Here is a 72,089-nt window from a genome sequence, read left to right on the forward strand (position 1 = left end):
CTGACACTGTCTCCCAGTCCCTCACTTGGGACTAACATGTTGCCTCTTGGTTTATTTACATTTTGAGTCCGCTTTACTGGAATAAGTTGCTGTTTCTTTCTTCTGAATCATCCAAGACTTGGCAACATTTTATTTTTAATAAAGATTTCACATACTCAGGCTGGTATTTATAGCTTAAGATTATGTTTATTGTCACCTTTGGTTGTTTGTAACATTTGTGTATGCATGCTGGAAGCTCATGATGATAAATAGCAAAGCACAAATAATTTTTTGTGATTCTTTTTAAGATACGTTTCCAACTGAAAACAGGACAACCGTGGCTTTTGGATCTCATGATTATATTTCTCCATTATATTCCTCCATTAATTTCATTTTTCCTTGCACAGCCTTTCACTTTTCTACTATTTTTACAGTTTATGAGGCATGCCCAAGAGGGGGAGGAGCTTCCTTTTTCCTGCTGTGGATTTTTACAAGATTGTCAACTCAAGATAGAGTGATAACTAACCTAATACAATCTTCTTTTTAGCCTCTTTCAGCCCAACAATTATTCTCCTTCCAGTCCAAGGTGCTGGCATCTGACAATTAAAATGTGTCCATGGAGACTCTTTAAAGGGCATCTCAGTTCTCTTCTATTTGTGATATTGTTTATAAAGGCTGAAGGAACACTACTTTTGTGGTCACTTTCTGATACTGAAGGCTTTACTTCCATGCAAAAAATAGGTCATTACTGTTTCACTACTAGAAGTTCCAGAAATTATTTCTCCTGGAGACATGGTGGTGGCAAAGAAAACTTGGTATGTTACTATCCATTCTATCAAATTTTAGGGATATTCTTTCAGAAGAAAGCCATCCATACCAACTTAGGAGATTTAGAGATGCCAACTGGTTCTCTATGATTTTGGCACTGAGATGGACAATCGTTGGAACAGATGGGAAGGTACGCTATGATAATTCTCTCTGTAATAAGCAGCATCATTATTTAAAATATATATCTCAATTATATCTCAAATGCTGGTTTAGGGAGCAGTCAACGGTGGTCCATTATTGTCTGCTTAATGTTAAGTCTTTTCCTAGATGAAATCTGGTCATGTGATGCACACATTAATACCAGCAATGTGACTGTACAAAGCAAGATTAGCAAAGTTATCTGTATATGAAGCAATGTAAGTTAACAAAGTAGAGAAGATATTCATAAGGACTTGAAGCTTCCCAGACTGGCTCTTTGCTTCACAAGGCGCTTGCAGTTTTTTCATGGGTTAGTCAAGCATCACAGTAGTCACTAGATGACTGCTTACCATTTGGGCAAGTGAGAGTCACACTTAATCATGCACAGGGAACACAAACATTTATAAAGCACATGGGAACAGCCAGAGGATGGGATATCAAAGACACTTTTTAAGGAAGAAGTGAAAGGAAAGAAGTAAATCTGAAAGAGAAGTTCTGAAGTGTTGGGGAGGAACAGGAAGTAGAGAGTCCCCAAACAATTTATCTTCAGGTTTAAAAATATTATTTCCTATGTGCTAAGCAACTAGATCATGGGCGTCCAACCGTATTGCTTGCTAGGCCGCATTGAGTGAAGAGGAATTGTCTTAGGCCATGTATAAAATACATAATACAGTTAATGTATTTAAGTAATATTTTTTTTAAATGTATTTTTTATTAAAATATAAAAAAAAAACAGAGATCAACAAAAATATAAAACCAGCGGGATATTTGACTCTGTGAAACTAACGCATCACTGTTTGGCTCAGTGGAAGTTGTTGCATTTCATAGGGAGTTCTCAAGGTGTTTGTCAGAGATTTTGGATGCAATTTTACTCCTGTGATTCATTCTTGACAACAATTGTTCACAAATGTATGTACTGCCAGAAAGCAATGATATGAATAAGGCGTGATTGTGAAGAGAAGGATGTTTTTATCTGTTAAGATAGGGCTTATAAACACCTGGTAAACAGAGATGCCCAAATTTTTCTTTGAGTGGAATGCCTGACTGCAAATCTGTGCACTCCATTTGAAAATTCACAGGTAATGTATTTATGTTGACTGAAAATGGAGACACAAGTATGCAAAAAAAGGATGATTTTAGAAATGTTGAAACCTATTCTCAATTTCTTTTATCAAAACAGAAAGAGTGTCTGCATATTTTTCACTATTTACAGGACCGTGTTTAGTCAACACATCAAAATACAAAACATTATTTGCCATCACTTGAGCTTGCCATAATTTAAGTTTCATTTCAAACACTGTTATGGTTTGAAACCTAGCACAGACAAATTGATTTCCACCTTGAAGATACATGTTTAACTCATTTAAAGTAGTGATCAAATCCACCAAAAATGCTAACTCTGTGAACCATTTGTAATCTTCACATTCTGGCACAAATTTTCCTTTTGCTTCCACAAAATACTTGATTTCATTTCACAAATTGTAAAATCTCTTTAGCATTTTACCTTGGCTTAGCCACCTTTCCTCAGAAAAGTAAAAGATGTCCCCATAATTAGCACCCAGACTTTTAAGGGACTTTATGGATTTCACAGCTCTGATAATGATTTGCATCACATTATCAATTTTTAAGGCTTTTGCACATAAATTTTCATGATGTATGATGCTGTAATATTTCATTAAACATGAGTTGCTGGTAGCCATTGCATTGTCTTCTATTAATTTTATAAGTCCTTATTTTTTACTAGTCATCAGTAGGGTGCCATCAGGAACTATACCAAATGTGTTGACAAAGGCTATAGAAAATCAATTTTTTTTTTTACTGCTTCATACATATTAAGAGATTTAGTTGTGTCTTTGCACCGAAGAAGCCATTTCTTCAGTGACATATTTGTTATCAATACCTCCAAAGAAAATGACAAGTTGAGCTGTATGTGTAGCATCAGTACTTTCATCTATTGAAATTAACAGCTTTACTCTCCTAATTTCCTTTGATAGATTTTCCTAATTCTTCTATTCACCTGTGAATAATTTTAGAAAAATCAATTTTTTTAAATCAGGACACATTATACCTACCATGCTTTCCATACATTGCTTAATAAACTCACCTTCAGTAGAAAGCTTTGAGTTTGGTTTGGTTTGGTTTTTTTTTTTTTTTCAATCAACAAACTATAACAGCATAACTAGATTTTATGATAGAGTCTGTTTGAGTTTCAACATTTAAAAAAAAATTTGGGGGATAACAGACTTTTTTCAGCTCCACTATTTTGTCTTTACAAAGCACTCCTCAATATGCATCAAATTTGGCCACTTGTTCCTGTATATAATGTCTTTTCAAATTGTAATCTTTGAAAACTGACATGATTTCCTTGCAAACTAAGCAGAATGCCATATTATTTGTCTTGACAAAAAAGTGTTTATCTGTCCATTTTTTGTTAACACTCTTCCTTCATCCATGACTTTTCTTTTTTGGGGTTCTGTTTTCTTTTGAGCCATCATTAGGCAGGTTGAAATATTATCAACCATCACTATGTTTTACTCAACAAGCAGCACAAGCACATGCCGTGTGTAATACATGCTGGGTTTGATGTGACTGAGTGTGTATGATGGGCGTGAGAGGAACACCCAACACTGTGCTGTGCCCTCCCCTGCCCCAGGGCCAGGCTGGGCCATTAGGAGGGGAAGAGCTGCTGCCATGATGGCGTGTTGCAGGGGGCAGCTGCAGTGTGAGCTATGCTGAGCGGTGGGTTGGATATGCCTGGACTAGATGCTGGGGTTTGCGCTCCGAAAATCTGCGTGGATCAGATGTACCATGCAGCTTCATCTAAACAATTGGAGCTGAGTGAAGTAGAAGTCTTTTCATTCATCATTCACTGTTTACATATATATATAAATATATATATATAAACTCTGTCTCTTTAGCTTCCATCACTGAATGGTTTATTTTACATTTAATTTGGCCTGAGTTCAGGTTGATTTCAGAGTACTGGCAAATGCCAAGATCAGTTGCTAGTTCTGGGAAGGGAACCTGAAACCTGACTGCAGTATTATTATTATTATTATTTTGCACTACCCAGTAAATCTATTGTTCTTGGTTTCCAAAAGGAGCCTCAACACCCACCCATCTGTACAGGCCAGACATCTGTGTGGAAGAAGTATCTTCTGGCTAACAACACTAAGTACAGAATAGCCTGGCCCTCGAAGAAATTAGTGGTATGCAATGTTTAATTTACAACAATTTTACAAAATTGAGTATGTGATACTCCCTTTTCTTATCCTTGGAAAACATAAGACAATATTCATAATGTCAGCTAAAGAGGGTGAGCTGAGGAAGGGACTTTTGATAAAGGTAAGAAGGGAAGGATATGTAGTCTGAGGTGGAAGTGTGTATTGAAGACACTGCTCTGATACATTCTGCCATCAAGAAATCTGTTCCAGACCTGGAAGCAGTTTAGAGGAAGAGAAAGTTAAGTCAAGCGTTAGAGATTAAGGAATGGATGTAAAAAACTCATTCATATTCCAAAACATAACTTTTGGAGTAACCACAGTAGACAGAATCTGTAGAATAATGACTGTTGTTTGGCATATGAATGCTTAGTAAGTTCTATTTATTCTAACTAACTTTTCTTTACCTTAACGGTGAATCAAGGAACTAAAAGCCACTTGGATGTGGATGTGGCATGCTCTTTTGCTCCTGTGTTTATAGTACTATCTAATACAGGTGCTATTTCCAGGATACCAAGTTACTGCAAAGTGGAAATGAGAATCTTTTTCATCTGCATATGCTTGTACCTCTTACAAAGTATCTTTTGTTATGTTCCCCTTTGTCTATATGATTAATGCTTTCTACTAGTGAACTTTCAAGATGACAGTAGAATTTTCCACTAGGCCCTTAAAATAGAATATTTCTTCCATTATATCAAAGAAGAGCAGATCTAAGGCAGGGTGCTGTTGGAGCTCTTGATATTTCTGTTTAGTTGCAAAATTTTTGTTTTCTTCTCAGGTGTATTGTTTTCCTGCAACCTGAAAATTAAGTAAAATGCTATGTAAATGTTATCTTATCCCTGTTCTATTCATAAAATGGGAAATCATACTGAAAGAAGAATAAATTTTAAAGCCAACTTAATTTGCACAGTGGTGATGATGATGTAGCCTTATGTAGTTAGTTTGTTCCTTTCCCTGTTCTATCCTCATAGGGCAAACTGTCCTTATCCAACAAGCTCAAACTCGCAAAGTTTTTAAATCAAAATGGTGAATCGGGTGCCTGAATCATGTAAACATACACCCGAAAGAGTGCTCATGAAACTTAACTGATCTCACCACCTGTCTATTTTGTTCTTAAAATCTTAAAAATATAGAGAAGTAGATTTTTCATTTGATTTATACAAAGGAGCATGTCTTCTGAATACTCATGGGAACACAAAAACAACAATGGGCATTTTGCCTTAAAAGAAAGCCAAAACATTTCAATCAACAAAACTCTCACCAAATGTGCCCATGACAACAGTGTGATGATTTCATTTTCAAGTTTAGTTATCATAGCCCAAATGATGCAGACAGAAGTCTGTGGTAGCTGCCATATTGTGCATTGTAACAACAACAACAACAAAAAAAAACCACATGAAAAAGTAAAGAACAGCGGTTTCCAAGGGCAGAACCTCACAAGGAGGACTTTGGAATGAGGATGACCTTTCTGGCAGGATTCATTGAAAAGGGGAGAAAGTCTCATTTGTTTGAAGTTGGTTAATCAACTGATATCCATTTTGTATCCATCTAGGACGGAGGTTTTTTTACAACTTTTGTGTTATTTAGTGCTTGTATTTATATATGTTATTATATATAAGTTATTTATATATAAGTTCCGCAATTATATTCTCTTGGTTAGGAAACGTTTGTTTCCTGTTCATAAAGAAAATAAAGGTAACTTCTGGGATGGCAAATTGCATCAGCAGGCAAAAAAGACTTACTTTTCTCCATGCATTCTGGCGAAGTACTCTACATGAGTGAAAGTCTAGCACAATACTGTTCTCAAAGGAGGAGGTAATGGGTTACTTTTTAAAAGTCACTACAAAATTTGGATATGACATACAATCAAAGCACTGCATGCATTTCTTCCGCATTGTTTATCTAGTTAATTAAGCCATTATTCAACGTGATTAAATTATTCAACCTAGAACAGTTCGAATATTCAGTCTCTTTAATTTTTTTCCAGTAAACCTAATGTGAGAAATTGGTGGTAGTAAGATAGTGTAATTGACAGTCATTTTTGTTATCAGGAAAAAAAAAATAACCGAAACATATGATAAAATTAGTCATAGTTACCCTAGTGAAATTAAAATAGAAGGTGTAGAGCTGCCTGTGTATGCAGTAAAAGTCTAGTTATTAAGATAATAGGAGTTATTATTGACATTATTAAATGACAAAGTGAGCAATGATGCACTTTTTAACGTGAGTATAACTACACTAACAAGTCTTAAACATTTCCTTTTTTTTATTGCGGAAGATTAGATTTTTAAAAAGACCTCTGGTCCACTGACTTCTGATGGGATATAAAGTTTCATTTCATAGTGATTCAATATAAAGAATCACAGAATCTCAGGGGTTGGAAGCGACCTCTAGAGATCATCTAGTCCAACCTCTTGCTAAAACAGGTTCTCTACAGTAGGTTGAGAAGGAAAACGTCCAGATGGGTCTTGAGTATCTCCATAGAAGGAAACTCCACAACCTCTCTGGGCAGCCTGTTCCAGTGCTCTTTTACCATCAAAGAAGCTTTTCCTCATATTTGTATGGAATTTCCCAAGTTCCAATTTCTGTTTGTTGCCCCTTTTTCTACTGTTGCTTGCCATAAAAAAGAGTCTGCCCCCATTGACTTGACTTCCACACTGAGATCTCAGGAGATCTCCTCTCAGCCTTCTCTTCTCCAGACTGAAGAGTCCCAGGTCTCTCAGCTTTTCCTAAAGAGGGAGATTTGAGCCTTTTTTTAAAACAAAACAAAACAAAACAAAACAAAGCCAAAATAAAAAAACTGAATTGATGAGCATGGACTTTAAGTTTGCCTGATGCTTGTAGTATTGAGATTCACAGAATCACGGAATTGTAGAGGTTGGAAGGGACCTCTAGAGATCATTGAGTCCAACACCGCTGCCAAAGCAGGCTCCCTAGGCCAGGTTGCACAGGTAGGCATCCAGAGAAGAGGACTTCACAGCCTCTCTAGGAGAGGTTCCAGTGCTCTGTCACAGTCACCATGAAGAAGTTTGTTCGCACATTTGTGCAGAACTTGCTATGCTTCAGTTTGTGGCCATTTCCCCTTGTACTATTGCCATGCACCACTGCAAAGAGTCTGGCCTCGTCCCTTTGCCTCCCACACCTTAGATATTAACAAACATTAATCAGACTCCTTCTGAGTCTTCTTTTCTCAAGGCTGAACAGACCCAGGTCATTCAGCCTTTCCTCATAAGAGAGGTGCTCCAGGCCCTTTATCATCTTTGATTTTTTTTTTATTTTTTTATTTTTTAACTATTCTTGGAAGGCAAGGCTCAATACAGTAACTTTAAATTAGTATCTCATCAGTATTTTCCTCCACACTGTCAACAGGTTAGCTTTTATTCCCAAAATCTATATTTGCTTCCATTCTACTTTCTTCAAGTTAGGCTCCACAGGTAAAAGCTATTAAGATTTCTTCTTCCAGTAATTTTTATGTTTATATTGGATCATTTGTTTAAACAGGAGTAGATTCAAGCGTCTAAAATCACCACCACGCTAATCTCTTTGCTTGTTTTCTTAAAGTGCAGTATTTTGGAAAATACTACATAGGATTCAGAAATATTGCTGTGTATTCTTCAGGATTCTGTGGACTAGAGCGTGTTTAGCCATCTTGGAATCAGAATAAGTCTAGACGTTTCAGGACCTACAGATGGGTAGGTGAGGGATTGGCATAGCCTAGAGTACAGGGGTAGGGGAACAGTAGTGTTATTTTAGGAAAGACTGAGTGTTCAAGGGTTTTAGGAGGCCATGGACAGAAAACACACAGTTCAGTGAGACTTTTGAGATCTGCAAGCTGTCTTCTCCCTTCTCTTCTCCTAGCTTGTTTTTTGTCCTTTCTCTCCACCTCTATTTGAAGTTTTAAACTTTTGTTCTACGTCTAGTATCACCTGCAAACAGTTCCTTCTCCATTGGTCCTACTCCCACATATCCTCTGCTTGCTCTCCCCTCCTCCCTTTTTTCAGAGGTCACACCAGAAGTTAATTTTCCTCATTACCTGCTGGGGCTGCCCTGCCTGGGCCTGCAGCTGTGTCAGATAAAATGGCAGCAGCTGCTGGGTAAGACAGTAACATAAAGGAAGAGCAGTAGAGTTGTTACCTTTGATGTGTCCTAGTATTAGGCCTGTGTTGTATGTGTTTAAGATTGTAATAATGCTTTCTCTTGAAGTGTGTCTGGCAGATGTGATCTTACTATGAGATGGGATCAAGCTGGAGAACAACTTTGTTCTGCAGGTATGTTAATCCACAAAAATATAATGAGGAAAATGTGCATTTGTCAAGAGTGAGTTGTGCTAATGAGAATGTCTGTGGCTTGCTAACAGCTGAAGTAGTATAAATTTCAGGCATAAAGCTGTTCTTTGGGATAGGTAGACTTTTTTTATATACAGAATAGGTACATTTGAACACTTTACTGTTTTAAAAAGGAGAATTCATGCATTAGCCTGTAAGGATCCAAAAATGTTCTAAAATCTTTATGAGCTAGATATTACTCAGATTTCACAAGAAAATCACTGAGACTTCTATTAGAAATATTGCAAAGATAATGGGGATGGGAAGGAACAAGTTAGAAAAAGAAAATCCATATAGGTAAGGTGCAGCTTGCTTCCATTTGTATAATGGAAGAAGGGTGGCAGAAAGTGATATAGGCAGAGCAGCAAAAGAGAAGCTTTATACCTCAGAGGGAAGTCAGAGTGCTCACAGAAAGTGAATAAAACCTGTTTTCTCTCTCTCTTTTTTTTTTTTTTTGATTAGTTTTTAAGTACTTTCTGTGCTTTAGGGTTGGATGCTGGGAATCTTTCTAGCAATGACATGGGAAAGTAGAATTGTGCTGTTTTATGGTTGTGGATCATGTCCAGTTTGATGTACAGCGATTCTGAGCAACTTGGGTTGATTTTAGTTCCTTACTGGAGTTCTGCAAGGGTAGGGTTTTCAAGAATAGGTGTTTCTGATGTATCCTCTTTTTATTTTGTTCTAGAAGACATCCGTTCCTAGGATCCTCATGCTGTAGTGCAGAATTCTGTGTTGTAGGGGAAATCTCTACTAGCCACTATGTATTGCTTTTGTCTTCTTCGTAGTGTTCCTGGAGGGCAGCCTTTGTAAGGATTTCTGCGTGTGCCTGCCCCCTTTTATCATGTTTACTGGCTTCCTTGGGGTTTCCTCATCTGCTGTGAGCTATCTGCATCTTTTGGCCCTTACTGTGCTACTGCCGTCATCCTTGGGCAGCTGAGTAACCCTTTATGGGCTACCAAACAGCCAAAGAACCTCCTGAAGTAGACTCCTGGTGCTATTTTAGGCTGTTGAATAGAGGGAAGCAGGTAATGCTTTTTTTTTTTAATAAGTATGTCCGGGTGAATTTATGAATAACATTGAATGGAATTGGAGCTTCAGAGAGAATAATCTCTTTTAAAAAGTCATTGTGTGATATTGGTAGTTGTCTAGCACCTCTAAATGATTCTGTTTTGAGACTCTCATCTGCAGAGATGTTCAGGAGAGCTCTTCTGTGAGAAGGGTCGGTGCTGAGGGACTGCTTTTTTACCTGTGTATGTGAAATTCCCAAATTCCTGCCTGCTTCTATGAAACTGCAATGGCAATTCTGGTAAACTCTGACAATGCAGTTTGTTTACTCAGTAATTTGGAATTAAAACTTAGATTGTGGTGACAAGGCAATATCTTTTGATATATACTGTTGCTAACACTATCTCTGGGTGGAAAACAGCATATGCTACTTTATTGACTCTTTTTATAAGTCTAAGACCTGATTTCTCTACCATGCAAATGAGCACTAGTGTAATCCTATACATCTATGTTTACACATACAGAATCTATCAGTGTAAAACCAAAGGCCGTTAACAGGATTTCTTCACTGTTGACACAAGTTTCCATGTTCCCATGGTCTGTCTTAAATGTTACCTTTTGTGAACATTGCTTGGGTGCAGAGAGGAAAGGCAGGCCTTCTAAACACAGCTATGCTTTTTCCAGTTCCCTGCTCTGATTAAGGTAGTAAAAGCACCTGAGTAGCTACAATATTTGGCAATTGGTTTGTATTTTCTTTCTATTCACATGATTGTAAGTAAAGAGGGGGAAAAATAGAAGGTTAGAAATGTCAGAATTTGGAAAATAATGTGATGAAATACTTAAAAGCTACTTCGAGAAACATAAGACTATGGAACCTCTAGATTGTCTCCTTTATTCTCTGCTTTTCAAAATCTACAAGCAATGTGGGTTAAAATAAACAAGGATGAAAATATTAGCATGTCCTGTGCCTGGAAAGTAGTAATCAATGTACTTAATGGCAAAGTGCTGCTAAGCAAGCAACAACTATTGTTTAATACAAAATACAATTTATTTAGAGATGTGGGTTGTGCTTCACTGTAGTTCTATGTTAACATGATGTATGGGAACTGCTGAGTCATAGCCTGAACCACTGAATGAGCACCTGGAGGAAAGACCCAGTCAGCCCTGGGAGCACAGGTGAAGGCAATTCACTGTGTAACCAGAAGGAGTGGAGCCAAGCTCCACTCCTCTTAGGCCTCATTTAAGGGCTGACTGCTGCTGAGGAAGGATCTTTTTCTGGAGATCCCTCCTTGGTAGAAGCTTTTCCCTGTGAACCCGGAATCTTCTGATATGGGTGAGCAATCTTCTTCCCTTCCCTTGTAGCACCTTGCTATTGTGCTTGCCCTTCCACTGCTTTTGTGATGCTTTTTCCATCATGTTAATCCTTCTGATTGCTACACATGAAAAGCACTTGTTTGAAATACATTCATGCTGTTATTTTAACAAATGTTGCTATTTGATGCAAAGTCAAAGTGCATTTGAATATAAGGGAGCTTTCAGCATATCTGTGTCATCCTGGTGCAACCACAGACAGAACTACTAAGGCTGTGAGGTCTATGCCACCCTTCACCATCCTTAATTGCAAAATTCCTTTATTAAATCCCGTCACCAAAGCACTACTGGATGTGAAATGAAACCCATGAAGTATTTATTGAGAATTCTCCAAGCAGAATTCTTGCCTGTCTTCTTACAGGCTTTCTCTTAAAAAAAAAAAAAATAAAAAAATAAAAAAATGGAAAGATCAGCCAGCCTGATGGAGACTACTGGCTACATTGAATGGGTGGAAAGAGAAAGACAGTAAAGTTGCATCTGGAAATTATTAGTTTACAATGTATCTGTGTTTGCATAAAAGTGTTGTAGAACCAAGCTCTTAAAATTCTCCCTGAACCAAATCCTTGAACTGAGAAAATTATTTTTACGTTGAGATTCATGTGTGTTTGTTTCAGATGTCGCTTTTGTATTACATAGATGCTGAGTAAAACCTAGCTTTGTATTTAGAGTTGAATGAAGTATCATCAGTGGCGTGTGAAATGAGTCAAAATTCTGTTTCTGGCACTTGTGATTGTAAGGCTCCAAAGTAGTTAGTATCACCTGATACTAATTTATACAACGAGGTCACAGAGTGGTGGGGTAAAGAGTGATGGTGCTTTTACTGTGGGAGATGTTAGATGTGCACATGTACATTGCTACTGACTGTAACTGCACTGGGAGTAATGTTTGCCAAACTGGGAAGGACTGCCATACACTCAAAACTCCTGCTGATATTTTAAGTAGGAGTTCAGTGATGTCCGTTTACCCCCTGCCTCCTTTTTTCCCTGAGATCTGGCAACTAGATGAGTGATTTCCTTGCCCCTAGCCCACCAATATTGTTACAAAAGCCAGGGATGCTCTCTAGGAGAGAGAAAACTTTTGTGCATGAGACGAATGAGAAGAATAAATTCTTATTATTCATATGTTTTTAATTGTTTTTGACTATTACTTTTGTACATGTGGAAAACTACTTGCTTCCCAGAGGAAACTTCAAACTCTCCCCCAGAAAAATGAAAATGCTCCATAAACTGCTTGTTGTCAGCTAAAATGTTTGTCTATTCAGCTATGATGTGCTAATAAGTTGTAATTTTGTTTCTTATTCCCTTATTCTCCAGTGTGGACACTTCCAACAGGAATAAAATTCCACTCTTCATAGAGGTCATAAACTTGTTAGGCATAGAAATGTTGGGGCACTCTGGGGACTGAGGCAGTGGATACCCCCTAAGGCACTTAATTAAAACTCCCAGCAGGCAACATCTGCATTAAAACAATTTCATTTTTGATGCAGACTGGAAATTTCAACTGATTGATTTTTTTCTTCCCTTTGTAAAACACTATTCTCTAATGTATATGTAATCAGGCCCCATGAATTCCATTAAAAAATGTGCAATTTTCCTTATAAATAATGTCACTGTAGTGTTCTCACCATGCCTAGCATAAAATGTCAGAATTGTAATGGTGATTATTTGTGATTGCATGTATGCTTTAGCATCTTAAGGGCAAGTTGCATATGCCTTTATATGTCCTTGAAATGAGTAGCATGTAGTAGAATTGGCAATTGCCAAGTAAAAGAAATATTGTGTGATGGTGATTCAGTTGCTAGTTTAAAGGTATTATGGGGACAAAAAATAAGAGCTCCACAGGCAGAGTAATTACTAAATAGGATTTGCATTACACTCCAAACTGCTGTGTTAAGGTACAATTAATAAGTTATGGCTGTTCCTCCTGTTCTCTCTTGTTATCCCTCTACTCTTAGCAGTTCTTATTATTGACCTGGGAGTGACCACAATTACCTTTCTTTTTCCTGTACTTTCCCATACTCATGTTCAAGCTTGATGGGGATTCTTAATATTGAAATTGGGAGAAACTGGAGAAATTAATGTTCTAAAGCCTGGAGTGGATGATTGCAGTTGCTGAAAATGAAAGAAAATACCAATTTAAGCAGCAGTAATTATTCTGAAGTGTCTCCATTTTGGATCTTAGGTGGCATAGACTGATATTAGAGGTCCCAGAATCCAGTTTTCATACTTGTTGCTATAAAGATGCTCCATGATGAAGGGAGATAAAGGTCACTTAAAGAGCAGGACGCAAAAGCCTCAAAGGGAAAATGCTGTGGTTGGCACTGAGCTCCTTCGGGTAAGAGAAGGAATATGGGAAGTCTATCTGCTTCTTACTACTGAATGGACATACTTATCTAGAAATGAGTATGGATGAAAGCATTTTTAATCTGTAAAAATCAAAACATAAACAGTGGCAGAAGGAGAATGCCGGAAAGTATGGAAGATCCTTTGCAGATCCTACAAGTGGTTTTGTAAGGGACAGAGAAGCTGAGTTAAATTGAATGATCATGATGTTACACATGTAAAACCTGAGAAAAACATGAACATTCCCTGGGGATCTGCATGCCTAGTGCTAGAATAATTAGTGTGTTTGAAAAATGTGCTAGCTTACACACTTATTTCTTTGGTCTTTATTTTTGCTGACAAACTCACAACTTTGAGTTCAGTAAGTGACCATAATGCAGACACTAACAATGAATGATAAAGCATCAACAGGGCTGATCCTGTATTGTCTTCCTCATATGAATAGCTTTTAAAGGACTATCCAGATTCTTGGACTTGTGCAGTCAAACTTTGTTGTAGTGAAGATGTTCCTCTGCCAACATGTATGTGTATATGTATGTGGAAGTGAAGTTAGGCATAAGAACAGGAAGATGCTATTTCACTATATATATGCTGAAACAACTGTTTTTGGTTACTGTGGGGAAAATGTCATAGTCCCCATGTAACTGGGTTGCACTTATGTACAACTAAAGGTTTAGTGTCAAAATATCATTTCCTGTTTTGGAACGGAACCATATGAACTTCTGGATGAATTCAGAAGGATATCACTTTAATCTTAAATCATGTCTTCAGTATAACAAAACTCTTAACATATCTAGAAGTATTTAACTGTAGTAAACTTCTTTCTACCCCAAGGAAATCAAAATAACACTTTTTTATGTAACAGTTTCCTTTATAGCTTTAAGATTGTTAACTTCCATAGTTAACAGTTTAAAATAGTTTAAAAGTGGATAAATGTCTTCATGTCCGAAACTGAAGGTACTGGGGTGAGTGCTGTTTGTCTGTGTTATAGTTTGCCACCTGTTTAATTATCTGCCTTTATTCACTTGTGTTTTGCAGTATCCATTTAATTGAGTTAATTAGTTTTAATATTAAATTTTAATTGAATGTTTACTGATTACAAGAGGTAATAATGTAACCCTTTTAATGCAAGGCAAATGAGTAAGTATCTGGGCTGAAGAAACAGTTGTATCAACAAATCATAGAGTCCTTAGAGTTGAAAGGGACCTTTAAAAGTCATCTAGTCCAGCTCCCCTGCAATGAATAGGGACATCCACAGCAAGATCAGGTTGCTCAGGGCCTGATCCAGCCTTGCTTTGAAAGTCTCCAGGGATGTGACATCCACCATGTCTCTGGGCGACATCTTCCAGTGCTTCACCACCCTCATTATTAAAGACTTTTTTCCTTATATCTAACCTAAATCTACTCTCTTTAAGCTCGATTCCTTAGAAAACAAATAGTATACATCACCTAAATTGAAGAATCTTCCATTTCTCCTTACTGCCAAGTAATTTCATAAAGAGAAAACCATTTAAGGATGTCATCTACATGGACACCACATGTGGCTGAGGAACAACACCATCGTGAGTTGTGGAAAGGCAGGAGAGGATATTGTGCTTCATAAACATGTGAAGGGAGACATAGGTACTTTCTTATACTGTTTCCCAGGCATCTGCTCGTGGTCAGAGTTGGTGACAAGGTACTGGATTAGATGGACCTCTGATTTAACTGAGAATGACAACTTACATGCAGTTAGGAATGACAAAGTTTAAGTTTGGATCTGGACCTTTGGTAACAGTTCTACCTTCCTTAGGCAGAATATCACATACTTAATTTCTTGCAAATGAAGATGAGCGTAGGCTAAACATCAAGCAAAGGTAACTGACCTGGATATATCTACACAGAGTGCACAGGCAAATCCCTCAAGGCTTCTGAGGAATGGAGCAAGGAAGACACTACTCTCTCTTCTACATGCTTGTCCTTTTGTAAGGAGTCTGAATTTTATTAACTGGTGGGTGCTCATGAAGAACAAATACAAAACTAATGAAACCTTGGAACTTCTGCAGATTTTTTCCTTTTTTTCTTTACTTCAGCAGGCCTGATTGAAGAATTAAAACAAACATCTCATGGGTAATCATACCACATTGTGACTTTACTGTTGCAGATTCCATTGTAAATTCTCTTGAATCGCTATTTCAGTGTGTATCTTTTTCCATGTGAAAGGGAAATCTGGACTTTTTCCTCTTCTGTGTAGAAGTGCTCTTCAGTGCTTCCCAATTTTACTTGCTGATTGCTTGCTTATACAACCGAAGAATATAGGAACCAGGGAGGAAAAAAGTCTTTTTTTCCTAGTGTTGTGTTTTGTTTTTGTTGTATTTTCTTTTAATTCCTCTGTCTTTATAACATTATTTGATGGTAGGTGCATTTTTGTCCTGGAGTCACATAACCTAGTAAGAACTCTTTGAGTCTTCCTGGCTCTTTCCTGAAGGAAAAAGAAGCACTTTTTCCTTCTCGTTGTGTTATAATGAGAAACCCTATCAATCAAATCAAATACATTTCACTCTGTGTAGAAGTGGTTGGTCTTTCTCTATTTGCCACCCTTCTGGGGGAATTTTACCTTTTTTTCCCCAAGACTTCCTTTAGTTGGGGAGTACTGGCTAAGGTGCAGGGACTGTGGAACAGGACAAGCAGTGTGCTGCTGGGAAGGGATAGCAGGCAGGTAAGAAGACAGCTGTAACACTGGAAAAACAAGATCCTTCCTGTTACGAGCTGTTTTCACTTGTGTTTTTCAGGAGAGCAAAAGCAGTGGAATCTTTTTTGCCTACTAACAACATGTTCCACTGAAAGTGAAATAAGTGCTGCACTTTTCTTTTGACATGGTGCTTAATTGATTTCTGGATGGGAATTTATTAAAAAATTTGTTTTAAGAAGTCCATATGCTTTGAACAGAATGTTCATCTACTTCTCTGGACTCCATACCCATCTAATCCCTGAAGCACGGTATTTGAACAGTGTACAATGTGCATACAACTTTAATTAACACACAAACTCCAGCCTGCTTCTGCCCAGAGACCACAACTTTTTCTAAAATCTTACCTCACAGTTCATATACAATTCTGGTAAATTCTCTGCATATTTTAGTGAATTTTAAGGCAATGAATTGCTGTTGATCACATTATTCATCTATTGACTTCTTCTATTCTGTCAGAAGATGTGGAGGAGAAGCTCCAGAAAGAAGCTGGTTTTAGTCTGTTTTAAAGCATCGCTGCTCCTGCAGCATTGCTGCATGCTCTTACCAAAATGCCAGTGCTGCGGTAATTTGAAGAGCTAGGAAAAAGAGGGATTGGCTTTCATCTTGGGATAAGAAAGTTACTGCAGAACTGCATTTTCTTTTTCTATCTCTCTTTATGCTGACATCGCTACTCCTATATGTAGTCATTTAACTTAACCTTATTTCCCTGGAAGAACTTGTGTATTTTTTTCCCCTGTATTGCTCTACCTTTTCTACTTCTAGCTATTTCTGAGGATACACTTTTTCCCTTAGGATACAGCAGATATGCTGCTGCTGCGGTCATTGTTTTTATTGTACATTGTTTTTCACCACTCTGTTCTCTCCATCTCATGTCAAACAAAAGTTGTATCCTTTCTCTTAAGGCCTAAAAATCCTTCTTCCCAGCACTGTGTGCTTGGCTCTTATCATTAGTAAGTACCTGGCACTGGCCATGGTAGGTTCCTTCAGCCTCTTTTTTTCTCTTGGGCAAGTCCTTCCATGCTCTCTTCTGCTACTGCAGGTGATCCTCCACCACTGAAATGGCCCCGCTGCTCTCTTTCAATGCCTGCTTGTAATTCTCCTTAAAATTTATCTTGTAACTACAAGGATCTTGACAAGTGCAAGGCTGCGATGCTGAGCACTATTTTCTCCCTGCTTCTGGAGTTTTACTTGTGTACCCCTTGCTTGCATTCAGGCCCTAAAGCTTGCAGTGTGATGCTCAGCCTCCTTAGCTACTGTGCCACAGGATTATGTGCTGCAGCTGTTGAGGATTGCCTGCCCATCCATCCATCAGCTTGTTTTTATGCATCTTGCCATTTCAGTGATGTTATACAATTGATTAAATGTGTGCATTAAAATTTGTGCCAAAATGGAGTAGTGATCCATTTGTTTTTCCCCACAACACAAATAGTATTGACATTCAGCTGTGTGGCTTGTACTCTTCCTACAGAGAAGGCTTCTGTGGCCCCTGTGTGCTGGGTGCCCAGTATCCATCCTCCTGTCCAAACAGGCAGCGCTGCAGTGGGGTCCCTCCCTGGCTTTGCAAGTTTGTTTGTTCTTTGCCTGTTCACTTAAATTTACACTTGATTTCCTTGATATGGGATGTATTTATAAAGTATACAGAATAGTAACAGAGCTATAAACTGGAATCAGTAGGGAGAAGCGTTAACTGTCATTAGAACTTTGTTTTGGCTGATATTTGATATTCATATCAAATACCTAAATACAAAAATTCCGCGTAGTGTCTTGTATTTATTTGACTGCTCCTTGCACCTAGATTGTCAGTGCAAAGAGGGAAAAAAAGTCTTACACCAGACATAAGAGGGGCTTAAAAAATTGGTACGTGCCATTTTAAAATAAATTATAATTAGAAAAGCACTAATATAAATGAATTATCTGTTGTGTTCTACAAAAAAAAATTTTTCAAAGGACTTTTGTACTTTTAACATCTAAATGTTAGTCAAGCTATTTAATTATTAATCATTGAAGGTTAGAAATATATATTAATTATACATCCCCTAGACCGCAGGAGAAAAGCTATTTAACAGGCTAAAAAATGATCTAGTATGTGTAAAAGTTAACATTTAGTAATATCACGAAGAACATTTATTTTAAATGTTTCCATGTTCCAGTCCTGTCTAATTAACATCTAAGTGCCAGTGCACTAGTTATGCTCTTTTGCTTTGTAATCAGTGCAGCTGAGTTTTTTTGCTTGGCCACCCTGGGTTGGAGCTTCAACAAATGACACAAGGAAGCGAACAGGCTTCTGGGTGTGGGCTCTGGGATCCTGAGGTACTCCAGAAGCAAGGTTCAGATATGACTATGAGGAATCTTTTCTGCTACAGACAAACATGAACAATTGTTTATCACTACAAAAATATTCAGAAGAGGGTCTGGGAGGTACAAGTGTGTTTACAAAGTTTAAAGCCCTCAGTCCTGTTTTCATGTGTAACTAGAGAAGCAATGAAGATGGTTTGGGCTTTGCTAGCTCTTAAGGATGTACACGAGCAAATTTTCTAATGCCTTTTTTAATTTGAGTTCTATTCAAGAGCTAAGCTGAAAGGGAGGCCTTCAAGCTGAGCGATGCTACCTATGCAGAAATACTGGTTCTAAGCGAGCTAACGTATAGTCAAAACACAAACTGAGCTTGTGATGTAAAGTAACAGTTTCATCTTTGAAGCTTGTCTTTATGAAAGTTGACACTTTGGGCGAAAGGCTATTTCAAGTACAAAATGATGTTTAAATAAAAGTACTGCTGGGGGATAATTGTTACTCTGCACTCTTTGTCAATGTCCAGGTGCTGGGTCATTCTTTTGCTGATTAGACAGTGATGTCAAACTGATATCATCAAGTTGTGTATCCCAAATAAGTGCCAAGGTACCAGAAATCCCTATCTTATTCCTTTTTGATACTTCTGCAAAACTTTTATTTACCCTTCTCTATTTGTTTGATATTTCTTTTCTGCTCCCCTGTAAACAGTTTGGAAGTGTTAGTACAGTCCTAGATGTTTCACCAATTCATTTGTTCAACTTCAGATGAATTCTTGTATTTAAGTAATACGCTCTAGGTGAACTGGATTCTCCTCTGAGATGTCACCCATTTGAAAATTATTTACGGGGGGGTGGGGGGGGGGGATAAAGCTTGTGTGACAGCTGCACAATGGCAACCTCATAAGTGAAATTGCAAATATGTCTGCTAGAATAGAGACAACTTGCCAAATTTTCTAATAAATAAGTGAATAGCTAATTTCACTTCAAGGAACTGAAGTGAGAGTTGTGTAAATGTTATGGAGTGTAAGCATCCCCTGTGGGGGAGCTAAGCTAAACAGGGAGAGCCTGAAGAGAAGGCTTTACTTGTTTTAGTCCAGCATTAAAGTCTTTGTATAATCTCCACCCTACAAAGAAAAGTCTAATTCAGAAGGTTATTGCACAATACACCTCAAGAAAGATCACCAGTATGAGGCTAACTCATTTGAACCATGTGTGTTCAGTTGTTCCTAACAGTATTTTGTGTGAGAACACAGAAGGGATGTAAACACCCTTGACTTGGAGTAAATGTTATGTGTATGATCAAGTGATGCTCTGAAACATGAAGCGAGCAGTTCATACCTGAGATAACTCACCTCTTTCTCAGCTTTCTTCCTAGATCCCTAAAGCTGTATACATTGTGTTTGGGTCTGTAGCACTATCTGTCTTGCTGTCTAGACTCCCCAGGCCAGTGAGGACTGGTTGGAGTCTGTGTCAGCTGTCAAACTGGAGCAGTGGAGGCACTGCTGCATGCCCTGCCTTGCTGCCATGGAGTTGGTGACTTGGAAAAAGGGTCAGTGAGAAGCTACTACACCAAGACTTGGCAGAGTATTTGTTCCCCTTCTCCTTGGCTAACACAAACCGTTAAGCACTGGCTAAAGGTTTGGGATATCAGCTTCAATGAACCACCCTCTTACCATGCTAGGTGCTGTGCCACTGAACTGTAAGGTGTGGTCTCTGCTAGAAGGTGGAGATGCAGCAGGGCTTATTATAATGTGTTAGGTAGTTTCGGCAGCTGTGTATCATAATGAGTTTTCAGTGTTAAGTAACATTGCGAAGACCCTTGCCTTGGTATCAGCAAGATCCAAGGCAAGGGTCTAAGACCTGGCAAAGTAGGTTCTTCTAATCTTGGATCTCAGTGTGAGATACTATGTTTATTTTTAACCTGTTTTTCAGTCTTGGAGTTAAAAGTTTGATTATTATTATCACTTTTCCCTTAATGAAATCCATTTAGCTTTTAGTGTTCAGCTTCTGCTAAAGGTGTCCTCTGGGTATTAAAACATTTAGAATGTTTGTTTTCAAGAAAGAAACCATCCCAAATGCAATGATAATAGGATCCTTGGGAAAGCTGTTTTGTGAGATGCACTATGGGCTGGAAAACGTCCTTTGCCAAGCCACAAGGCAAGTATAGGAACTAGTATTGTTGGATCAGGATCCCACTGGCACAAAAAGAGAAGGACCCAGGTACCTTTGCATTCTTAGAGACACCAGGCAGCCCTGGGCAGCTTCCAAGGCATCTCACAAAGTATCCTTGGCTTCATGATCAGCACTGAGAGCAACTCATCTTATGAAATGCCGTCAGTATGGCTGAGTCTAGTCTGTGGAAGAGATCACAAATTGCCTCATAATAACAATTACTTATGTATGAATATTCTTGTGGTCAAAAGAAGAAAACCATCAAAATATTGAGAGAGTATCATTTTAGGATATGGGCTTTGTGGTTTGTAGGCTTTTTGTTTGTTTCTTTGTTCTTTCATTTTTGGTAATGTGTCAGTGTCTTTACAGAGTCTTTAGAATTACAAAGGGTGTGGAATTGGGGCTAAATGGGACAGAGAGCTGGGAAGATGCTGAAAGGGGGATTCTTGACAAATGAAGAAAGCTGTTGCTAAGAAGCAGTCTGAACAGGATGTGCTTTGTAGATCCAACTGCAACTTGGAGTTGCCAGCCTCTGAGCCAGTTCTGGACACGTTCAGGATTCGTGAGTACATATTAGGTATGGCTGTGCCCTTGAGGCAACAGATAACAATGCAGAGTTTGATTTCCCTTTTTTTCCATCCTCCTTCTGCTGCTCTGAAATGTCTGTGACAAAAAATGCTGCCCTTCTTTATGTGCTGGTGGGGAAAGAAAGTAAGAAGGAAGACATCTCTTCTGCTTGAAGACTCTGCTCTTTCAGTTCATCTCTAAATCCAATATTATTCTAATGCTTTTTAATGCTCTGCAAGAAAAGCAAAGTTGAGCCACTGATAAGGCTTTATCTACAGGTAAACCATTTCCTTTCACTGAAAGAAAAGTAGACTTCAGACATTAGGGGCCTATAAGAAATTGCTTTTTTCCGCTTTCCAGATTTGATGGGTTTTTAGTTTGAAAGTGGTGGTGATGGGGGAATTGAAGAAGAGGGAGCAAAAAAGACAGTATCTACCTAACTGCAAATACAAAATGGATTTAGATTTAATAAAGGTAGTGAGCAAAGGAATGGGACTTGAGCAAGTGGAAAGCCTTGATGGCTTTGACAAGCCTTTTCTTTATTCTCTTGAGCTAAGTGTGTCACTTGACAGGCTGGCGTCAGGGTACAGTCAGATTCTGACAGGCTAATTTGAGCTTGTGGTTCCAATGAAGCATGCATACGGTACTCATTATATTTAGTGACAATCAGTGTCATTTTCTCCTTAAATGCAGACAGCTCAATACATTCATTTAGCTGCCTATCCGTAAATGAAGCAAGCAACCCAATGATGAAGGTGAAGAAATAGTGAGTTAGGTCAGGGGGTTTATTTGTACTCTTGATAATGTTTGGGGTCCAGAAAGAAAGTAGGAGGTTGACAATTAAGCTGATCTGAGAAAGAATGGGAAAGGCAGAGGCAGGAGGGTAATTGCTGTGCTCTGATATTTGACGTGGCAAAGTGAGAGGACTTGTCCTTTCTGCAATAATTGGTTAAGGATTGAAAGGACTGGTGATGAAATTTTCCCTGCTTACCAGAATCTGCCTCCTGGACTCTGAGAAAGCACAAAGCCTCTAATCATTGCCTAATCTTAATAAAGCTGCATCTTGTGGTGGATTAAACTATGCAAAGTATGTATGTGGAAATGCTTATTTAAAGGACAACCAGATACATATATGTCATGGTGCAACTCTGGTAGGGCATACGACTGTCAGAGAAGATGCTGACTGGGATTTACTGAAATGTTAGCTGCAGGGGGAATATGTCACTGTAAGGTGTCATTCCTACTGCTGTTTCTTCTGATTGAATGCAGATTTATGGCATTCTCCTCTGTCTGCAAGCTTTTCAGGAGTGCAGTAATTGATGAGATGGCCGTCTCTTGTATCTGTTTGATGTCCCCAGTAGGAGACAGATAGGATACAAGGACCAGGTGGTGAACGCTCCTTCTGGGTTGGAGGGCAGGTAGCAGACAGATTATTTTTTTTTTTAAATTCTACCGGCAGCACAGTGGATATAAAAGGCCCTTTATTTTAAACATCTCTGTGGTGCGGGACTACTTGATTCTGGGGGTTTATTGCTACAACAGTTCAAGGCCTGATCATGACTATCAATGAAGATTATTGTGTTATTTCTTCCTAGTTTCCTCCTCAGGGTCAAGAAGAATAAGAGATAGTTTCCGGCTTTTGGGTAAATATCACTCAGGGAAAAAAGAAAACAAACACAGAGTATCTCCTTTTATCTTAGAACTTAAATGATTTTTAGGGTGATAATTGCAGCCATATCTGGGACTAAAGCTATACCTCTCAATACAAGGGTAGGAGGGGTAGGAACACTATCCCACTGTCCAAATGTGAATCACCACAGGGCAATTGTTATTCCTATTCACACCAAGTGCGTAGTCTGAAAACAGAAGATCTGTCCAGATGCGAAGTGTGAAGTCCCAAAAAAGGAGTGACTTGTGGCCATTGCTGGTAGGAAGGAGGCTCAAGCTGTCTATTGAGAGAGATGCTGGGGACAGTGGCCAGCTGTGCTGCATGCTATTGGAAAGTAGCACCCTGAGTCATGAGATGCTCTGAGCTATTGAGGAATTTGAACTATGTGCAGGCTGTCACCTTGGAGCAAATAATCATTAGTATTCTAATCCTGGTATTAGAGAGCTCAGTGATAATTAAGAGAAAAGGGTTTTTTTTAGTGCTAGTAATTTACATGTGCTTAATGTTACTCAAATTTATTTGGCATAAAAAATTATCAGATTAATGTCTCACAATGACATAGAGAAGAAGAAATATGACTTTTCAGCACAGACTCATCTTGTTTGCTTCAGTAACATAGGGTTAGGACCTGATCTACTTTGTTACATCATCTTTGGCTAAAGTTGTAATCTTAGCACTGTTGTATTGTAAATCCAGAAGAATGGGGACTCTGTGACACTTCTCTCTCCTCTCTAACTTTTAAATTCTCTTTTGAAAAGATGGACTGCAAAATACCTGTACTATATACTGTCTGAATCTTTATTGCAGCAAAGAAAAACACGCTTGTAATGCTGTAATATAATTTCTTTCATTTTTTTCCGTCTGATCATGAAAGAAGTCTGTGTGTAAAGCAGAGGCAACTTACATAGTCACTGTTCTCCTTGACTGTTGCTACATTTGTCGTGATTAATGCTACTCTGGTATACTCCTAGAAATGAGAAATGAAGATGTATAAGACCTATCTGTTTTGGGGTCCTATCAGTCCTCCTGTTAATGTGAGAGATGCATTATACATTGAGGATGGCTCTACTATTTCCAAAGTCTGGCTTTGAACTGTTTTTCTTACTAGTAGTGGATTTTCTGCAATTATTTTTCCACGAGCTGTTCCTCTAAAGAGTGACAATTTTATAGAAGCTGAAGAATATTTAATTTGTAACTGCAGTTACAAATAGTGCCTATTGGAATCTATCAGAATATAATTCTCCACACCTGAGGAATGTGATAATTTTCTGTAGGCTTTAGTCAGTATTAGATCATAAGAATTCTTCTCCTAGATGTTTCCTCACCTTGCATCAACACAGTCTTGCATTTCTCTGTAAGGTTATGTTGATTATGTGCTAATATAATTATGCTGTCATTCAAAATGGAGATCAGCATTTTAATGCTAATGCACTGATTTTAAATTTGGAAAGAAACCTGTGCTTAGCTCTATCAAAGCAAATTTGTGTAACATATGTCACACTTTGGAATTGATCCAACTAGGTGTTGAATTGTAAACACCTTGTTTCCCCTCCAGTTTTCAGAGGCTGAGATGTAATTTATTCCAATCAGGATGTACTTTGACAAGCCAGCTGAATGGGATGCAGCTGCTGTTAAAATATTTCCAACTCTCCGTTTTTCAGGTTTTCCCAGATGTCATCTTCAGAGCTCTCCATGCTGGTGCTGCTGGCAGCTCTGACAAGGGTTAGGAGGAAGTGGGAGTGGGATGGAGCTGCAAGGGGAAGAAGCCCATTATGCTCATTATCTAGTTAGATGGACAAAAGATTTTGATTGGAAAAGCCATCTCCACTGAATAACTAATTCACTCAGATGCTGAATCTCATACTTATTGTGAGTTTGATGAACACTTTGAAAATTGTATATGTGGAAAGACATTTCATAATAATGACTAAGGCACAGTGAAGTAATAAGCCTTTTAAAACTGGAGATGTTACCTGAGATTAAATTTGGTTTTGTTTCAGAATACAAAAACTTTGAAGACTGAAGTATTTCCCTCTATTTCACAATCCTAGCAGTTAATAAGCATTGCAGTAGACTTCAGGTATAAATAGATTTGCTTGTCTCCAAAATCAGTCCTCCCAGTCCAGCTAGATTTTTGCTGGATAACTTTTATAGGAAGTTTTTGTACAGATTGTCATTGTCCTTTTTGCTCTGGCATCATAAAATTATCTTCACTTTGATAATATTAATTTGGTTTGGATAACTGTATTGGAAAACATGTATGGGTTCAGTTGATTAACGTTTGTTCTGTTCTGGAAAGGCTCAGTCTTTTGTAGAAGCAAGTTCTAAAACAGCTTCTATCTTGAACTGTCATAGCTTGTTAAAAAATGAAATCAGAATTATTCCACGAGATTTGTTGAAAGTATTAATGTGAAATGTTCTATGAAGCTGTGTGCATCTTCTGAAGCTGTATCATTTGCCTTTCAAAGACTGTATAAGCTAAGTAAAACTTATCTGTATTTTGTTTAGCCACAAGTGTCACACAGACTACACCATCCTTGGCCAAATGCATATGCTTAGGGTCTCTTGTTCCATGGATTATCTGACTGTGTAGTTGACTTCAGTGTAGCTCAGACTTTCTTGCTCTATTGAAGTGATAGCAGTCATCTTTTCTTAACTATTTATTTTCCCTTAAAATGGCCTGTTTTCTTTGTCTCTAATCTTTTTCTGTTGTCAATATTTCTATTCCAATGGTGATGTAAATTGGGAGGGAAGGAGATGGAGTTTTACCTTTGTCAAAGTAGAGAAGTGAAGTTAGAACTGGCTCTTGAGTTTTATTTACTCTTGCAGCCTTTGTTGCCCTGACAAAGGTTGGAAGAAACTTCAGTCCCTAACTTATACTTCGTTTATAAAGCATTTTTACCTTGGAACTAATTAGTCCACGATTCTTCCTGTGTTCTTTAATTGGAGGGAAAAGTGAAGATCGTAATCAAGGAATGAATTATTTTCCTCTTGGAGATCAAATTGCAAGGAGGAAAATGCACAGTCTGTAAGTAAAGATGATCTTTAAGAGACCTTAAAGTCATTCTTAGGCTTCAGGGATGTTCCTGAGCAGAACTAGGGGTTAGATTAGATTAAACTTGCAACCAGTTCTGTATGAATGCTCAATTTGCAGAAGGTCTTCTGAACTCCAACACGTATTGTATGGTGCTTTGCACTTGGTCTAGAAAAATCTTCCATGGGTGACTTTTAGGCATTCATGGTTCCTTCTCAGGTGATAAAATAGAAAACTGCTGGTTTTGTGTTAAGAAAAATAGTTTGACTGTGAAGTCTGAGTAGACACAGCACAAAAAACTCCAATGGAAAATTCTTCAGGCTGAGATGGAAAATCTTCCTTATACCCAAAGGAACCTGCTACTAAAATTTAAAAGTATGTAACCATACTTTTTTTGTGTAGGAGCCATCTGGATTGCTAAACTGCCAATTAATGTGGCTTGTAGCAGTGGCTGCTGTGATTCATACTCTAGTTTGAAGAGCTGATATATGCTAGCTGTTGATTTCACACAAATGGAAAATAGGTGGAAAATACTGAGTTACTAGCAAGCCTCTATAACCTTCAGGTTGTAGGTGTCCTATTCAGAGAAAGCAGAACATTTGTAATCCACTAGCAATTCCTTGGGCCAGCTATACTACTTCAGAAATGTCTCATGAACTAGATCCTTTCTTGACAAATACATATCTGTGACTGTTTTATCCCTCAAAAAAGTCATTTTATGAGGGCTGCTCCAAAAGTAAAACCACCGATTTCATTATGTTGGCCCATGACATCAGAGGCAGATGTTGATGGTACGGCAATAAAAGTTGAACCTTCCCACAAATATTCCATTACATTCTGTTGCTGTGTGACAGATTGCAGCAGAGGGGTGTCTGACGTGGAAGTGTGCATGAAGCAAAGGTGTGTCACTGAATTCCTCCATGTGGGAAAAAAACTGCACCCATTGACATTCATCAATCCTTGCTGAGCGTTTATGGAGACCCAACAGTGGATCTGAGTGCTGTGTGGCATTTCGGGTGTTGGTGTATTTCATCAGTGGTGTGAAAGACAAGCCACATCCTGGACAACCATGTACAACTGTCACATCACAAAACGAAGAGCATCTCAATCAGCTCGTCTGTACGAATCGTCAGACTATCATCAGAGAACTGTGTCTGTGGGTGAATATCAACTTCAGTGCATGGAGGAACGATGATGGCAATGTTAGAATATTGCAGAGTGCCAGGTGAGTCCCACAAATGCTCACATAGGAACAGAAAGAACACTGCATGCATGTTTGGCAGGTTTTACTGAACCAGTACGAGGCTGCAAGTGACAGTTTCCTAGGTTGTGTCACTACTGGTGATGAGACATGATGTCACCACTACAAGCTGGAGTCAAAATGGCAGTCCATGGAGTGGGGAGATGTGAATTCCTCATTGAAGAAAAAAGTTCAAGATGCAGCCCTCAGTGAGTAAAGTGAGGTGTGCTGTCTGTTTTACCACAATGTATCTTGATTTCTCCTCACATTGTGCCCAATGACATTTTCAGACTGACAGAATCTGAAGTCTTCATCTTGTTTATTTCAAGACAATTCTACTTTTGAATCTGTGGATCAAAAAAATAAATATTTCTGGTGGACTTGTTATCTTTTCCTCTTGCAATTACAGTAATGTAAGCTATTATTACAAAAAAATCAGGATGCTTTGGAGTTAATATAGAAATAGACAAAGTGAGCATTCCTTTATAGGAATTGACTATGAATTATTTGAAGCAAGGAAGAAAATCCTTCGCAATCTCTAGTTCAATCTGCAAGTTAAATGATATATTAAGAATTGTCATGTGCTTCAGCACATTCATGTAATTCTCTGACAATTATACAGCGTTTCAGAAAAAGGCCAGTAAATATGAACAATTCAACCAGGACTTGATGACATTTCTGCTGTAAATTATGTGAGTAATATTCAGAGGAGTTGTCTCTGAGTTAATAGTACACCCCAGTGCTCTCTTCAAGGGCACATGGCAAGTGGTGAACTTTTTAGTGGCCTCTTCTTGACTCCCTCGTACAGGGAGATGCCACTGTGGAGTGTTCCTTTACTTTCCTTTTTCCCCTTGCTATACTAAGTTCCCCTAGAGATTCTGGGCCTAAAGAGTAGTTTTTAATGTGTCTATATTCCCGTTAACATAAATTTCACTTCTGAGTTAGGTATAATATCTTCTGCTACCATTCAAAGGTGCTTCATGCTCTGAAATATCTTTTGGTGTGAAAAGGGAATACTTAAAGCAAAACACACTTCCATTTCTTATGTGACAACTTCACATATTGCACAGCTAGAATCTGTTTTTAAAAAGGAGAAGAAAAATGAGGAAAAAATGGGGAAAAAAATGTGCTGAGAAGTGACTGCTCTTGAAAGCTTTTAAGTTGCAAAGCAGAATGAGGTCAGATTTCCTTTAATAGTTTTACAATCGGAACCTTGATTTTAAAATATTTTCTGAATGACCTGCATCATTTTTCTCTTCACCTTTGTATAATGGCTAAGCTATTTCACTAGATTTGTGCTTCACTTTTGTTACCGTATTATAACCAGAAGTTGAGTTAAAGATTATTTTTATGTGAAAACTTTATTTTTGCTCAACTGTTCCTCTCTGCTAGGAATTTAAGAATTTTTCCAGTGTCTCCTTAGTTTAAACTATCTTCACTTTTTTGGAAAACAGTCTGGATTTAATATGCTGATTTTTTTATGTATTTTTTATTATTTTTTAAAGCCTGTATGACTGGCAAATAAACAATTCAATGAAAACCCATTGACCTGTTTCTCTTATTGCATTCCACACTGCAGTGTCTAGCATGCCTAATTCATTGAAGGAGGCTTATGGCCATGATATAATCACTGTTGAAATGAGTGGAAACAATATAGAGATCTACAGCTGTTAATCAGTGAAGCTCAGCTTTCCTTGCTTATAGCAGAAATACCAACTGTGGATAGATGAAAAAAAAGTGTACTGTTTTGTATGCAGATGTTGCATTTTTATCCATGTGCAAACAAAATGAAAAACAAGGTGTCTCTTTCCTTCCATGGTCTCTTGTCTCTGGCAGGATACAATAGACACAACCGTTCTTCTAGAGCTGAATATAAGAAAAACTTGATATAACTGAAGTGCTTCTGTTGTCTCACTTGGAACTACCATGCTTAAAATTTACCAGTATTCTGCCTACTTTTTCTCACACACATCTGTTTTGTATTTCTTCTGATACTTTTCCCCCTTTTTTATTATTGACAGTCTTTTCAATCCTCAAGCAATGCAGTGACGAATTTACATGAGAAATATTCTGCTTACAGAGAAAAATTGGAAAGATGACATTACTCATTACTTCTTTCCCATGTTACCTTGGATTGTCAATGTTTTCTTCTTAGTCTTTTTCTTTTCTCTTTGTGATCCCACCTGCAAAGTGACAATAACTTTTTGATTATCCTTTGGATGTCAGAGTTACCACAAGCAGAGCTTCTACTGAAGCCTTGTCATCATACCAGTGGGGAAAAACTTTTGAGTTGAAACGTAAGTTTGCGCTTTCTTCAGAAAAAATTTAAACAATAAAAAGTACAGAAGGATGGGTATTTTGTGTTGTGGAGCTGTCATTGGAAAAATTGTCATCCAAGAGCTTACAAAAGGAGGATTGTATCTGAACGCAGACTTTCCCTGAGTGAGAAGGATGGGAATATAAATGGGAGTAAATAATCTGTTCTAAGGACATAAATGTTAGGACTGAGTAGGGAGAGAGAGAGAGTACTGCTTGGTATTCTGAGAAAAATGCAAGGTTCTGATATTTATAGCTAGATACGTTTTTGCACTATATTTCCCAGAGCTGTTATCTGAGACAATATACTTGTTTCCAAGCTAACTTCTAAACATATACTGAAGGAGGTCTCCATTCTTAAAAAAAACTTTTGCTAATGTTGCTTTGGGGCTGGGATTGTTCAGAGGTTGTGTTACCACTCATGTTTTTATTACACTGCATGTATCTCAGTGGAATCTACCCTAATGATGCTGGATAGAGCAAGTCTAGCACGATGGGCAAATGCCTCTGGTAGATGATGTGCAAGCCACCATTTTATTACTCAGTGGATTTTGTACAATACATGATGACATAAGTAGATATGAAACAGTAACTTGTTGATCCACAAAATGCAGATTTTTTTTAAGAGTGGCTTTAATATGATATTTGTGTGGTTTCACTGAAGCTTGCCGCTTGCTGCTTACTATGTGAGATTTAGGAGGTTGTTAGCATGGTATGAACACACACACTGTAGTCAAAATGGATATATGTTTACAGAGCGGGTATGTATGTTGCAGAAATGTGGAAGGAAAATTAATGAACTCCTTTGAGGCATAATAGGTTTACTTTTGAACCCTGAGTAGCTCTTTTGTATGCTCACCTGATAATGAAACTGAGCTGGCCCTAAGTTCATTTGTAGTTCAACACTGCCGCATTTAAGCCTTTAGAAGGGGACCTGATTGCTCTGTAGTGGAATGAATTCATCTTGATGGTAAATTACTAGCAGAATAGCATAAGCTGGGAATTTAAGATAGATGTTGTTTTAAATTCAACTAAGCTCACTGGCTAGAAATCCTAGCACCTAAAATCAGATGTCAAGCATGGAGATGAACTGTACTATGTTTGTCAAAATCTATGTGGGAACTCACAGAAGTGGCAAGAGGAAAAGATACTGACACAGTTATTGGAGCACAGAGGAAGGAAGGTATTCAGTTAAAAATCACATTTCGTTCTTCCAGATTTGCTGCATTAGGGTGCAACTGAATAGTGCTCCACAATCAAATGCTTTGCAGGCATCGTTTGCTCAAAACACCACTTCCCCATTTAATGACTGACTGTTGAATACTTTGTATATCTAGTATTTTCTCTTTTGCTGTTTTGAGATTACCATGCTAGTGCTCACGCTTTTTGCTTCTATCGGTATTATAATAACCTGAGTGCAAATAACTGTAATTGAAGATTCTTTTCTGATACCACTCAGCAACTATAGCAGAAAAAAACCTAAAATATTTTGATTGCCTTTTTTGTACGTCTGCTTAGAGTGAGAAAGTGGAAAAAGTAATGCACCAACATTAGCCTTTGAGACTCCCTTTTTCTACTTTACTAATGTGTCATTTTGAATTGCATAATGCAATTATCAGTTTGGCTTTTTTGTTTGTTTTTAAAGCTTCTCTTCCGGTCTCTGCAGTTTTTTTTTTCTAAAAGCTACAGCAATCCATGCAAGTCTGAGGAGGAGTAAGTAAACAGAATAAGTGATATGTTTGGGGAAGAGTTATTACGTTCCTTTTTGTAGGTTAATAAAGGTAGTTAGGTTAAGTCTGAGGAGGACAATGAAAGTATGAAAGATGTTTTAATATCCTTGGGTAGAAAGTTATTCATCTCTGATTAACTTCCAATGCTGACTATTGCATGACAGTTTGAGAAATATATTACTGCTGTTGATTCTCTTTTGTAAGAGTTTTCAGTGTGAGGCAAAATGTAATTTCTTCAGTGAAGAGCATTAACCTTGTATTTCTACACTTCTGTCAATTTACTTCCATGCTTCTGCCTTCATTTATTAAGTCCCTTGTATTCAACAGTACTACAGCTAGTTTAAGTGTGCAGATACCGATGTGGAAGAACATCCATGTTATGGAAGAGTATTTAGGCCCAATGATTCTAGTAATTTAGGATGGAAGTTTTGCTGAGATAAATGTTCTCGAGTGAGGTTTGATGGTTGTGAACTAAAAGCATAACTGTCCAACATAGTGGCAGTACTCCTCAAAGCTACTTAAGAAACAAATTCTTAGCTCTTGCTCTTTGCTTTGGAAGTAATGTATAGTGTGTTCTGTTATTGAAACAGTGAAGCATGCTAATGTAGCTACCTAATTAAAAAAAAATAATCAAATTTGTGTGGAAATGTGCAAATTAAAGAAGCACTATAGGAAGAAAGGAACAGGAGTCTGTGATGTCTTCACCTTTGTTCACAGGGGAGGGAAGAATAGTTGAAATACTCAGAAATGCGACAAACCACTTCTTTTAGCATGAAATTTGCTCAGTCTTTGTTCTCACTCAGAATTCCTGAAGAAGATGAAGGTGATCTTCTGCTCCTCCTCCATTACTGAGTACGTTGTCACTGGCTTTTCTGGAGCCATAGTTAATTTAAAAAAGCTTTATTGTCTTAACTGCTAATTGTGCTGATCCAGTGTAACACCAGAACTGACCTACATCTGCATCAAATGTCAATGCAGAAATACAACTGCCACAAGCAGCCATAGCTGAGGGCTGGGGCAGAGTATCCCTTTCAGAACGGGAGAGCATTTGTAAAGGAGAGGCCAAAGGTCAGTTCTGGGCTGACAGTAAACAGCTGAGCAAATCTAGCATGCAATAAGTGGGGCTTAATAGATGTAGAGATCCATAATGTTATTTTAAAGTCATCTTTCCCAATACAATTGTATTTAAATTCTGTACAATTTGCGGCTTCTTTCTGACAAAATAATTTGTACTTGAGTTTTGCCTGTATAAAGAAGTGTTCTTGCTTCTCTAAGAAAATAGGTTATTGACTTTGAAAATAATAATAGATGTTATGCAGTCATGCTCTTATTTTCTGAATAGTCAATTTACATACATTAAGTGTCCAGATTACATGAAACCTTGCCCTTTTGTTGCATATGCTTCAATGGAATAAAAAGAGACAGATATAAAGAGAGAGAACCCTGTGTGGATTGTAACATTTTAGTATTAAAGCACGCATTTAATGCTCAGGTCCTAGCATTTTGCCAAAAATGATGCTGCACCTGTGTTTGATTGAATAACCATTGGTTCAGCAAGGGTAGATATGCTCACTACTCAATTTGTAATGTGTGACTTTCTGATAAAATTAGACTTGCATATGAGATGCTCTAAATAATCTGCATTTATGGATTAATACTTTTTCCAGTTACAATGGATTCCTTTGGAAAGAAGAGTGGAAGAATTGAGTAAGTCTCATTGCCATTTGGGTTCCTAGGAGAGGTCTCTGATTTTAAGCTTAGTCTTTGCAGACACTACCCCGTATATAACTAGCAGTCACTGCTGGAAGTTGTCATTGCCGTGGGACGTTCAGGTCTGTCATCCTGGAACAATAAATCTTATAAAGATACTCTGATGAGCAATCTGTTTTTCAGTCAGAGGGCCAGGTGTGCTGTATTACCAGGTACAGATAAATCATTCAGTACTACGCAGCTGTCATACTGCTAATGGGAAGGAAAAGTTCAGAAGTTCTTCTGTTGACAGATAAAAAGTTTTTTTTGTCAGTTTTGCTGTTGTTGTTTCACAGCTTTAGAGTAAAGAAGTAAGGAAGAGGCCTATGTAGCTATTCAAGACCTTCAGGAAGATCCTGATTCAGCAATTGCTCTAGTGATATGTTTGTCAAATCATTAGATACTCAGGTAGACCATTCTTACTGATGTATATGATAGATCTATGAAATTGCATGGCATTATTACTAGCAGGATAATTTCTTAATGATTTAGCCAAAGGTATACTCTTGACAGATACAACACTGAACATTGTCTTTCATGTTGCCAGCTGGTGGCTTTCAGTTAACACTGCTCATTTGCCACGTTAGATTTTCATCTTTAAATTCTAAACAGTCTCTTCAGCCAAGGTTATCTGGCACCTCCTCCAAGCTATATGGTACACTCTGAGAAACCTAGCCCTTGATCTTTGCTCTGTTTCTCTACTTACTCAGTTTTGAAATATTTTATGATCCTGCCTTGGAAACGGAAAGCTTGACTGTTTTATTGAACTCTTGCGAGCAATTGGCTCTGTATTAATGAAAAAATCACCCCTGCCATGGCTGAAAAATATTTTAATGTTGCAAGAAAGCTTATGAATACTAAGGTGAATGTGGATATTTTGTCAACAATTCTAGGATTTTTTAAATTATTTTTAAGTGGATGGAGGATGATTCCCTCTTGTGGCTTTCAAGGGACATGTGTAACTATAGCTGCACAAGAAAAGGAGCATTCTATGAGGCAGTTTAACTAGAAGGATTTAATAATTAAACTGCCACTGCAATACGTACACGAATCTTATTTCTTTCTTCAGAGTAATTAGCACTACTGAAAGCTGTAGCATAACTTGAACTAAATGCTTGAGTCCTAACTTTCTAAATTATCGTTTTATTCATTTTATTCTCTTCAAGAAGGATTCCCCCAAATTTTTCATCTTGAGCAGTACACGTTGCTATAGAAAAGCCCATGCAGTCCTCCCTTCAGAGTGCTGGATGGACAGTATTTGGACTGAGTGGTGTGTGAGGATTGTCAAAAAACTGTATAAAGGAGGTGGGACTACTGGATTGACTGTGAGAGGTTTTTGGACAGATTTCTCTCTTCATTTCTCAGAAATCCATTACAGAGAAGAGCAAGGAGCTGTAGCTCACTTTCCAGTATAAGACTGCTAAAACTGCTGGCTTTTTTTTTTGTGTACAGTTACGAACTTGATCTTAGTTGCTCGTATAAACAGCGAAAATTCCACCTAATATCTTCTTATTAAAATTCTGTATTTCCAGATATTAAAAAAATAACAAGACAATACATAGTCAACACCAAAAACAAGCAGAACATAACAAAAAAAAAGTGTTCTGTATCTCCTTTCCGTTGTATATGCTTTTGTCTCTCCCTCAGACTCCTGCTGATGTTTCCCTCCCTATGTGCTTTTATAGCTGCTTATCTCTCAACCACCCACACGTCTCCATATCACTTAGTTATTTTGGTTATCATTTTCTAGGAAGACTTCCTTTTCTTCTCTACATTTTTAAATTTATTTTTCTTTTTTCTTGCTTCCATTGGGCAATTCTTCAGTAAATCTGGGAAGGATGTGTCCCCTTGTGATTGTAAAGAAATCTGTAACTGCTTAGAGCCAGTCTGCCATAGCCTGTGAATCCATTTAGACAGTTGGACCTTCAGGAAAGGCCAGGAACAGTAACCTTGTTCAAATATATCACCCCTTAATCTCATCATCTACCTCAAGAAGTTGTGCTTTGTCTTCTGAGGGAGGGAATTTTATGATTCTATAATGTCTATTTGAAAAATTTTAGATCAGCTGCAAGTCGATGATGCATTGTCCATGAGGATGCAAAGGCTTCATGCAATTTCTGTAATATGTGTTTTGACCAGTTTTTCCACAAAATGGAGAGCTGTGCAGTCAGGAATAGTAACGAGAGCCAGCTTATCATTTGGTGATCCAGATCTCTAGTGTATGACATTTTTGCAAATTATTCCCTTTGGCACCAACTTGTTATGATATCATCTTTATTAAACAATGAGCAGCATTTCATGATATCTTGCATCTTTTCAGAAAACTTGGCATATTCTCTAAAGCTGAGGCTAATCTCGTGAAGATACTTCAGTAGTATGTGTTGCTTCCTTGTTATTTGTTTAGACTTTGACCTTGCCCTTGAAATATTTGGTTTCTTAATGCTTTTCATCTGTATACTTCTTTTTTCTTTCTTAGATTTAGGGACTTTCTGCAGAATTAGTCTAATCAAAATAAGAGCTTTTAAAAGATGAGAAGTTGAGTGCACTTAATTGTGATAAGATATTAAGCTTACCTTCAGGTGATCAAAATCTGAAATCAGATAGAAGTTAAGGCTTTATCTACAAAAAGTCTCTTCAGTGATTGCAGTTTGTCTAACTGTAGCACTGGTCAAGTTTTTTGTTTCTTGCTCTTTTTCTGAATAGCAATTACCATGATGGTAGAAGTTTTAAAATAAGAAACTGTAATTTAAAGAAGGCCTTGATTTTTTTCCTTCAGAGACAAACAGGAAGAAATCTTTCACATGACTCTACGCGCAATTGTGAGAGAAACTGTCCAATCAGAAATGCTGGTTTGTGGGAGAAAACAAGATACTTATCTTATGATTGAATGTCACACTGAAAATCTTTCTAGTGGCTCAGGATGCAGGATTCTGTGATGCTACTGGAATGAAAATTCTTGATTTATTTTCATTTGAGTAGTCTGTCCAGTAAGCAGGGATGTTGACTTTTGTAAGATTTCTCTTTTTCATCCCAAACAAGAATGAAAAGTAATGGAAACACCAGTGTACTTTCACAGGAACTGAGACTTCTACTTTTGTCTCAGCTTTATGTTATAGCTGATTATTAAGAGTTAGTTCTGCCACTCCATTTGCAGGATAAAATGGTCTTCATTATGAGTGAATCCCCAACAATGCTGTAATCAATATAAATGAAAAGCTGGCATGCCATGCTGGTGGATAATACTCGCATGCTAGCGATTCAAAATACAATCTTGTGTATTTTTGGTCAGATCTTCAACTGCTGATTTGTCCCTATTTCAGTTACATTCTTGGATTATGGTATTCATCAGAATATCTGAGTTCATTAAGCACCATGATTTGTGTCATGAGTTGAATTTTTTTTCTTTTTTTATCTTTACCCAAGGGAGACAATTGCTTGTGGAGAAGACTGCCTTTGAAGGTTCTGATCCTTTATTACATTTATGGTACTACTATCTGCGTATTACTGTGTATTTCAGTCTTCTCTATATCTGGACAAGCTGCACTGGTTTTCATTGCTGACTGTTATGTTGTTCAAGACCTTATTTCTTTGAATCTCCCTTGCAGAGGTGTTTTATGAGTGTTTTCTTTTGTACAACAGTAAACTACTACAACTTTTTATATGAGGTTCAAAGTGTTGCAAGTACAGGTTTAGGAGTTAATCCCATTCAATGTCATACTGAAAGAAATGGGTTAGGAGCTCTGTTTTTTTAACTAGTTTAGAATGATGCCTTAGTACTTGAAGGGAGTATTGCATCCCAAATATTATATTCACCAAATTCACTGTGTTTACATGTGCTTTCTATTAATTGGATTCTTTGGAAGAAGCTATTGATATTTAAATTCTGGGATTTATTTAGAGGTAGGTCTGATCGTGTTTCTGTTTGCCTTGAGGTTTCTAATAAGATCACAGCTGAAACAGGAGTGGAAAGAGAAGGATGCTCATGTGACTATGAACAAAAAATACTCCCCTGAATGAACTTAGCACCAGTACTCATGAAAGCATATTTCTGTATCAGCTGAATGAGTAATAAGTTGCAATGAGGACTAGGAGTTTCTGCCTTTGTTACAATCCATTTTAAAGATATTAAAATAAGTACTCTGCTGTTTGTCTAAGAATAACAACTGTGTTGTACAGTGTACAACTTGTGGAATTCTTGCATGGAAACTCTCATTCAGCATCCTTATGCTGCTTTCAGTGTATGTCTGTGTATAACAAGATTTTGGATTCACAGTGTGCTCATGTGAAAGACTTCAAAAATGCGGGTTTCAGTATCAACAGAATAGACTGGTCATGAGTTTCAGATGTGTTTATATCCATGGCTACACTGTGCAAAATCTAAGTTACTTAAAACAAATAAAATCTGAGTTATTTTAGGCTCTCGTGATTTTGATTCTTAGGGGAAAATAAAAGCGTATCTGTGAAAGGGAAAATGAAGGAAGAAGTATTGGCTTGAAAAAAGTCAATGGACAACAGCAAGGGATCATTTTGATCTGATTTATGAAACGTACATTTTGCAAATGTATGGATTTATTTTGTGGTATTAAATAAGAGCCCACTAGTTACAGCTGACCTAAATCTCAAACATTCTGATGCTATCAGTGAAACACAAACACTTTTTTTTTGCCATTAACTTTATGCGGCTTTTTCATCATATATGGGCGTGAAATCTTTTTGATTAGAAGCACTAAATATTCAAAAAATAAAAGCTGTTTCATGTCCTGTTCTCAGGTACCCTTCTTCATTATTTTTACTCTCTGTAAGGCAGTGATGAAAATAACTGATTCCTATACAGCAGTATAAACTTTTTTTTTGCCTGCTGTCATACTTTGCCTCACATATATACAGGATATGAATCTTACCCAATATTGTATTTAGTAAAGTTAATAAGATGAGGAAAAAAAAGGCAAATATAAATAAATAAAAGGTATAAAGAGCAGCTTTCGATAGTAAACGAAAATGTGTTGCTTTTTCTTTTTTGCTTTAATCTTCTGTATTCTTTCACACAAGGCTTTAAAGGAATTCCGGTGTATGTACAGGGCATCAGGCATTAAATGATGCCTTCTCTATGAGAAACCTATCAAGTGGTGTCGGCAAAGAGATAACCTTATAGAAATATTGGGGAAAGTGAGAAACAAAAAATACGTATTCTTACAGACTTTGTTCTTCCTTCCCTTGTGCTCAGGGCACATACTTACAGTAAATGTAAATTTTGTCAATTTAGTGCCCTCAACCTTGGCAGTTAACTAAGGATCTGTTGTAGGATGGATCTGTGGGGAAAATTGCTGGATGTGAAGTCACCTGCTTCTGCGCTGCTCACTCCATATTTTAATCTTCTTGCATAGGTATGGGAATTATTTTTTAATTTCTTTGCAAGGTTTAGGTGGGGGGCATGGAGGTCTGTTATCTTATCCTGCTTTCACATCACAACATAACTGCAGAGTAAATGGGGAGATAGGGCCGAGGAGCACAGGTCCAGAGCTGCAAGCTTTCATTATCGTCAAAGTAGCAGCAGTCTCTCCATGTGGTGTCAGTAAAGCAAAAAGCCTGTTTTAGTGGGCCAGCTCACTATGTTTGGTATAATAAGCCCATGATTGCATCTGACAGTACATTTATTCAAGAACAGGGATGCACAGAAGATCCAGTTGCATCCCATATATTGCTGTACCAACCAGAGACAGCTCCTGAGGCTGCACCTCCTAACTTCCTTGCAAAGCTGGGGTGGGGGAAGTTTTGACTGAATCCACTGAAGCCATCAGACAATGAAGAATGGTCTTTCTGCTGCCAGAAAGAAGCACAGGAAACTGCTGCAATGGGCATGCACAAATCACACTCTATGGTCAATGATGACAGCACTTGCCTTCTTTGGGGGTGCATCAAGTTTTCTTTGCTCTTTTCATACACATAGGAAAAAACAGTGTAGTGCCTGTTTTTTTTTTGATAGCTGAGAATTTTTCCTCTGCCTTTTACCTCATCTCTAAATCTACCACAATGCTGCCACAAGCTCTACTCTAGGGCTGTCTCTTATTAACAGAATTGTTGCTGATCCCAGAGGAGAGATTCAGATCAGCAAAATATCCCATTCCAGGAAAACTGTGTCTTTAGCTCTGGGTTATGATGCACAAGTGTCTTCACTGCTTAGCTACAGGAAAAGCAAATTTCTGCTGTGACATTTCTGTTCAGCGTCATGGCCAGCTGGAGAATGTAATAGATGTAATAGCAGCCTTTTTCCCTTTTTTTTTTCCTCCCCCCTCCCATTTAATGGCCTACCATGGTTCTATGTAAACTTTAATTTTCTTCTGGGGAGGGGTGGAGGGCGTGCAGTGAACAGATGGACTAAATACGATTATTGTAGTGTAAATGAGAAGCAATGAAAATGCAGGCTTTTTCTCACAGCAACCTGCCCTAGTTGTGGTGCCACAGTATGTCAGAGGAACTGCTTCTAATGCAGTATCTTGGTCTCTCACTGTATCAATGGCTGCAGGTAACTAAAGCTCACCAAATTCTTCAGAAACTACAAAATACAAAAAGCACATGTAAGATGAAGTGGACTGGGATGCTTTTTTTTTTTTTTGGAAGAGTTGGATACTTTATTAGCATAGAACTCTAGAGATCTCTTAGATCTCTTTTGGGGAACAGTTCAGAAAAGGTATTACAAAAGGATGGCTAAAAAAATCTTAATTTCTCTGCGCATAGGAAGAAAATAGTGAGTGGTGAATATCCACTTTGCATAGAATATAAAATGCGGTCCCTGATTAAATTTCTGGAAGAAGACAAGCAGACAAAGTAACTATAGAGTTTATGTTTGTGCTAGTGCAAAAATGGGGAGCTGCATTTTTTTTTGTTGTTTTAGTTTCTCCTCTCTTGTGAGAGAGTATTCTTTTGTACTTCACTCTTTTCTAATTGATGGATCCTTGGGAGTTGCTTTAAGAATCTCTCTCCTTGCTTTCACTGATTTTAGACTCTAGACTAGATGGATGTCTACCCTGATTTGGTAGGCGTGCTTCTGTGTTACTGCAGCAAAACGAAAATACCAAACTTCCACAGTTTGGTTTTTTTTTTCTTCATAAGGACAGATCAACAAAAGCAAAATGTGATTTAACTAAGACATCATGAATAATATTAGTATTATCTATAACACAAGTTTTTGAAACTATAGCTAAGCAAATGCAGAAAAATAAAGTATGCCTATATTGTTAGCTTTCCTGGGGTACATCATTATAGATGAGCTTAAAATAGCCTCTAATACAAAATAAAGAAGAAACATGTCTAATATAAATGGTAGAAATATCTTTTTTTTTTTAACAAAATAACTGCCAGAAGTTCTTAGTTCCATTGCTATGAGAATGCAAGACTGGCTATATGGAACGATTGTTTTCTGAAACAAGATGACAGGCATTGCCTCACATGTTGATTTAACATCATATGATGTGGGGTTTCTATAACTCAGAAAAATACTTGAATGCATTTCTGTCTAAATTTCTCTCCTCAGATTCTGTAACAATAGAGGGAGGGAAGAAATGTCAGTAGAACTTGCAGAAGATACTCTAGCATGTAGTTTCTGGAACAATTTGAATCAAAGGAGTGGGATGCAAGTGCAGTTCCTTGCTCTGAACTAATGCACAAAAAGGCGGCAATCTTTGTCTACCAGAGCGTGTATTGTCTAGGCTGTCAGTTCCAGAAGCATGGTCAGCTTTGACCAGAAGAGCTGTACTGCATCTCATGAGTGGATTTAGCAGTTGCCTGCTTCCAGTTTTTAGTACTTCAGTTGCAGACCTGACAGATTGCAAGGGAAAAGCCATCACAGCTTCAAGGAGAGGAAACTAACTTTCCCAGAGGCATTATACATGAAAATACTGACATTGTTTCCTACTTACACCCATTCTTTTAGTGAGTTGGAGCTGAAGTTTACAGGTGAAGAAAACGTACGCAAAAGAGCAGTGTCTACATCCTTCTTCAGGATTATACCAGGAATGGATCAGGAAAGTCTACATTAGAAGACATGATTGGAAGTTGTCTTTCTGAGACTTAAATGACTTTGTCATTTACTGTGATAGGCGATATACACTAGCTTCCAGATGGTCTGCTTGCTTGCACTGCCTAAATACAGAGCTGAAGGTGTTGCTCCCAGCACCAGATTTAGGCATGATGGTGTGAGCTCCTGCTGGGTCAAAGAAGGCCCTTTCACTCAGGGCTGTCTTTTACTCCTCTTCCATGGGACTGTGGCATTGGCTTCTGTGTTTGTACATGGCCATCTGTAGCCTGTACATCTTTTCTTAATCAACTGCTTTCTGCTTGACAAATGCTAATTTTATGTCTTGTGCACCAATGTAAAAGAGCAGCTGGCATTAGCTGCCCTTCAGCAGCAATCCTCCTGCGCCACTGCTTTGTTGGTCTTTCTGTGCTGCCAGAGCTGTTACTGGATCTTCAAACTGTCAATCCTGTATTTGTTTTTCCAAACCTGGCAGCTGATATTATGTAGGCTGCTCTGGAGAAGGAAGGGCTAGCACTGCAGCAGTTCTCCTGGCCTGTTATACTTCTTTCCATCCAGCTTCTTGGAGAGGTGCATTTTTCCACGTACATGCACAGCCAGGCCCTGGGACATGAGGTGAGGGGCAGTCAGTGCTTGTGTGGTGGGTGTTACAGCAATGTTTTGTTTTTTTGTTTTTTTTTTTTTTACCAGAGTAGCCTGACTCTACCTTCAGAGTTCTCAGGACATACAAGATAGAAGCTTTAATGAGAGAACAAGAGCCAAAATCTTGACCCTCGCTCTTAGATCCGTGTCCTAGCCTGGCCTTGGCCTGTCCCCAGGGAGGTGCCCTGCTCCTGGTGGGGCGGTGGGCAGGGCAGACTGCAGGCCCTGCCCAGACCTGTGGGCAGGCCGCACTTTTTCCGGTAACCATGGAGCCCTGTCAAAACGTGAGTAGGCTTAAATTTATGCAGCGTGAGATGGAAGGCAGTGATGCCACTGTGAATTTGTTGTTGTGGATGCAGTGCTGGTGTCACAACGTAGTTTTAATGGGCATAGATTTATAAATAGTGCCTATTGGCTGGATGTGTAAATGGGTAAGTTCTCACCATGTGCTGTTCTCATGGATAGTTCTCCTTAACGACTGTCATGGATTTGTGGGATCGAGGGAAGAGAGAGGGAGAAAGAATTTCCTCTCCTTTATATCATGGATCATAACTTCTTTTTTAGGTAGTCAGTGACTTTTATCTAATAAGTTGTCTGTAACTGCAGGGACCTGTAATGCGTGGCAACAGAAATGAAGCTGCGTCTTCCTGTGGTCCATTGCATTCAAAAGCTTCCACACTGAGCCTTGTGCTTGCCGTAGGGTGATGGGTAGTGTAGCATGGGCTGCGGTAACATGTAGTAACATAGCAGTTTGGGGAAAACTGTATATTGCTTTCCATTGTAAGCAACTGAACTTGGTAGTTTGGGTGATGTTTTCAAGTTGTGTGTTTGCTGTTCTAAGCACTGAACTGCTATCAGCTGCTATCTGCTGCAGAGAGAGCTTTCACTGGGGGAATCATAATGCAGCTCCAATAATATATAGCTGAGTTCCAAAACAAGAAGCTCACAATTTGAGGAGAAACACTTTGGTTTCACAGGATTATTTTTCACTGTCTTGTATGTTCTCATTAGCACACTTTCACGTCTCTTTTTCTTTTTTTTTTCTGTGTGTCTGTCTGTCTTTCTTCTCTCCATTGCCTTTGGCAGAAGACCATGGCAGGTCAGATGCCACTGACTTTAGAATTCATTTATTCTCCAAGCATTCTCTCCGACCAGTTTGCAGTTCTGATGTTGTCATTGATAACCTTGCAGTGTTTTACGTTAGGGTACAACATGCAGCTGGGGAATTCTACAAGTTTCTGCTTTGAAATAAATCACTGCTTATAAATGAGAGTAGTCAGAATGCACAATGTGGCTTTGAAAAGGCACCTAACAGGTTAAGGGAATACACCTGAAGTGAGTTTAGTGTCATTTTTCTTCCTTTCTGTGAGCTAGAGGCAGTGGCAGGTTCTTCAGCTGTTTTGATAAGAGAAGGAACAAACAAGCCTTTCGAAATCTCTTCTGCCAGTAATGTTCCTGCTCCTCCTTGATTTGGAAACAATCTTGTTTTACTACCTGTTGTTTTACTCTGCACCATTATGCTCCATTCACTTCCCTCTTTTTTGTCACCTTATCTGTCCCAGGGAATTGTACCTTTCTGTTTTATTACATCAAACAGGAATATTTCTAGGATATGTACAGCTGTACTCTTGAACTTGTGACATTTAAAGGGCAATAGAATGCTAATGTGACTAATAAAACAGAAAAATGGCTTTATATAAGTCAGTGCAAAAATGGCTCAACCTATCTTTTAAATGGACTAATTTCAACAACATTCACTGATAGGGGCCTGGAGGGACACTGCAAAACTTAAGGGATTGAGATAGAACTGTAAAAACAAAGAAAGCTGTTGTCATTCTCTTTTCACACCTTTAAAAGAGATACATCCAATTTTTCCTATTATGGGAACTCTACCACCTATTTTCTGCAGATGATAATTCAGAAGGGTAAATGGCTGCGTATTTTTGTGATTCTTTTGTTGTTGTTCTGTTCTTGATTATTCAGTAAACATTGTAATCTGGAAGCAATTTTATTGGATTTCTTTAACTTTGATTTTTGGATTTCTGTTTGAGCACATAAAATAAAAGCTTCACATTTTATAGTTTGGTATTTCTAGCTAATGCTACGAGGCCTAGAAGGATTGCAGGTCATGTCCTTTCTGAATAGTACTAAGGCTGCACTGATTCTCAGTATATGCCACGTGGCCACTGAGTCATGAATTGATGTGGATGGATAGACAATAAAAGAAAACATCTATCATTTTTACTTTTCTGATCTTATCCTTTTACCATTTTGACCTTATCCTTTCTACATTAATCAAGGTTTCTCAGTTAACATGAAAAACACCAGTTTTTTCTGGGTTATACCAACAGTCAAAGGGCATCAAATAACCAGAACATTTTGTGATTATAGTCCACAGTAATCCTGAGATGTGTTGTAATTCTGAATAGGATTGGGTTATTTAATTAGTGATATGATTACAAAGGAAATTTGAGAATTAGAAGTTGGGAATTGTGTGTTAGCTAAAATTTGCTACTTGCATTAAGAGAATTATAGTTTATTTCTTTACCAACAGTAACAACAGAAAACCCACAGTTACCCAGGGAATACACAGATACATATCTTATGTGACAGTTGTTTAAAAGTACTTTTGACTAATTGTGATTAAAAGCTTATTAAAATATTTCTTTCTTTAAAGCAAGTTATATTCTTTCATCTTTCTTTTTTTCGGTAATGCGTCATCTATTAAGATGTTTTGATGTGGAAAATTAGTGCTTCGGGTCTGAAGAGAGTGACAAGAATAATGTTTCAGCTATAATTTCAGAATTAGTAACACCAATTCACCCTTCCTAGTGGAATAGAATCACGGTCACTTCATGAACTTTCCGTGCTAGAAGTGAACTTTTGTCTTTACTCAAACAGTCAGTGACACTGATGTTTTCTAACACTTTAATTTTTGGATATATGTGAAGCTATATTCTGGTTCCTGTTTGCTGAAGTACCTCTAGCTTTTTCTTCCTCTCTGCTCTGAGTTCTTGTGTTAACTTGTTACTCTCGTCCAGCTTCCTGCTAATGGGAGGTTTGGGTTGGATTTTTTTTTTTTTTTTTTTGGGTGCTGTGTGTTGCTTGGAGGATGAGTTAGCCCGGCATGTCTACACTGACTGCCCTGCATAAGCAAACACAGGTACTGGGGTTTCAGAGCTCAGGACTATGGAGCTCTGTATAGGTTTGTTTAATGAGAAAGGGAGGCAGGTAAATCAATTCTTGGTATCATGAGTAGTCTTCCTTAACAGACTAGTATTTCTACAACGCATAAGATGACATAAATGATGTAGGACAACTCTTCACTGAATAGTCATGTATGTAGGCATATCCTTCAAGATCCTCCTACAGATCGGAGACTAGACATTTTAATACAGTAATTGAATGTTGCTTTTTTCACTCCTGTTGCCGCTGTTTATAATTTTACCCAATACTAGTTAAAAAAAAAAAATCTTTACTTTTACTGGACAAATGTTTCTTTTTGATTTCTCCCATCAACTTTTGATGCATATGTGCAGATTGTTTCACCATCTCACAGCAGTTCTGTTTTTCTGCTTTCCCTTTTACTCTAGCCTTTTCTCTGGGAACAGAAAGGACCGGTGAGAACGATTTTCCTGTGCTTCCTTTCCAGATTTAATGCACTTTAGGAGATTTTACTGCAATCTAATCTCCAGATTGCTCAATCTCAAGATTGCTCATACTTACGCTTGAAGATTTAAAAATTCTCCAGACTTCTGCAGGAAATACTTATCGAACAAAATGAAGCTAAGAAAAATTTGACATTGTTCAATAATATTTATCCAGCAGGACTGAATGTAAGTCCTCAGATGGGTGGAACTATAAGACTAGAAGAAAGGATGTTTTCTCCCCATTGTGTTACAGAGGGGTGAAATATATTCTGAATTAGTGTTGGGCCTTACAATTTAAATCCTACTTTTCAGTGTCAATAATAGTTTTCTTAGTATCTCGTGGCAATTTCCATGAAATCTGTTTTCTCTCCATATGTTTTCTGTCTTAATATACCACACGCTATCTTCCCACATCTGCACCTTTGTGATAGTCCATCATAATGCAGTCTTTCTGAGAGGGTTGCTGATTTGTCTGTCATACTAAAACATTTCTAATCATGTCAGATACTTGGCTCAAATAAAGACAGATCTGAACCATCCTTGTGATTTTTATCTTGCTGGAAATTTGCACGAGAATATTGCTCTACATGTATGGTTTATCAGAAGATAGGGTTATTACAGAAACAAATAAAATGCATGGACATTGCCTTTTTTTTTCTCCCATTTCCCCCCAAAGAACATAGGAGATAGATGTGAAAGGTTATGTGCTGTATGTACTTAGCTCAAAGAAGGAAAAGACCTTATTTTAATAGGTTAGATTAAAGCAATTCTATCTGCCTTTAATATAAAGTCTTTATGCTCCTGGAGTGACTTTCATGTGTTGGCAGCAGATGAAATCTCATATGGGATCCTAATTGTACTTGAAGTCTTTCTGCTTGCCACAAGAGCACTGGAAAATATATGCAAGATGTACACTTTCAGGTGCTGTGGCAAAGCATCTAGGATGATATCTGTAATGTTATCAAATGAAAAACCATCTATAAAATTTGAACTTAATTGTGATTGTTATGAAATAAAGTGTAAGAAATTCCCTGCAGGTATCATTCACTGAAAGTTGAGATAAACTGTAGAAAGAAGATTCCAGCTAGTAAACATGGCCCTATGGAAGAATGCCATTTGGGCACTGAAGCGTGAATTGACGTTTTTTTTTTTTTAGTAACTCCAAGCAGAGCTGCTATTGGAGTCAAGGGCTTTCTAGCCTCAAATATTCCTCTATCCCTTCCTCTCGTCCTGTGTGGACTTTGCTATTTGGTGATTTATTCAGTCTCCAATTTGTCTTTAGTCAGGATGCTTACCACATGTACAGTAGTTTCATAACTAGAGAAAGTCTCAGCGTCCTTGTAGGGTTTGGGATCCCAATCCACCTTCAGAAGATGCACGGTTTGAGTAGAAATACTCTGAGAATGAGCATACATACAACTTACATTGTGTAAGCATCATAAAATATGTTTTTTTGGCTAACTTTTCTTTGTCTGCCTTTAATGACATTCAAATCTCACAAATATTCCATAAAATAGTGATCTTGCTTAGATTTTATTAAAATATTAGTCTACCTGAGGCATCAGTCAGATTTATTAATACATTTTTGGGTTTTACATAGATGATGTCTTATAGTTCTTCCTCCTTCCTCTGTCTGCCCTGACACCACGCTGACTGTACCTAAGCTGACTCCGGGACATATTTTTCTACCCTACGTTAAAAGGCTGCAGTGATGTAAGTTCCAGTGGCTCACTTTGCAGCCTGCTTTGTCACTTGATTAGTTTTGTAGTTGGTGATTCTTTCATACTATCTGATATGTTGGTTTTTTTGATAAATATATTTCTATTTATCATCACGGACAACTCTCTCTCTGTTTCTCCAGATAAACCAGTTTATTTCTGGTTTATTATTTCAGTTTATTATTGTTCTCTATAACTACCTGAAGGGAAGTTGCAGGAAGCTGGGGTTGGCCTCTTCTCTCTTGTAACTAGTGACAGGACGAGGGGGAATGGCCTCAAGTCGTGCCAGGGGAGATTTAGGCTGGACGTTAGGAAACTCTACTTTTCTGAAAGAGTGATCAGGCCCTGGAATGGGCTGCCCAGGGAGGTGGTTGAGTCACCATCCCTGGAGGTGTTCCAGAAACATTTAGATATAGCGTTAAGAGCCATGGTTTAGTGGGGTTACCTGGTGGTAGGTGGATGGTTGGACTGGATGATCATGTAGGTCTTTTCCAACCCAGCTAATTCTATGATTCTATGATTTATCTTTCCTAGCAGGATGTATCTCCATATTTCTGAATCGTATTATTTCCACTGGGCTCTCTCCAATCTATCTCTATGTCTCTTATTATTTGGTTTCCCTGAGCTGGACTCAGAGTTGAGTCCATCTGAGGTTTCACAAGGAACAACCAGAGAAAATTAATGCCTTTCACATGCCACGTGCATAAGCCTTTCAGTATTAGAAGTACTGATGCCTTGCTAGTTATTTCCCAATTTTTATTTTCATATTTGACTACTTCTTCCTGGATTTAAACGCTTACCTTTTTACTACATTTTTACTTGCTAGGATTAAAGGAGTGGGGGCTGAAGTGTGGTATTGGAGAAGCAGCAAGGATGGGAATGGCAGCACTTTTTAACTGGGCTGAGAGGGATTGTGGGTGACCTAATAGCTGTCCCCGTACACCATCATGGACATCATCAAGAAGAGAAGATCCACACACTTTACAGAGGTGGGAGGATGACAGACAATGGACGTAAGTGTAACTAAAAGAGACTGAGACTAGGTATAAGAGAAAAAAAGTCCTTCAGTGGAACAGATTGCCCATGGCAGGTTGTGACTGCAGGTTGTGCTGTCTCCACCCTTGGCTTTAGCCAATCAGCTTTTGAAAACCTTTCTGAGCAGCCTGGTCTGATTCTTTGAGCAAAAAGTTGGATTAAAGATCTCTTGAGATCCATTCCAACCTGAATATTCCTATTATTGTTTCTCTGGTTCTTCCGGTCCTTTTCAGCAGGATATTATACTAAATACTTTAAACATAATCCTGTTTCATTTTCAGTCATTATTGAAGATACTGACAAGCACTGGACTCACTGAAGTTCTCTCCAAAGTTCCAATTCAGACTTTGGAAAATTCCTAATTAAGTATGTTTTAAAATTAGGTATTCATGCACTGATCTTTCCTTTGAATTGTATTTTGCTGACGTGACAACATCATGTGGATGCGTAAAAAAAAAACTTAAGTAGAATATAAATGTCATATCTTTTCTACTTATAATTTAGGCCAACCTTCCTTACAAATATACCAAATGAAACTGGTATAATATGGTTTATTCTTGTTTTACTATTGCTTTTTATTAGCCAATTATCTTCTCAGTACTTGAAACCAATAGTTTAGTTGTTACTTGATGGAATTCTTCTAAGTGGAGGTAACTTGAATAACATATATAGGAATGTTATTTTAGGCAGGCACTGTTTGTTTGCTTCTTGGAGATGCCTTTGTCTTCAGAATTATTAGAAATGGCTGTAGATTGTTCCTGAGATGCTGTAAGATGTACTTCATCATGTCTAGTTGTGTTGAAAATATCTAGCTTCCCTTCATACTTCTAAGATGTTCTTTCCTTATCCTAGACCATAGTTTGCTTCTCTTTAATGTTAGTTGTGTGATTCTAAAAAGAGAATGCAAAGGTCAGTATTTCAGTCTTATCTGTGTCATAGATTTGTTCTCTTTCCACAACATACTGTGCATCTAAACTTTCTATTCTTTTCCTTATATTCTATAAATAAGATTGAAGTGATAGAATTGTTTCTGATGCAATCACTGAACCTTTTCTTTGCAGCCTTTTATGTTCCTTGCTAGTTGTAACTCATTTTGTGTTTTACTCTTTGATATCTTATCCTTACAGACTGTGTTTCATCCTAAATCATTCTAAGTCATGTGTCCTTGTGTGATTCCTCTCTGATTTTTTAGGTTTATTAAAGAGTTATGTGCAAGTTTCAGAACAGACTGAAAGGGATTGGGGAGCAATCTACAAGATAAAGATATACAGTTATTAACGTGCATAATTTTCCCTGCATTGTACAGCAGGTAGGATAAAACCCCACTTGTCTTTCAGGGTTACTAGAAATACCAAGATGATTCAAGTATGGTGGCATATACAAAGACAGTTGAGTCATAATGCCTAGACCATTGTGAACTTTTTTTTCACATAGGGGTATGTATGACCAAACTGGAATCAAAACATGCCTTTGGAAATCCAGAGGGGCCATATGGTGGTGAAACTTGACTGTCTCTTGGAGATCTTAGAATTAATTGCAATTGGAATTAAATTAAATTGCAATTACCATTTGATTTAATTGCAGTTAAATTATATGTAGGCTGAGTAGCAAAAAAGAGGTAATGTCATTCTCAACAGGCCTTGCAGAAAAAAGTTGGAAATGATCTTTCCCACTGGGAATGATACAAACTGCCTCATTATTACAGGCTGCTCCATGGACTTCTGGGAAATGACAGACTTCTTGGAAAGCAGAAATTTTGAGGATAAAGAAACAATTTTGGATCAGAAATGGAGTATCAAACTGTGTTATTTAAGTGAATGGACCTTAGTATATATAGCAAGTCTGTACTATTTACCAGAAAATATATGGTGTATCTTACTACCCTAACAGTAGTGACTCGCCACTGTTAAACTGTGAGTTAAAACTGTTAAGGCTTTATTAAAGAAAATTGCAAAAACAAAGAAAATATATGGCAAGCCATTCATTCTGGAAGTGAAAAGAGATGCTACTGAAGGTCTGTTTCATCTGCAATTTAGCAGAGTGGTCATTATTATGTTTTACTGGTGTGACAGGGCTGCAAAAAATGGTAGGAGGAGCTACACCTAAGAAAGTACGGAAGTCCAAAGCTTGCTGCTGCTTCTACTAGTCTTGCATAAATGAATTGAACATAGATATTACTTAAAGGAAAATTAAAGAAAAGGACAGTCAGGAATGCAAAATAGAAATGTAATTCTGAAGACAGTGGAATGTGCACTTCACTGGGACTTAAGAGAAAGAACCAGAATGAATAAGTCAACAAATTGTTCTTAGGCATCTAATACAGATTTGCAAAATACTGTACAAATAGAAGAAGTTAAGAGGAAAAAAGGCCACATCCTTCTCTTACATGAAGGCCTGTTACTTGCTCCAATGCAAAAATGTTTATAAGATATCCATCAATGTGTGAGGCCAGATGGTTTCATTCTATGTTTTGTGGGCAGCTGTGAGGGATAAGATGGTAGACTACGAAAGAAGGCAAAAACTATTACATAATATTTACCTTGTTCATTCCAATGTAGTTTATGCCATCATACCATTTTATGAATCTGTGCATCAAAAAAAAATTGAAAACCATCATATAAAGATTATTTAAGGCTAGCTACTATGTGAAAGTTCAGTCACTTCGAATTACAAGGAAAGAAAAAGCTCTTTCTGTACTCCAGTAGCCTAAGATTATAAAAAAAGTATTTTTTTCTCTTCACATGGATAATAAAAAAAATTAAACCATGTAATAGAGCAATGATTATGTAAGTAGGCCATGGTATTCCCATTTAATTAGCCCATCTTGAATAAATATTCCACAAGTAACGTTCTGGTGGATAGCTCCTCAGTAGAGGCACTGTAGTGTGATTGCATATTTATATCTAAGATGGTGTTGAGAAAGTGCTTAACAAAGAGGGGACAGTCAGTGGAGGAAGAAACAAATCCTTAGTGTTACAGTGGGTTGCCTGTCATTCTCATTTAAGCTTGAGCACTGAGTTCTATCTGTGCTGTGCTTTAGATGGCTTGGCAGTTTTGCCAGTTTTTAAACATGAGCAGCTTGGTGAAGAGAATCCACACCCAATAGGAAGCCTCCGTGTCTTGGGATCAATGTCACTGCTGCCTTGTTCCAGTGAGGCTGCTGCTGGAGATCCAGATGGAGGTCTGGTTGTTATTGTGCTCCTGAGCTTCATTATTGTGAGGTGGTGCTGGTGCATGCAAGCTTCGTTCACAATCTGGCTGTGTGCAGTTGGATATTGGTATTGTATTTGGCAGTGTTGCATAAACCCCATCCACTTGGTGAAGTCATCTAAAATAATTATACTTTTAAATCTACAGAGTTGTTGCCAAACCATGTTCTCATGAAATACAGATGCTGTAAATTTTCCATTCAGTTCTGCAGCAAATCTACCATGCAAGAAGGGGAGCGAGTTGCATTATAAAACTTCCCCCTTGTCTTTTATAATGCAGGAAAGCTTTAATTAGACATAAATGAGTTTGATCAATGAATCATTAACTTCCATTAAACTTTAAGTACATTGCCTGACCTGGCTACTTCATTCTGAATTTAATCTAGTATACACTTGATAATTAGAGTTAAAGGGACAAGGGCTGGAGGCAATCCTCAATCCTTCACACAAAATGGAGTTGAGTCAGCTAATAAGTTAATTTTATAGTCAGCGTGTAAGGACAGAATTGATCGTAAAGCATAATTTTCCTAGAAAAGCAGATCAGGAAACAAACTGTCACTTTATTTTGCTTTCAGACTTACCTCAGGAATTACCTGTCCAGAGTCTTCAGTGTCTTCACAGATCCTCAGCACAGCAGCTGGAGGATTAGGTTGCGTGAACCTACAGTGCTGAAGCCAGTCTTCAGGGCAAGAAAGCCTCTAGCTTTGTGAAAGCACTGGTATAGCTCTCCCTATGGTTAAGCAAATTATTATGGCCTGTCTAGATCTATGAGAGCTGCAAGGAATGAAAGGGTGGTACCTTCTCATAGCTTCCAAACTTAGGAAAGATAGAATTGCTCTGCCAGCTTTGTCAGCAGCTATATCCAGAAGAACAATTGGTGTTCACTGTGTGTATTTGCCATTTCTATTTTTTACATCTGCAAATTGCAGACTTGGTCACTTAAGCATCTCTGCATGACAGATGACAGTGCTGTGCAATAGACATTTTCTTTGGAAGGACTCTATCGTGTTAATGTTGTATGTGAAACATTTGAATAATCAAAGGGATAGGCAATAGTCTATTGTCTGAAAGGAATAGAGTCTTACTGGGCTCAGAGCAGTACATACTGAGGGATGCTGGATGACCCAAAAGTGGACTCCTTTTGTCTTGTTTAGTGTTTGCTTTGTGCAAACAAAGTATGTTATCTGAAAGTACTTAAGAAAATAATATATTAGTCTGTGTAGAGTGCTGTTGAAACAGATAAAACACTGTGATATCTAACTGTCTAGCCTTTGTGTTGGGTTATTGTCCTGTTGGTGATGTCTGTGACTGCTCGGAAAATTCTGATTTGATGGAATGGAAATATTCCCCAGATATATGCTCAAATGCATTTAGGGAAAATGTGCTTTGAAGCCCAGGGCTCTTAAGATCTGACCAGTGTGATAAAGAGAAGGGCAGACACATTCTCTCTCCCTCAAACCTTTGTAGGTGTATAGTTTGCTCTGAAAAAAATGCCTCCTATTTATTTCCATGGGAACAACAGATACAAAGAGTACAATTACACTATTTGATAGAGCCAATTCTCAGTTACAGATCACTATTTTTCAACATAGTCATCACCATTAGCTATGTGTTTTTGCCAGTAATGAACAAGAGCCTGTATGCTGTGCTCATAAAAATCTGCACCAGCAAATGTGACCCAGTGTTTCACAGCTGCTACGATGGTGTACTTGCTAAGAAAATGTTACCCGTGCATATTCAGGCCCATCTTTCATCAGCACAAACAGGTGGAAGTCAGAAGGCACTCAATCCAGACTATATGATGAGTGTGGTAGGACAATCCAGCAAAGACTGGCAATGTACTCCAAGGTCTTCAAACTGGTATGGGGCCTGGTGTTATCACGTTGCAAGAGAAAGGCTGTCTTCTTCTCTAGCCTGACTCTGGAAGATCAAGCCTTCATCTTAGTCAGCATTGTGATATAGTGATCAAAGCTGATCGTTTGTCAGGGTTCAGGAAATCCAAAAAGATCACTCCTTTCCTATCCCAAAAGACAGTGCACTTCACTTTACTCCCTGAGGGCTGTGTCTTGAACGTTTTTCTTCAATGGGGAATTCACATCTCGCCACTCCATAGACTGCTATTTTGACTCCAGCTTGTAGTGGTGGCATCACATCTCATCACCAGTAGTGATGCAATCTAGAAAACTGTCACTTTCAGCCTCATACTGGTTGAGTAAATCCTGCTGAACTTGCATGCAGTGTTCTTTCTGTTCCTGTGTGAGCATCTGTGGGACCCACCTGGTGCAAACTTTGTGAAATTCCAATGTTGCCGTCAGTGTTTCCCATGAGTGGAAGCTGATATTCAGCTCTGGACACAGTTCCCTGGTTGTAATCTGACGGTTCGCACAGATGAGCTCATTGAAACACTCTTCATTTTGTGGTGTGACAGCTGTGCATGGCTGTTTGGAATGTGGCTTGTCTTTCACATCACTGTTGCCACTGCTGAAATCCCAGAATTGCAGGGGTTAAAAGGGACCTCAGGAGATCATAGAGTCCAGCCACCCTGCTAAAGCATGTTCCCTACAATATGCATCACCCTTTGCTTCACTGTGCTCACTACTGTTTGGTCTCCATAAATGTTCATCAAACATCTATGAATGTCAATGGGTGTGATTTTTTCCATATGGAGGAATTCAGTGACACACCTTTGCTTCATCCACACTTCCACATCACAGGCCCCTCTGCTGCCTTCTGTCACGTGGCAACAAAATGTAATGGAATATTTTTGGGAAGGTTCAGCCTTTACTGCCATACCACTGACAACTGCCTCTGATATCTTGGGCCAGCATAATAAAAAAGGAGGAGTTACTTTCAGAGCAGCTCTCATATTTATGAGTGTATTACCACTGTGGGTAACAGAGGTCAGAAGAGAGAAAATATGGCTTTGTGTGTATCTAGAAGATCCTCTTTTATTTTTTATTTTTTTTCAGGCATAAAAAGTTAAAAGGGATTTTGCAGAAGTTCTAAATGTAGGACGGACTCTTCGAATTCATAAAGGGCTCTAAATTCTGGCCCATGCCTTTCACGTTCCTTCAGTCTCTGCATTGAGATACTGTCTAAATCCCTTGTGAGTGCTGCAGCTTGGGGTCACTGAAGCTCTGCTCTAGGCCTCTAATGAACTATAAAATGACAGGCACTTCTGGAGCTGGGTTTATGTGGTATGTGTTCACTGCTGCCCTGGAGATATCAGCTGAGTAAAGATGAAAGTGGATGCTGATTAGGTATCTATTTAAGAAACCCTGTCTATTCTGTGCAGTCACATAATGCTACACAGAGAGAGGCTGAATTAAGGTCATACAGGCAACCTTAATACTGACATTTTGAGACTTTTGAATGTTGGGTTATGTGACCTTAATATTATTATTTCTAAAGTATTTTATTTGGATGTGATTTTATATATTTAGGTCAGACAAAATTGCTAGCAATGTTCTTCTCTGGTTCTAAAATCCACAAATCTTTTATTAGCACTGCAAGTATGCAAGATAAAATTCTGCTAGAGCTGATGAAGACCTCTAAAAGTGAGTCCCTTTTGAATGTTTTAACGATGATGTTGGAAAATCCTTGCTGATATACTCTTAATTTATCTTTCAGATTCTCCACTGCTGGGCTCCCATTGTAAGTGACGACGGTTTGGGGGGTCTTAGGGTGTCCTGTTCCCCTGCTCTGTGAATCACCTCTAGTCCAAGGCAAGAAAGACCAGCAATTCTTGTTGTTAACTGATATATGCCACTTGCATAGTCTAAAGAGTTTAGTTCCAGATTTCTGTAAATCAAAATTCCCAGTGCAGCCTGGTATGGAAAAAAAAATGCTTTTCTATCAAAAGAATGCCTAACTTTTGCTGTAGTGAACAGTGACTTCTGGTGACCTTTTTTTTTTTTAGAGACATCCTTCCAGATGGATGTTTGCAGTATATTTTGAAGAATGTCGTGAGGAAAACGTTCTACTCATGATGACCGTTTTGTGCCATACTGAGCTAGAAATATGAAAGCTTAATTCCTGTCAGTGAAGAATTGCTCATAGCAGTGCTCACAAGGTTATGCAAGTGAGTAGCAGTTTGCTATTGGCAGTAAGGGCTTTACAGGCTGCTTCTCTGGGAATTGAGAAACTTGTTCTCTCTAGGGTGTTCCAACCTGAGCCTTTTTATAATCATTTCAAAGACAATTCAAGTGATAAAATCTGTTATTTATTTTGGAGAAAACATGTTTTAAGGCATCAAAACTGCTTCATTATTTGAAAATACATTTAGAAAACATACTTGCTTTCCATAGAGCTCAAAAGACAAATTTCAAGTAACAAAAGACTTCCTAGCAGGTGGTGGATAAACATTTTATATTTCCAAAAGAAGCAGGGCTCATCTCTTGCTGCTGTAAGCAGTCTGAAAATATAGTTGTTTACCAAAAAGATACAGCAGAAGTTGCTACAAGCCAAATGTGACAATCAGCTACATCTGTCAGAGTGTGACTAAGGAATTTTATAGGTCTGGCTAATAAAACCAAACTTTTCTGAGCTATATTTAACTATCCATAACAATCTTTCATCCTGTCATCTCAAACTTGTAAACTTTGTCTCACAGGACTCCTCTTCTTTTGAGTTCATGACATTTTATTCTCCTCTAGGCCTGCAAAAAAGAGGAACAGAAAGGTTTCCACAAATTATTTACTCAAAACTCAGCCTCTACAAGAGCAATGCCTCAAACCCACCCTCACCCGAAGCTGTTACTGAGTGGATCTCCATAGCAGCAGTATCCAGCTGCTCTGTGCTTGTGCAGTCTGGGGAGTACTAAGCTTTGCAAGAAAATGAAGCATGTCCAGTTCAGACAGAACTCACAGAGGTTTTTCTTGCTAGGTTTTATCTGAGCATATATGAACTGTGACATTTTGAAGGCTTGTAACTCACCCAGACTTTGGCAGTGTCTCAGCAGGATAGGAAAAAGTTTTGTTTCAATTTGGGTTTTTGGAGTTTTTTTTTAACCCAAAGCAGACCCTGTCATTTTTTATTTATTTATTTTTTTGATTGGTTGAAATACAATATTTCCTTTGTATTCTTGTAAATGGGTGAATCACTTTGAGTGAAATTTTTCACAAAGGTTCAGACTGAGATGACTGTTGACAGGGGGAAGCTAGCCCAAGTACTATCAAACAGTAACAAACTGGAGAAAAAGAGGAAAAAAGTGAAAGAAAAGATATGATGCATTGGGCAGGAGGCAGCCTTAAGAGGGTGGTATCAGTACTCCCAGCTACCAGTTGTGTGAGACATGGTGAATACTGGCAAATTTTAAAAACACTGTTTTCAACTTCTTGTGGGTCAAAAAAATACAGGCAGACAGATCATAATCACTACTTTTGACTTGCTGGCTGTTCCCTTCTCTTTAGCACTTGTGAGGCTGCATCTGGAATTATGTGTTTGGCACTGGATTCTCTGGCACTTTTGGAAGTTGTCTGGTAGTTGGAAGGAGTCTGGTAAATGGCCATAAAGATGGTTAGAGGCTGCATGATGTGTGGTGGCAGGCTGAGGAAGTGAGTTAGTTTTGTAGGAGTCAAACTATACCTGTTGAACAGGTGATGATGCCCATGTAGTTCTTAGTATGACCTGGGAGAAAAAAATCCTCTGTGCAAAAGGCTTTTAAATAAGCAGGCAGCTTTTAAGCTAGGCCCACATACCAGTGTATTTCCTTGGGCAGAAAGCACACATCCTTTCCTAGCTACTTCGCAGTGCAGTAGTGAGATTTGACTACTCTGTAATGCCTTAATTTCTAGCTGTCAGTTAGTTGTAATGACATCTCACATACATGTGTCCCGTGAATGCTGGCTGAAGGGCTCTGGAAGATGATGAATAACCAAGGCATGTACAGCTTCTGCAACTACACTGTACATGTAGACAAGATAGCTTGGGCTCAGACTGCAGAAAACAGCTATTGAGGGACATGGCCTTCCTGGGATCTCATATATTCAGGTTGTTATAGCTGCCATGTAGTGGATGTGGGACTTCATACTTGGTCTACTGGAATGGCTGGAGGCTTCTGGTTAGACAAAGGAATCACAGAACTTCAGGTGTTGAAAGGGACCTCTGGAGATCATCTAGTCCAACACCTAGAGTAGGTTGCACAGGAAACAGTCCAGGTGGATTTTGAATATCTCCAGAGAAAGAAACTCCACAGCCTCTCTGTGCAGCTTGTTCCAGGGCTCTGTACACCTCAAAGTAAGTTCTTACTCATGTTCAGAAAGAACTTCCTGTGTTCCAGTTTGTGTCCATTGCCCCTTGCCCTGTTGGGCACCACTGAAAAGACTGGCTCCATTCTTCTCTTTTCCAGGCTAAACAGCCCCGGGTCTCTCAGCCTTTCCTCATGAGGGAAATGCTCCAGGCCCTTCATCATCTCTGTGGCCCTCCACTGGACTCTCTCCAGCAGTTTCTTGTTTTTCTTGAAGTGGGGAGCCCAGAACTGGACACAATACTTCAGATGTGGCCTCACCTGGGCGGAGCAGAGCAGGAGGATTACCTCCCTCGTCCAGCTGGCCACTCTCTTTTTAATGCACCCCAGGATACCATTGGCCCTCTTGGCCACCAGGGCACTCTGCTGGCTCGTGGCCAAACAGTTGTCCACCAGGACACCCAGGTCCTTCTCTGCAGAGCTCCTTTCCAGCATGTCTGCCCCCAGCCTGTACTGGTGAACGTGGTTATTCCTCCCTGGGTGCAGGACTTTACACATGCCCTTGTTGAACCTCATCAGTTTCCTCTCTGCCAAACTCTCCAACCTGTCCACGTCTCACTGAATGGTAGCACAGCCTTCTAATGTGTCAGCCACTCTTCTCAGCAAACTTGTTGAGGGTGCACTCTATTCCTGCTTTCGGGTTATTGATGAAGATGTTAAACAGGGTCAAAATCCTTCCAAACAGCAAGAAAAGGCCTCTGGTAGGTCTGCAGCTTTCCACTTGAGAGCCATAGCTTAACAGGCCGTAGTTGGCCCATAGGACATGCCTGCAGGTGAGTGGTGAGCATGGCCTGCAGCCTCCTGCCCTGCTCCTCCCGTTAGTGGGCGAGGTCAGCTCTTGTGTGTCCAGAGCGAGTTCTTCTGTGAAATGATTTCCACTAGAAATGCAATATCAAGGAGGGGAGGAAGTTTTGTAGCTGCAGATCTCAAGGCAGGAGATTGGAGGGTCTCTCAGGCAGAGTTGGAAGCAGAAACAAGATATCTTGGTTGTTAGTTCAGGGCCTGAGGCCTTAGAGCATCCTTCCTGATGTGGACATGACACTGTGCTTTCCATTTTTTCTTTCTTTCTCTTAATGTTTTTCATGAAGGGAATGATGTTTTATATTTCCTTGTCCTCATCTTTCCTCCTTATCAAAGGCATCCTCTTCTGCCTTTTATTGTGTCTTTTCTCCTTGGGCTGACTGCTCTCTTCTACTTTCTGGCTCTGTAATACATATTTGCAGCGAACAACCTGGCAGAGTAGCTCTGGCAGAGCCTTCCCATTTGAAAGTCATCCAGAGTAGACACAGCTATGGTCAGAAGTGATAAGCAGAAAACAGACAACGCACTAGAGGTTGGAGATCTCGTTTTCCTTCTTTTTTCCTCCTGTCCACCTGGCTCTATCCAATAAAGCTTAGTGGATACTATCATTGGTAAAATCTCTCCTCATGTACAATGTGCTGTAGGGGGAAGAGACAGATGTTCTGTAGCTGCTGGTGTGAACCTCTACAACATACTCACCCAAGGAAGTGAGCATCACAGAGTGCCTGTACGTCTTCCACTCCACATGCAAAACGTCTCCCTTTTTATCTCACCTGACCTAATATTAGCTTGTAATAATGCAGAGCTTTCCGATAGGAAACCATATTTCTCCCTTGCCCTTAGCAGAGATTGTCTTTTTTCTTGCACACAAGGATGTTGTATGCTTATATAATAGCACAATTACAAAGCTGTAAGATAAGAAAGATGAAGATGCCTCTGGGACTGCAGGTCAGGAAACGGCTGGTCACAAGGAAACAAGAAGTACTATGCAGGTAGGAAGGCTCTAAGCGTGTTCTGCTGTGATGCTAGAGGTAGCTGAGGTGACAGGTTGAGACAGCTGTGTTCCCCTTCCTGTCTGATTTTAGCAGTGCTGGAGGCAGGAACGTAGAAAATTGAATTGTGCACACAGTGCTGTCAGATTCCTTTTTTTTTAATCTTCCAGCCCTCTTCCCATCACACACTAGCAAAGCACCTGTCTAGCCTCTCTCCTATCCTTCCTTTATACTTCCGGTTTAGCTGGAAATGCTATATTAGGTGCATCTGCATGCCTTGAAAGGGTGGAAGTGTCTTGGTGGCTTGTGAATATCCCAGGGGATTCCTGGGTTTGGTGTGGAAGGGCTCTGTTCTGTGTGGATCCTGTTCCTTTCTGGTCAGTATGTGTTATATGGGAACAATTTGGCAGTTCAAAAGCTGCTGCTGCTGCTGTTATGGCTCTGTACAGTTTGAAGCCTACCGGCATAGCAAGTCTGATGTCTGTATTGTTCACTGACATGGGGAAGGCCTGTAGGCCACACTGTTATTGTGAATTATGTGATATACTGATTGTCTGTGCATGTAAACCAGTGCTCCCATTGAGTTTCTTAGGAAGGAGATGAGGCATTGGTCCAGTAGCACTTGAGAGAATAAATGCATGAAGCTATGGGGAACCTTGGAGCAAACTTGTAAAGCTCTAACCTGTCTGTTTCAAAAGATGTATTCTTCATGGGACACAGCCAGGGAAGGTGCATGAATTATGCCAAGAGCTATTCCGTACTACCTGACACTGCACGGAAGGCCATAAAGCTGTGGGGAGTTGGTTCTGGGGCAGCTGTGTCTTGGGTGTTGTCTGGGCATCGGCTGGTGGGGCTGAGATGTGTTGCAAGCAAGGTATTTGTCAGTGGGCAGTTGTATTGTTGGATACAGTCTCTTAAAAACAAGAGAATGCTGCAGGAAAGATTGATAATATAGAGAAGGGGAAAATTAGAGGCAGATGGGGATGTTTAATTTTAATTTTATTTCAAGGGAACTGATGGAGTTCCATGGATTTTAGTGACAACTTAGAGCTTAGAGATAACGGGCTAACATGGGGAAGTACCACTGTAGATGACTCCTTTATGGAAGATCTATTTTGAAAACAGCTTCAGAATATTTTCTTCAATGAATTTAGTTGTTATCTGGCCTTTGTTGCTCATTAAATCTAACAGAAAATTCTGACCTCCTGGAAGTCAGGCCAAAATCTTCCAGATACATGAAAACACGAGGAGACTTTGATAAATGGTGACCTTAGTGGTCTCCTGCAGTGGCTGAAATTGTAACCCTCGGCATTGTCAGCAGAACTGTAGAGAAAAATGTATGCTAACCATTTTAGAACTGATTTGGAGATAGTAATTTCCAACTTTTACTCCTGGCAGTGACTGATGTTCTCTAGCCTTGGGAATATCCATGCTGCTTCAGTTTCCCACCTGCAAAATGAATGTTTAGGAATGTCTGAAAGGGATCTTGTGGAACTTGGTGATCTTGAACTAATTAGAAGATGGGATTATTAGCTACTCTATAGTCTGCATAGGTAGATTTTCATTATTAATTTATTGACATTGGTTTCCTGAGGAAATATAACTTAGATAGGCATACTTTCTTGTTATAAATCTTCTGCTTCCTAACTGCTGATGCTGTTAAGTTCTCCCTAGTAAGTGACTCCCTACTTTTTCAGGAGAAATCCCGTACCGATACGTAGCAGTACTGCTCCGAATCAGGGCTACTTAGCGCCAATCCTGATTTAGCATTTGGCAAATACAGTTAGGGCTGTGGAAACCTTGCAGAATGTGAATTTTTATCTAGGCATGTTTATGGAACGTCTGAGATTTCTTATGGAGGAGCATTTTTCTGAATTCTACTAGACTTCATTTGGATCTGTAAAAATAATTATTTTGCCTTCATCATTCTCTAACTGGAGGAAGCGTGTCCTCTATCTTAATTACCGTACGTGAATATCAAGTTAAGTCTTTCTGAATGAGAAGATTTTTTAATGCTGTTGTGTTTTGGGAAGAAAGTTTCAGAGACCTTACAGTGTCGAACACAACTGGAGTGTGGGTACAAGATTAAAAAAAACCACCCCAGTGAAGCCACGGTGTGTGTGCCTTACGTGGTAAACAGTAAATCGCTGTATCCTTTTTAGTTCGATGGTTTTGCAGAACAATGTTTTATCCACTGTATCACATCAATAATTTCCGAATCTAATTTTAAAGGTTCTTTGATGACATATCATTTGTAAAGTGTAACTCTGAATACGTTCAAAAGCTGAACTCAAGTCAGTTATAGATACCTTCCAGTTCAGTACGAGGGATAACTGACCGCTGTGGGATGTTTTTGGAGTGAGTTCTCCCTAGTAAGTGACTCCCTACTTTTTCAGAGACAACTTATGCCTCATTTACGTCCTAGATAATTTGGCCTCCCTTTGATTAGGTTTCAGGGTGAGGCCACTTGGATGCCTATCCCACAGGTGCTGACCGATACTTTCCTTGTTTACGTGCCGAATGGATACAGAGAGGCATGGCGAGATTGGCAGCTACCACCTGGCTGACGTCTTGAGAAAAATGAAGGGGTGTTAAAGGGTAGAGGACTATAGAATTGAATTCTACGTTATTCAGACAGCATGTGGTTCGTGGTCCTGAGTCCATTCTAGATGCTGCTGCAATTCGCTACTGCAGGCGGTATCTAATAATACATAATAACAAGGCGCAATCAACTGCATTTATGAGGAAAGCAAAGTCACAAAAATTAAGGGTATTCATTTTTAATTTAGTATCATAAACTTTTCAACAATTAGTTACTTTCTATGCAGATATTAAAATCAATTGCATTTTTAGATGATCGTGTTGTGAGGAGAAAAGTTTCGGTTGAGCTTTGTTTGTCTTCGTAGAATGATAGAATCGTGGAAGTTGGAAGGGACCTTTAAAGGTCACCTGGTCCAGCTCCTCTGCCGTGAACAGGGGCACCTGCTGCTCCATCAGGTTGCTCCGAGCAGGGCTCTCCCAGGCAGAGCGTTTCTTCAAGAAAGCCGTTGATTGGTGTTCTTGTAGAGGCCACAGCTCCCGGAGCAAATGGACGCTCTCGGCGAGTCCGAGTGGTCCCTGCCCCGCTGGCAACAGGAGTCTCTTCAGGTGTCCATGCGGCGGCCTCTTTGTCCGCATGGGATGCGGCTCCCCCAGGTGTGGTTTCACGCCGGAGAAAGCGTGCAGGAGCCGTTGCAGCTGCCTCCAGAGTGACAGCTGTCTTCTCCGTGTCCAGCTTGCTCAGCTCTGCGGCAAGCGTCAAGTGGGATGTCAGTCCCCTCGTAGCCACCGCAGTCTGAATCCCAGCCTGCGGGCCTGGAAATCTGTCCTATGCCGGCTTGCCCAGGAGGGTGCTGAGGAGGTGCGTGCCGGATGTCTTCAAGGCATGGGTGGCAAAGCTGGTGCCTTCCAGGTTATGGATGCGGAGCTGCGGACGTTTCAGGTGGCAACTGTTGTGCCGGACGTGCCTGGCCGTGTCTTGAAGGGCTCCGTCTGTGCTGCGGCGCATCTCCGCGGCCACCTCATGCTGCTCCTAACCAGAGCCTCCGCCTACTCGAGGACGAGGAAGGAGTCCGCGTCATCTAATGGTAGCCCGAGTATTAGCTCAATGTCGAGGACCCTGGAGGGGGCGGTGGTCAGCCGGAGTTTGCAGAAGTAGGTGGAGGGCAGCACCTCTAGCCGGACTGTGGATGACTGAGGCATATATTTCCAGGCTTCTGTCGCCAGTTCCTGGAACCAGCCTGCGGTTTTCTGCCGGTCGAGGTAGGAGTCGGTGCAGAGGGTGTCTAGGAGGCTGGGCATCTCCTCTGTCTTCAGCTTCTTCGCACGGTTGTGAAGGAAGCACGGCATGTCTCCAAGCAGCTGCTCCCGAAGGCACGTGCAGTTCAGCTGCACGCGGATGCGGAGGGCCTTTTCGCCACTCTTCCCTTCGGGGTCCTCTTCCAGGCGGAAGACGTGTGTCGGGGGTGGCCTAATGGGCACGAACACGCCGTAGATGTTCCCACCACGGACACCGTTGCCTTCAGAGGCCTTGCTCACCCCTTCCGACATCTGCAGCCGCAGCATGAAATCGCTCCTCGGAGACGCCTGGCAGACACTGAGGAGTTCGTCCACCAGCTCCTGCACCGCCGCGCATGTACGATCCCACTTGGAAAATGAAAGGTCACTGGGGCCTTCCTCCTCTTCCGTGGCAACCTCCTCCTTCTCGCTTCCGGCTTTGACCTTCATGAGTCGTCTCCCTTTCCAGAGCAGTCCGATGAGCACCAAGAGCATGACGAGCGCTGCAGCCAAGGCCCCATACTGCCAGGATGGCAAGGCAGCAAAGAGCCGGGCTAGCAAATCCGTCCCGCTCTGCTCCTGGTTCAGACGCTCTATCTCCAGCAGCTGCCGCGTCATCTGCTCTTGCAGAAACAGCTGGCGCTGCTGCATGCGGACGAACGTGTCCGCCTCAAACTCTTCACCACCATTGTGCACATTGTGCAGAAGGAAGGCGAGGACAAACGCCAAATCCATGGTCTGGAAGGGAGAGAAGAGAGAGGGGTCAGTGGGGCTTGGTGCGTGCTCACGCGCGACTGGGGGAACGAGGCCAGGAGATGCAGGCCCGTGGGGTCAGGTGGGAGCTGGGGTGAGGGAGCTTGGAGGCAGTAGGGGCTGAGCGAGGCCGGTGCTGGCAGCGACAGCCCCAAGTCCTGCTCTCAGTGTTCCCCTGAGCGGCTGGGCCCTCGCTGCAGGCTTAGGAAGCCGTCTGGGGCTGGCCTTTGCAAGGCCTTGTCCCTCTTCCAGCCCAGCCTCCCCCCTGCTGCTGCACTCACCGCTGGCCCGGGCCAAAGTGCAGGAGCACCGCCTGCTGATGGCATTGATACCATCTCCTCACTATGAGTCGTCTCCTGTGATGTTACAGGTGCCCCGGCCCCACCCTTTAGCCCCACCCTGCCCCCACTTCCCCTTGTCCTATCAGCAGAGACCCTGCTAAAGACCCTGTCCCCTTCTTTGTTACAGCCCCTTTTTAGAGACTCAAAGGCCGCTATCAGGTCTCTGCGGAGCCTTCTCTTCTGCAGGCTGAGCAGCCCCGGCTCTCTCAGCCTGTTCCCACAGGGGAGGTGAGATCCCTCGGGTCGTTTTTGTGGCCCTCCTCTGGACGTGCTCCAGCAGGTCCACGTCTCTCCTGTCCTGAGGCTGCGCATCTGGACGCAGTACTCCTGGCGAGGCCTCTCCAGCGTGGAGCTGAGGGGCAGGGTCACCTCCGTCGCCCTGCTGGCCACGCTTCTTTTGGTGCAGCCCAGGGTGCGGCTGGCCTTCTGGGCTGCGAGGGCACTGTGTTTCTTTTCTGTTTTGTATCGGCGTTCTATGTTTTTAACGTCATTGCTGAGATACTCATAGCGTTCTAAAGATAATATGAAAAAATTTGTCCACCTTCAACATCTTTTACAGGCGATGATGTGGAATTTTGAGGGGAGCACAGTTTTTAATGTTGCAAGCTGTCTGGATTGTTGCCAATAAAATATTTGGTGTAAGGATTATTATTATTTTTTTTTTTCTGGAATTCATGCGAGAAGGTCTGCGTTCAGGAAACGTTAGAGCATCCATAAGGTCAGGGTATCCGTAATGCCCATTGGAAACATCTCTACAGCACTGTTAAGGTCTGATGTTGTGTACAAATTATAATAATCCTGTAAAGTTGCTAACTTGGAGTTGTGTCTTTGTTGCCTCCCTCCCTTGAGCTACAAAAGAGCTACACTGATGTTCTCTGAGAGACATAGAAATGAGTTGTAAACTGATCCTTACATGAGAGGGGAGATGGAATTTGGCTTTAGTCTATCTTTACTTTGAGGGAATTTAAAAACTGTTAATTGAATATTTCTGGCAAGTGATTAGCTCATTAAGGGCCTTGTCCATATAAAGTTCTGAGTCTTGCACTTCTTTTCAAGACATTTCACGCAGAGCAGAACCTTTGGAATATGTGACCTACTGTGGTATGTTGTCAATCGAACCATTTTATTTCTTTCGAAGTCTGATTAAGAGGGGCAGTTATCTGGAGGAGTCGTATTCACTCACACAGTGTATGCCTTCCTATTCCCCGGTCTCCAACTTCCACTGTTATGTTTGGTAAAAAATAATGGAACTTATTTTGAATGTGCGTGGGCTAACAATTTTTATATAGCATTAGATAGAAAAGTAGCTGAGAGAAGTCCATTCTGTCACCAGTGTGACTTGTGGCTCTAGTAGCCATCAATTACTTCAGGAAATGCACCTTAAACCTTAATTTGTTCTTTGTGTCCCTCTTCTGTTTTTTCTCTTAAGAATTCTCCCTTCACCTTCCAGTCAGTGTTGGTGCTGCTCACTCATAAGCCCATTCCCCTCTTCACTCTGACTTCTTTAATCTGAAGGGAATGCCACATACAGGGGAAACTCTTTTCTTTTTGCTAGGACAACATAAATGTGATGGCTACAAGGGAAGCTACAAGTGGAGATAGGGTATTGCCAAGCCTGGCAGCTTGCTCCCAATTGCAAAGAAATTATATTGCTGTGCAAGAGGCTGAAACAGCTGTCCAGTGAAATGAACATCTTGGCTTTTCCTTTTATTGCATGTGGGGTACTTCCAGTTTCTCCCTCCTTACAAATGTTTGTTTAAAAGCAGTGTCCAGATTATATGCAGGAAGCAGTGACATCACAGTGTCATACTTCATCTTTGTTACATGATGCAAAAGGAGAAACAGTATTGAAAAGGAAGTTCCCTTTTTAAACCCTCTGTTTTCCCCCTGCAGTCATAGTAGTGCCATTGGTGTGGAAGGCCCCGACCACATCACTCTGCCTGAGGAAAAAGAGAACAGAAAATATGCCTGTCAGATACTTCTGCCCTGGGTACTAGCACCAGATCTGGTAATGGTGCACCTGCTTCTGCTGCTCATCTGCTTGAGGGAATAAAATGCAAGAGGATATGTGGAACCAGCTGCTGGGCACTGAGAGTCTAAGTGGTGCTCCTACAAGTCTCTGAGCTCCATGCATAGCAGCACCACATCTGGAAATACTGTAGAATTTTTTGCTCTTTGGATTCATCACTGCTTTGTAAAGAGGCATCTGCACCAGATTCAGTAAGATGATGTCCTCCTTTGAGGTATAGTTTTGCCTCAGGATGCATAATGTTTATGGATAGTGCATTGCTTGCATGAATGTTCCACTCAGGACTATGCTGTAGCAGCTACAGATACATATGTCTTGTTCACAGATGGACTGGAAAGTTTTTATCTTCTCACTTAGACTAGTCTTGGATACCTATTTTTACTAACTCTGTATTGTAGCAACACCAGGTGGTTGTCTGTCATTCACCTTCAAGTACAAGAGAAACTTTGACACAGCAAACTGGCAAACCTGCAGAATAACTGTTACTTAATTGACCTGAGCCTCGGAGATGTGTTTTCTTGACTAAGATATCCCACACAGAAACTGCAAGCCTTGTAGCTTTTCAGAAGATGAGATACAGTCAGACTTACGATCTTTGTAATGCTGTTTGTGCATCCCTAGAGCAGCTAGATCCATAGACTATGCACTGTAGTGCTATATGAAAATCAAGGTGTGAAACATATTTTATTAACGTTTTATACAATATGTATTATGATACTCGTGGCATTTTTTAACTCTTGTCCTAAGGTGAGACAAAGCTGTCAGATTATTGTATGCTGTGATGAAAAGGAGAAAAGGTCTCTTTCCATGGCTCTGTGCAACAAGTTCTTCCTCTCTTTCTCACCACTACCAGAGTACCCTCTCTCTATGTCTTTCTCAGTCAAAGGAGAATTTTCCTCAGCCAGTGTTTGGAACTCTGCTGAGTTTCGTTTTGTTGGTGGTCTTTGCCTTTGCTTTTACTAGCTGGAAACAAGTAGTTCAGACCTGGTTTGTGGAATGGATCTTGTGAAAGAAACAGGAGATGGGAGTGCAGGGGATGGGAGTGGGATATGCGAGACTCCATGCTTGCAAGGAAGAAGCAGGGATCTTGAAATGATATCTTCTGGTATACTCATTCCACAAAGAAAATTAAATGCCTCGATGAGATCAGAAGGAAATGTAGATAAAATAATTAATTACTGCTTAGTGAATGAATGAAAACAGATAACTTAACTTAATTTCTGTCCATGCTCAGTGAGGATTAACTGTAGCTAACTCAGTATGTGGCATTAGCAATAAAAAATGAAATAGTGGTTTAAGAAATGTCCCTGAGAAAATGATTCCATAAGCAGGCCTTTCTCCATGACATATGTTCCTGGCACTGTCACAGGACTTACGGAAACTAAATACAATCAGGGAAGCAAGCCCAGCTTTAAATGATTAAACTGCATTGTAGAATCTCTTTGATTGCCATACGTTGTACCCTTGTAATCAGGATGCAAGACAATTTAAAATTGGGCGTGTGTCCATGGATGCAGAGAAGTCTGTGAAAGCACGCCAATATTCTCGATTATCATGTACTTGTTGCCAATGGTGAGTAATGTAGAACATCTTTCAAGGTGGATTGATCTGGGGAAAAAAATCAGCTGTTAGATTTTGCTTTTGTGAAAGTTTAATTTCTGTTGCATTCTCAAAAGGAGTATTTCTGTCGTGCTGGTTTTCATTTGATAATAATAAACTTCACCATTATTGTTGTGCAGAAAATGACTGCATAGATCAACTGAATTACTGGGTTTTACTGATTATTTCACTGATATTTTTTTATCTGTAGAAAGCAGAATATATATATATATTTGCCTTTAAAGATTCATGATCATAAGAAAACTTCAAAAGTGACCTAATGCTTAACTCGGTATAGCTGTAATTAAATAATTTATTGGTTTTACATCTAGTGGAGTTTGTTTCCTAATGCATCTGATTTTTGCTGTGAACAATTAAGTGACCGTCTAGAAAGCCAGCAGCTGATCCTCAGATTCTGCCTCAACCTTAGCCCAGATTAGATAAATCTGCTATAACATTTGTAAGCTATATTTGATCTCCAAGGAATCATGTACTTGCCAGGGGTTGCAACATTGCTATGTTATTGAGCCCTTCACGCACCTTTCTGAGCATTTTCTTGAATTCATACACATCTCTCTCCATCATGGTGTGTTATCTGTTTCTTGGTACCAGCTGCTGTAGCGTGGAGAGTATGAAAATAAGCCCTGATGTTTGTGTCTTTTCTGTCTTTTCCTCTGCAATTCCTTGAAGAGTCGAAGTTTTTTCATCAGGACAGGATTTGCTATGTAGATTTTAAAATGGCATTCAGATAAGAAGATGAAACTTGGTAGTTTCCACTTGGGGAATGAACACTTTTATTCTATTCATTTCTCCCTTTTCTTCCTGTCTTTCTTTCATAACTAAAAGTTTGGCTAAAGATCTTCTAGGCATACAGAACTGAAATTCCTGCTCTGAAAGCACAGGTTCACTGCATAAAATTCAATGATGTTCAATTAATCTGATTCTGAAACCAAGGAAGTAAACATTATAGATTAGTTTCCCTTCTCAGTGCCTTTAATGCTTGGAAAGTACCAGGAAAAACAAACAAACATACAAAAATCCAAACCAAAAACCAACACAAAATACAAAAACATTGTTCTTTTTTTTATTTGTATTGTTAAATAACATTATTTTCAGGGCAAGGAAATTGAGTCCTTGTTGTCTGCTTACCATGTGATCTGCAAGGTCAAAACAGCTTCAGATAAGCAAGGGGTGAAGTTACTTAAAGACACTTAACTGGGGCGTGTACTTCAATACCTAAAAACGGGCTTTAAGCAGCTGTTTATTTTGTTGCAGCGTGCTGCGCTATGCTATCTGTTACATACTTTCATAAGGCTTCCTGGGGGAAGCTGGCAGTGGGCATGTTTTAATCAGCCTTGATTAGCCACTAGTTATTCCTGCTGTGAATAGTCTGTCCGTTTTTCTGGTGAGAATGGGTTGGAAATTAAAATAAGGTTTATGGCTACAGTTGAAGGTGTCAAATCATTGGATATTGCAGCATGATTTTATAGACCATCGAAATAGAAGGAATAAGGCAATAACTTGTGAGGATGGACTGTAGCAGAAGAATGACTGAAACAATTAAGTTATCCAGAGTTATGCTTACAAGGGTCAAATGATGAAATGAAGCAATAAACAAGGTGCTTAGGTGCGGTTTTTTATTATCCTTTTTTTTTGTTTGTTTGGATGAGGAACAGTGGAGGACCAGTTTCCCTGGCTGTATCAAAGATCTTGGAAGCACTTTACAGGACCAACTAACTATATTTTGCTGAAGATCCTTTAGGACTGACCTGAAGGCAATCCAGCTTTTCTGATAAAGGACAGTCCCAGGTGTCCTTTTGCTGATGGGATCATGCCATTCCTGTGGTGCCTGTCTGCCTTCAGGAGAAGTCTTGAGCACATCCTCTAACACAAGTAGAACAGAACTCTTCCAGGGGCTGTCAGGTACGCTGCAAACCAATATTCACTCGGAGATGCTACATCTACCTTTGTATTATTTTATGTGGGTACTGTCAGTGAGGTTGTTTTGATGTGAAGAGGCAATGACAGGGTGGCACATGTGTGCAAATTAAACTGGTGAAGAAAGCTGCTGGTGGAAGTTGAATGCTTGTGGCTTGTGGCTGCTCCTGAGGCAGGTGGATTAAAACTATTCTACTAGCTTTTGTCTGCATAAGCAGCACAGGACAGATATATGATTGTTACTGAAGCAAACAAACACCAGAAAAACAAAAATGCAGAATAAATACAGAAGTTGTAAAGACTGGCATTTTGCCTTGGCACCTTGTTTTGCTCTTGGCACATAAAGGATTACTTCTAGAGTAAAAGCACTGTTGTAGCTACTGTGTGCAAACAGCCTTTAGTCTGCTGCTGTTCCTGAAGGATGGCAGCTGCTGCTGTCTGGAGGTTGTCACATGTGTGTTAAGTGGAAGGAAAAAAATGGGTGTTGCTTCTGATGGACTTTTCTCACACCTTGTCACTTTTTATGTTGCATGGTCCAACTGGTGATGTCGAGTCTCTATCCTAACTGTATTTTCATCCTGTTAACAGGAACTCATTCCATTTATAATTTCTATTTTTTCCCCTTCCTGATCAGCAGAAAATCAATGTGAAAAAATGACTTTTGATATTCATACCCTAATTTCTCAAGAGACATGGTAGAAGATTCAAACTGCAGGGTGCTCAGACCAACTGAATATTTTGACTTTTGCTTATTACTGTTTTTTCTTATTCATTTCAGGTTCATTTTTCTTGTTAGACATTAACCTAAGAAATGAACATTACTGATTATCTCCCTGGTCACACTGTTAAAGTAAAAAAGCTCATTTGCATGAAATGCAATATTTTGAAGTATCTTCTAGTTTTGGAAATGGCTTTAATCTTTTCTTTTTCTTTCTTTCTTTCTTTTTTTTTTTTTTTTTTTTTGGATAAGGAATATTTGGTAGTCTGAGAGACTTAGAACTGAAAACATGTAATATCTAAATACTGTAAATACAAGGACAGATAAAGGATACTATTCCCACCTTGTAAAAGTCTACTCTTTGATATTTCTAAACGTAGAAGAGCTGTTCTTGCTATTTAACATCTTAATTTGTTCCAGGCTGAAAACTGTAACTTCAGATTTCACAGTGAAAATATAACTCATGAACAATGAATCAATATTTCTATGCTCATGGTTAAGTAAAAATGGGATTTATATCAGTAAGCAGATCAAATTAATGCTTACATTTGTAGTTTCCTAGCTTCCAGGACTGCAATTTTAACTGATAGTAGTATCCACAGTGAATGGCTGCTGTTCTGTCATATAAACTTGCAAGCATGAAGTTAACAAGTGAGTTTCTGGGTTGACGGATGATAACAAATACCAAAAGCTCATTTCTGTTTTAGAGATAAATTTATTCAGGTATACATATGTACTGCTTTTTTAAAAAAAAAAAAAAAAAAAAATTACCCTGAAGCTTTGAGTACAATGTGGAAGAACAACAACTCAGCACCGTAGTAGAAAACAGCACAAGGAGACTGATAGATAATTTCTCACTGAGGAGAACAAACACTTTTGCAGATGTTAGTTCCTGCTTGTAGTTTTTTAAAAAAGTGTTGACAATCAACGTGACTTACTCCAGCTTCCATCTTTCTTGACATAGTGCAGCTGTTATTGTGCATTTTATATTAATTTTCTTAATTTTTAAAAGACCCGTGAAATATTCTTTGATTGTTTTAATTGCTCAATTATATCCTGTTGTGGAATGGAAAATTATGTTTTGTGATATTTTAGGGGAATGCAATTGACAATACAAGGACATAGTTTCTATCAGTTGAGTGATGCTGCCTATTTATTTGGTAGAACAAAATTAAAGTTGCTAGAAGACAATCCATATGTTCTGTATATGGGCATTCAGTATATTGTTTATACTAAATAATATTCAACTATTTCATTTTAATTTGCAATATTTTAATGCTGAAGATGTTGGGAGGAAAGCATGCACATTTTAATTTATCCTTAGAAGTCCAGATGAAGTCTATGCTCTCTTCTACTGCTATGTTAGCTGGCCTGGAAAATATAATCTAGGAGAGTTGCCAAATGTGGGGGAAAAAAAAAAAAAAAAAAAAAAAAAAAGAGCACACTAGGTTTACAAAGCCACATGCTCATATATATAGATATACATATGTACATACAAAAAAAAAAAAAAAATTCCAGGAGGATATGCTGAATGAATGCTTTTAAGGTTTTCTGGATGCCTGCAGTGGCAAGAGTCCTTTCACGGAGAAGCCTTCAGGACATGAATTACCTGGAAGGAAGTTGCAGTGAGGAAAATGTTGGTCTCTTTTCTCAGGTGATCAGTGATAGGACATGAGGAAATGGTCTCAAGTTGCACCAGGGGAAATTTAGGTTGTATATTTTGAAGAATTTATTCATGAAGAGTGTCAAACACTGGAACAAGCTGCTCAGGAGAGTGGTTGAGTTCCTATCCCTATAGGTATGTGGGTGTGGTATTAAAGGACAGGGTTTAGTGATGGGACAATGATTGGACTTAGGTTCACTG

At 39.3% G+C, this 72,089-nt stretch overlaps 1 protein-coding gene and 1 long non-coding RNA gene across 3 annotated transcripts; both read right to left on the minus strand.

The window, feature by feature from the left end:
* Window positions 27,126–51,893, minus strand: LOC110396714. Of its 2 annotated transcripts, XR_002437190.1 has the most exons (4): window positions 51,573–51,893; window positions 50,322–50,367; window positions 29,039–29,093; window positions 27,126–27,257 (listed from the first exon to the last, which is right to left on the minus strand). It is a non-coding gene; the product is annotated as an uncharacterized LOC110396714 (long non-coding RNA). The 2 variants fall into 2 exon arrangements; XR_002437189.1 differs by lacking the exon at window positions 50,322–50,367 and having other exon boundaries at window positions 51,573–51,880.
* LOC110396338 lies at window positions 62,591–64,516 on the minus strand. Its single transcript, XM_021391946.1, has 2 exons — window positions 63,882–64,516; window positions 62,591–63,585 (listed from the first exon to the last, which is right to left on the minus strand). Exons 1-2 carry the CDS (start codon window positions 64,251–64,253, stop codon window positions 62,620–62,622), a joined length of 1,338 nt encoding a protein of 445 aa, XP_021247621.1. The 5' UTR covers window positions 64,254–64,516; the 3' UTR covers window positions 62,591–62,619.

This window comes from Numida meleagris, chromosome 3 (assembly GCF_002078875.1).
Source record: "Numida meleagris isolate 19003 breed g44 Domestic line chromosome 3, NumMel1.0, whole genome shotgun sequence".
Classification (NCBI taxonomy): Eukaryota; Metazoa; Chordata; class Aves; order Galliformes; family Numididae; genus Numida; species Numida meleagris.

Bases quoted from the DNA above. Each gene is read 5' to 3' on its own strand.
- LOC110396338 (XM_021391946.1), bottom strand. From the start codon at position 64,253: ATGCGCAGCCTCAGGACAGGAGAGACGTGGACCTGCTGGAGCACGTCC. The intron at 63,586-63,881 runs GTGAGTGCAGCA...TCTCCCTTCCAG, and splicing joins CACTTTGGCCCGGGCCAGCG to ACCATGGATTTGGCGTTTGT.